Source organism: Cavia porcellus, unplaced genomic scaffold (assembly GCF_034190915.1).
Source record: "Cavia porcellus strain 051 isolate PalLab524CR breed Dunkin Hartley unplaced genomic scaffold, mCavPor4.1 scaffold_5, whole genome shotgun sequence".
NCBI classification, from domain to species: Eukaryota; Metazoa; Chordata; class Mammalia; order Rodentia; family Caviidae; genus Cavia; species Cavia porcellus.
Genome location: NW_026947488.1, coordinates 83,029,537 through 83,101,625, shown reverse-complemented (window position 1 = coordinate 83,101,625; position 72,089 = coordinate 83,029,537). Strand labels below are relative to the sequence as shown.

The window sequence follows — 72,089 nt, the reverse complement described above, 5'->3', positions numbered from 1 at the left end:
TCTGCTATCTTAGAGACAATAGCTAATATGAAAGTTTGTCAGGATTTTAATCTAGCATCTTTCAAAAACTGGCTCTGCCTTATTGGGTTTTCTTCTGTGAGGCCACGTGTAGACAAGTGACACAAGTTTTGGACTGTCCTAGGCTGCTAGCCCAAGCCTTGTTCTTCGTATATGACTGGGATGGTGTTTCAGTTTCCATGAAGTAGAACAGGAATGGTAGGAAAGGTCTTGATTGTTGAGATCCTTGCTTGTTCAGTTAAGGTATCTGGAGACTATCCATAGTGATGGTGAACAACTGGACAAACGTGAGTAGCAGGTTGAAAAAAAATCAGTATCCATTTTAGAAAGATGATATTGGTGATCTGATGGAAAATAAGTTGGGGAGAATAGAAAGGAAGTCATATCAGTACTCAAATGAGAATTGAGCAGCAACAGTAATAGCAAAAGGGAGAAAAAAAGGAAGGATTCAAGAGATTTAAAAGTTAGTGGTAAGAATTGTTGGCTTGATTTAAAAGTAAAGGAGTAGAAAAGAGAGACAGGTTAAGGGTACTTGGAAGATGAAGGTGCTATATTTCTTGTGACCAGAAATATAGGAGGACCATCAGGTTTAAAGAAGGTTTAATATCACAATAAAGGACTCAGCCATAGCATATCTTGGAGCTGAGACTCTTGTGAGTTCAGGTGTAGTAGCACAGAAAACTGTTTCAAGTATAAGGACAAAATGTTGGAGACATTGTTACCTATATTTGTGTAAAATATTGCTGAGCTCTAACAATTATGATTATAATGAACTAAGTAGGAATATGCAAACATGAAAAAGTAGGTTAAAATTGTATGTATTATATGACTTTAAGTATGTGAAAGTGTTTTTAAATTAAGAAATATGAGAAGTGGGAATAGAGAAGTTATGTACAACAAATTTATTGAGATGGTGGATTCTTTAATTTGGTTATTCATTTCTTGTGCCTTTTAAAAAAGAATTTGCAAAGCTACGACTTTGTTAATTTTGGAAAAATTCCTCCTGCAGTTATAATATTGTTTTGTGACATGTTAAAATATATGGGGACTTTTGGGGTGTGGATTTAGAGAAGTTAATATTACTTGTGAGCTTTCATGTGAAAGATTAATATAAGTGCTGTCTTTAAAAAAGTGGTATTTTCATAATGAGTTTCAGTGTTTTCCTCTAAATATTTATATGGTTGTATTTGTTGAGCTCAGGATTTCAGACTCCATCCAGTAAGAAGCTGAAAGTTATTGAAAGATTGAAAGATTGTTAACAAAGGAAGTAGCATGATTAGAAGGCCTACTTCTAATCATGATGCAGTGTGGTGAGTAATTGGGAATAAGGAGAACTGGAGAGAGGGGATAGAGAGGAGAAAGGAATCAACAATACTTGGTAGCTGAGAATAGAAATTGAGAGAAGGAGAGAAGAGCCAAGGATGATCCCTGAGTTTCTCAGGTGGACAATGGGGAAAGCAGGGGAACAAGGTATTAGTGGGCAGAGGGAAAGGTCAGCTTTGGTGTGTTGAGTGGAAGGTAACTGTGGGATACTCAAGTGATGGCAATGTCTTGGATAGAGCTAGACATATGTAGCAGTCTGGAACTTGGGTGAGAGATCTGGGCTATGATTTCTAGATCTAAACTGGAAGGATGTCAGTACTTCTCTGTGTCTGGGACATGTAAGATGCAGATGTAAAATGATGGAGCCATAACTTTGAAATTGGAGAGACCATCAGGGACCATCTTGTAGCAGGCTGTTTTTATCTATGAAGCTCTAAAAGGTTCATCATCACTGATGTAGCCTATCAGATAGTGTAGGATCAGATGAAAGTTACCAAGTGGCACTGGTTTCATTCAGAATCCTGGACTTTGTGGAGTTGTGTCCAATTGTCTTGGTGTATGCCACCAAAGGGGTGAATATAGAATGGAGAACTGAATGAAGAAAAATACAGAAGAATCTGGTTTGGGTAGGGCAAGACACAAGAGTTTGTAAGTAAGCAGTAGTAAATGAGGTGGTCACCCCTGACATTCACTTCATGCCAATACAGCAGACTAATCTCTAAGGTCCTGTCATTGTGGCCAGTCAATTCAATTTTCACCCGTTGGCCACCATTTTGGGTCCCATATGTGCCCCCTGTTTCTTAGGTTAGCAATTTTGTTTCCTCTCTGTGAGTGTTATGGAAGGCTGTTTTGTTCTGGGAAAAGTTTTATCACATGCATAAGTCAAAAACCATGACTTCTGTTGGTCTGTGACCCAGGAAAAATGATGGATTTTCAAAGAGAAAGATGCAATTGTGTAATAGTTTTCTCACTGCTATGATATTTCAGGGCAACCTAACGGGAATGTCATTTCCATGTTTCTAAATTGTTTTTATCACAGATAAAATGAAATGAAGCTGTTAATGACAAGCTGTATGGGAAATGCATCTGTAAGCTCTGTGAGGTACGGGGCAGGCTGCCCTCTACTCGTGAGCAAGACACCTTGCTTTTATTTTGCCCTATGCTTCAAAGTGAAATGGCAAATAGCATTAGCAGACCAGACCAGGAGGGAGTCAGGCAGTTATGTAGTGAAATTTGGTGTTTTTTTGTTGTTGGACACATTTTTGTAAAGTGCCTTGATCTGTTCAAATATCAGTGGAGGAACTTTTCGGATTTGGACAGCACTAACTCTCCCAGGTTGGTGGATTGTTCATGGCAATATATTGTTAAAGAAAATCAGTCGTTTCTTAAGGTTGACTTACTTGAAGCCTGGTTTAAAAGGTTAGGGAGACAGATTTCATTAGGCAGAAGGGTGTTTTATATTATCAAGGCAGGCCTTTCCCAAGGCAGTTTGTCCTTTTTGCCTGGGGGAAGATGAGTTTTTAAAATGACTTAACTAACTTCTTTTTTGGCATACTTTTGCATTTGGTTCATTTCCAGGTACCAGAAAGAATGTAAATATGGAATGAATCAACTTTTTCCACATTTTTCTCTAGCAGTTCTTTTATGAAGACCAGATTTTCCATAGAGGAAATTAAAAAGTACATAAAACTGAGAAACCATGGTGTTGTTGGGAATGGCCTCATTTTCCATGTCACTTTGTAACTGGCAGTGCACACTGTATTCAAATGGCATTAATATAAAGTACAGAGTTTGTTTCAATTAGCTTCATTTTTCCTTGAGATGAAGAATTATCATAAATCCCTGAAATAACATTTGATTCACAGAAATGCTTGTGTCATTGCATTGGGAATTTTTTACAGCTTTAAAAAAAACTACACCTAGTTATAAAAATGATTAAACTCTGATTTAATGCATTTGATATGGGTCTTTTGCTTAAATCAGGAATGGAAAGAGAAGGCCAATGGTATAATTTAGTCCCAAAGACAGATAAGTTATTCTTTTGCAGTAAATTTGGGCAGAATGATTTTTTCCATTTTAGAACATTTTTTACATGAAACACAAGAATTTTCATTAACATTCAGTTCAGATTTTTTTTCCCTTGGATGCCATCCTTTTGAACAATTTGAAAATATTCTTCTGGTGCATCTGTAAACATCTGAAAATTTGATATTTGGTAAAAGACAATTGATATGGACAGCTCAAAAAGCCAGAACTTTATGCAAAGCGGTATCTGGATTGCAATCTAAATGAAAACCGCATGTCAAACAGATGCCATAAATATGAATTCAGACAAATGTCCATTGATAGTTTTTCTGTGGTGCATCTTAGATGGTTCGGTGAGTTACAGATCTTGTAAAGTGTAGCCTGTTTGGTATGCTGAAGGCAAGTTAAAGTTCCTTTCCTTTCTGTTGTGACACTACAAGTCTAACCTTTATTGTCAGGGTCTCTGCTGAATTTTCTAACAGCAGATGAGTGGGAATTCATGGAAATAGCATGTGTTTCACCAGTTTCCTTTATTTCTCCCTCAGGACGAGCAGCTGTCAGGTCAGCCCCATTGCAAAGCTTGAAGCCATCAAGATCAGGGATATATTTGCCTTGTTCTAAGGGCAAGTTTTCGGCTCACTCAGGAGATCACATAAATACCTTTAGGCCAGCATGGCTGAGTCATCAGTAAGTGACCTTCTGACAGGCTGAAACCACAAAACGGGACTTTTGGAGCCAGCAAAGCTGCCCAGCTCTGGTTCAGCTGAAACAATCCACAGGAGAAGAATTCATGTTCATATTTCTATATGGTAAGAATTAATTCCAGAAAGTTAATAGTAGCATAAAAATGTAGCCATACAACTTTTATAACCCTGTTACTTCAAGTGCTTTGCAAATGAGATCTGGAGTCTTTGATAGAATTTTATTTCTTATCCTAAATTTTTAGCAATTAAAGCTAGAGATAGTTTTGGAGAGGGAACTTGACTTCTTAAGATCTGCATCTCATACGTTCTCATTAGCAGACCTCACTTGAGTGAGTAAGGTGGGATAATTATGTTATTAACCTACCTTCTTTCCCTAGGCCACAGGATGTGAGCCTCCTGGGAATAAGAAGAAGATACTACTCTGTCTCCTCATGTGGAGATCGAAGACTTATTTACTTGGTGTCTTTTAAGAACATCAATCCTCTTCTGCTTTGCCTCAATTATAACTTCTTACATTTATTAAATGCTAGGTCATTTGTCTAGATCACTGTATCCATTTCTTGAAATGACCCAATGGAATTTGTATTAATGCTATTGGCCTCTTGATGACACCAAAGCCAATAGAATAAAATAACTTGCCAAAACCTGTGCTAAATGAGATAGAGTGACTGTTGGAAACTTAATCCCCAAATTCACACATAAATAGAATTTGAGTGGAGCTTTTCCTTGGTAATTAGGATTAGATGAGGTCATGAGGGTGCGCCTCATGGTGACTTTAGTGGATTTACAGGAAGAGGGAGAAAGACTGAGATGGCAGGCCTGCTTTCCCTCACTATGCCGGTCCTTCAGCCACATTATGATACAGTAGAAGCCCCTGCTCGCATGCTGAGCAGACACTGGTGCTGTGCTCTTGGGCTTTCTGGCCTCCAAAACCGTGAGTCAAATAAACCCCCATTGTTCATAAATTCCCAGTCTGTGTTACTCACTTATAGTAACTGGAAATGGGCTCAGACGGAAGTAAATGCACAGTTTGGATCTGCCCATCTGACCACACAGCCCGCATTTAATGAGGTGTGAAAAATGTGCAAACTGACAGAGTTGTACTAATCTGGTTTTTATACCACTGGTTTGACAGAGGGGTAGAACAACTGTGTCTGTTATGTATATGTGTTTACACATTGTGTAAATTGAGATCCATTAGCCTTTAAGTTTATGGTGTTTCATTCATTTCTCCATAAGCATTTGCGAAAAGCCTCTTTGGGTTGAATATCCCATGAATTGATAAAGGAATAGCTGTGAACAAAACAAAATATAGCTTTGCCTTTAAGAGACTCACAGACAGGTACTTTATTGCAGGACAGAAGCCCTGAGCAGAGGACCTCTACTCTGACCGGGGGAGTCAATGGGCATCACAGGGGAGGTGACCTCTGACTTGGAGCTTTTAGGATGTTTGAGAGCCTGCCACTGTTCAGAGTGGGAAAGAACATTTTAAATTAGAGAGAACTTAAAACTACATATCTCTGTTTACCAGTTTGGACTCTTTCTTGTCTCATTTGCTCCCCTTACCCAACACTGCCCACTTACTAGATGGAGTATATCTTAGACTTCTTGCCTTGGGTTTAGATGTCATTTTAACTGAGAAGACTTAATTCTATTAATACTACTCAGATGATCACTTTCTGATATTCATAACATTATATTTGAATTGCCTTTTTACCTATTTATTCCTTTAGACTCTAGGCCTTTTAATACCTAAGATCATCTTAAAAACCAGCACATAGAATGTAGTAAATGCTTAATAGTTGAGTGCATAAATAAGACAGAGATAAGGATGGGCAGATCATGAAGGGCAGTGTGGCAAACAGGTACAAACTCACCTGGAATTTCTAGCCCCTTCTCTTTTGCCACTTCACTTTAAAGGCTGCAGAAGTGAATTATTCACATTTCCAGACTCTCTTGAAGTAAGAGGTGGCCATATAATGAATTCTGGCCCTAGCAAAGGTCCACTGGGAGAGCTTTAGGAAAACATTTGTTTTCCTGATACAAAGGGAGTTTTATGTCTAGCATGGTGCTTTGTGGTCCTTCACTCAGGGGAGATGCAACAGCTACTTGGAATCGTGGAGGAAAAGCCAAGAGAATCATAGACTTGTTCCTCTTTATTACTTAGATGCCAGACCAGTAAGAAATCACCTCCGTCTAGCCTTCACTTTAAAGAATCTTGTGGTTCAGTTGTCGTTAATTGTGGACAAATGAATTCCTAGTTGCAATAGTCCTTAAAAACAAAAATAGCTATAATTGTTAAACACTTACTGGGTATAATTGTAGTTTCAAATGTTTAACCGGTGTATGCCTCAATTAATCCTCATAACTGTGTGGAAAGGGGCAGTCATCACTACCATCATCATCATCTAACAAAAGAGAAATACATTTATTAAATCATTCAAATAAGAACCAACAGATATCAGAATTACATTGGATTCCCAAATAACTGAGGTAGGGGGACCTTTGCATGTTTAAGATGAGCCTGGGTTTCAAAATGAGCTCAAGGCCAGCCTGAACTGCCTAACAACACCGTGTCTCAAAAAGACAAAAAACAAAACAAAACAAAATAAAAAAACAACCCCAAAGACACAAATCTATTCCATCTCCGCCACTGAGTTTAAAGTAGCAATAGTAAACTCACAAAAAGGGCATTAAAAGATATTCCTCAGGATTAGGAATATCAGATTTTCCATCTTTGTGAGATATCTGCCCTCGTGGCGTGAAGTTTAGATACTGAAATGTATGACTAAAGTGAAAAGATGAAGAGTCATTGCCAAGACAAGAGGAACAGAAGATCAAGATCTACCCTAATGCACAAGATGCTCACTTATTTTTCAAAGCATTTGTAGAACAAATGTTACGAACTTGAAGTAAAGGACTTAAAGATAAATAGGCTAAAATTTTTTGTATAAAGAGGAAAGATTTGTTGAAATGAGGTGTCTGAAAGAGCAGAGGGGCAGTATTGGCCTAAAGAATGGGAAGGATGGAAATGATGTATCGGGAGGGAGAGTATCACTGCGCTTCAGGTGTCATTGGAGAACAATGCTTGTGATGGTGTTCGTGGTAGTGGTGGAGATAATGGTGATGATGGTGATGGTGGAGATGATGGAGATGGCAGTGTTGGTGCGAACAGGGTATTTATGTGTTGGTTGAAGAATATGCAGAAACCTTGGCTTATTGGCTGGTCTGTTTCTTAGTGGAGAGGAAGTGAAATTGTCAATGGAAAGTGCATGAGGTAGAGTATCAAAGTAGCCCTGTGTGAACAGAAGGTGGTGAGCCTAACAGGGTAAACCTCGCCCGCTTTTTGGCATGAGTTTTTAAGGTTGTGTTATATATGTCTGCTTCTCAGCAAATATTTAGTAACTTAGAAGTAGGAGCAGTGATGAGCTTATTAGGGAGTAGGTTTTGAAGAGAATGACTTACTTTTACTCTCCACCCCTTTGGTGGAGTAGTAATGTTTATGAGGGACATGAGGAAAGACCACCTTATTTTGCCTTAGGCTACTTTTATGAGTGCTCAAGAAGCACATGCATCCTACAAATCACTATAAAACCTAATTTGTTCAGTTCCATATTGCCTTCTGTGATTACAACTAGATCATTCCTTCAATTAGAGGTTATTGTCTTCTTAAATAGGACAGTACAGCAAATAATGCCTACTAATGCTTCTGAAAGAGTGAGTTGGCTCCTTCTCTGGACAAAAATGTAGCAGGGAGGGAATCGGGAGACATGGTGGACAGATGAGGGAGTCATTGGGTGTGATAGAAGACTGAGATGCTGGAGCTCTGAAGGAAATGGATTCTTTGCTGTCTCTTTCCAGTTTCTAGGTTTCTTAAGAGAAAACCTGAACCTAGGTGGGGGTCAGGGGTTCACTTTATATAAGGAACTTAGTCATTCTGTTCTCTGTTATGGTATTGTTATACCTTGAGGTATGTTTACATATGTTCTTGCAATAACAAAAAAATGAAAGAACTTGAGAGAGACAGAGAAGACATATACTCCATAGACTTGGAAGAAGATATCACTGGCAATTTTTAGCAACAGAGAAAAGCAGTGATCAGAACTAAAACAAAGTGGGAGAGATGATAAGGCAATATTCAATCCAAGCGTTCCTTGAGAACTGGTAAACCTCTTTGGGAGAGATACCCTAAAAAGAATGCACTGCTTGCTAGGTTTGGAGTTCTGTTTAATATCAAAGGAAACCTTTCTCATCTTTAAAAAAATGTATAAAGAGAGGCTGTAATCCCCAGTGCCTCAGATTTATGCTTTCCAAATGTGGACATCTATTTCTCCATGTGCTCGATATCTTTTTAATGGACTACAAATATTTGAAATGTGTAAACACCATGGGAGGATGAGCATGTTAAGTGTGGAACGAAGGAGCTGGATTAGGAGAACTAGGATGTCATTATGGAAGAGGGAAGCAGGAGATGAAATGTCCCAGGAATCTAAATTGCTGGACTGCAGCAAAGAGTAGGCAAAGTGAAAACATGCTCACATTTGAACTTTCAAAAGTCGCCAGGGCAAAAGCATGCAGCATTCACTTTATCATAGATGTTCTGGGCTTGAATTTTATCCTTTACCTGGGAAGAGAGGGACCATATTGTCTTTCTTTTTGTACTGATGCATCTTTCAGGGACACTGGAATCAAGGGTGTCTTTGATATGCCTCTAGTGATTCTGATAGTCTTCCCAATTTCCACCCCAACCCTTCCCTGAGGAGAATTAATAGGTTCAAAGGCCACCTCTGACGCAATCAGAAAACATTGTTCATTCTTCATATTGTGATATACCTCCAGTCAAAGCCAACTCTGGAATCTCTGTGATTTCTTGCTGGACTCCATGGATCAAATTTATCTCCACAGGTTTGTCCCTGCTGCACAGGTGCTGAATGGGAAAAGGGTATATTGTACTGTGTTTTGGTTAAAATTAAATTAACTAGTGATATAGGAATTAATTGCGTAGGGAGAGCCCTCAGTAACTGTCAGTTCCTCTCCTCATGACAGCAGTAGACAGTGAATTGATTCCTGCCTTTCATAATGCTTATTTATATTTTTGTGGCTTTGTGTATATCTTAGATAATTTATACTGGAATGTAAGTTCATGGGTCTCAGAAGTGGATTTTTTTTTTTTTTTTTTTGGTTTTTGATCAAGCCCCACTTGATAAGTGGTGAGATGGTACCATGGAAAGAACAATGTCCTTGGAACCAGATTTATTAGGTTTAAGTTACATAACCTTGGTCAGACTTTTAGCTTCTTAGTGCCTCAATTTTCTGATTATAAAGTAGGAATGACTGCTCTGAGGTTTAAATGAGTTAATCTATGTGAAGCTCACTGATCAGTGATTGGGATCATGTGAGGGTTATGATATGATTATTGTTAATGGTTTATTTTTTGTTCTGTGACATGCAAAGCATTTTAAACAAGCATCAACCAATGTTAGTTATTATTATTATTATCATTATTATTATATGTTCTATAAAGTATGGTCAAAGTTTTTTGATTCATAATCCCAATCTCTTGAAAAAAGTCACAGACTCGGAATGATCTCTAGGACCATAATTAGAAAGAATTAATAATAGCTAAAGTAGCAACAAAAGTCTGCAGAAGATGGTGACAAAGCTGAATGGACTTGAAGTCCTTGACTAAGCCTCCGTGAAGAGCAGAAAGTTATCTGTTTCTTAAAAAAACATGAGCCACACTTATAAACTATTGGCCCATAGACCTAACTTAATCATAGACATTATTTTTGCCCTGCACAGCAAATAATAAGAAATAAATTACTTGCTACTATTTAAAATTTGAGCTATTTCACATAATCTTACTTTTTGCTTTTGAAATATTTGGAGGATCCAATAGTCTGATTTTGGTCTCCTACAGGAAGCCATCTCTTTAATTGTATAGGATTTCCCATCTTAGATCAGTTATTTACTCTTCATTTCTCCATGGTCCTCACCACTCCATATTAAGTTGTATCTGACCTACTTCACTCATTAATGTTATTGCTTAAACCATATGGGCCTCCAAATTTGGAATTCTTACTATATATTGATATAAAAGAGTTGTTGTTCTGATGCAAAGCAGGTGGTCCATGTGACCCAGAAAGAGATATTATTCATTTAGTCTTGATTCCTGGCATGTCCCTCAACCTACAAAGGGGTTATTGCACATGAACTGTCATCAGCATCTCTGAGTAGAGTCAATTTCTACATCTCAGGGATGTCATCTCAATGTCTGATGCAGTGGTCATTATCAGAAAATGTTCACCATAGATTGGAAATCATTAAGAAATAGTACCCAGATTAGTATGACTTTTTAAGAATTACACAAAATGTACTTACATGCAACATTCTTGATAATTGTGTAATATAATAATGCTGGAAACAAGAGTTTCCATGAAAGCCAGTGGAAAAAACCATAAAGTATCTGGAAACATACTGTCACGATATGTTTCCCAAAACTGTACATTTAAAAATATGGACACCAAGTTTCCATTTCTGTAAGGAAAATCAGGGAGTCTGCAGGAGAAATGTGGCTGATGTTTGGTACATCCAGCCGGATGGGGACTATATTTTAAATCTTAAATGTAGCTGTGTTTACTCATGCCAAGCTATCACATTTGTCCTGGATCCTCCTTTTGAAACAAGGCATAAACTGAAAGTATTTCTATCCTTCAACCTACAATGTCATGAAGGAGATGTCCTATCATTTAGATTAGTTAGGGTCCCAGAGTATATATCAAGTGTGCCTAGGTGAACGATATCTTTTCAAAAGCAGACGCCATATAATCAGTATCTGAATGAAATGTTTCTTCTTCACTTGCCAGCAGGGTTGAGGATTCAGGAACTCCATGTTTCCTCTAGGCTTTCTGAACCAAGCAGCACATCCTTGTCAGAGTGTACAGCTCAGCCTTGCGTAGTGTAATGCAAATGGCAAGGCCTGCCTCTTTATCAGCAGAGAGGTATGCTAATGTAACTGTCACATTAAATATTTGCTGCTGTGGCTCAGTTAATGACTGTCATAAAAGTGTGGCAATATCTGGCATTTTAAGTGTTTGTGGTACCTAATGTACAGCTTGCTATTGTAAATAGGCCACACATTTAGAACTAATTACATGCAAGCTATGATAGCAGGTTTATTTTTTACAACGATCTAAGCTGTGATCAGCACTTGTAATCACAGAGCATGAAAAAAAAAAGCAGTGACAGAAACACCTTCATGTTGAAAGCCAAGTCTTGTCCTGACATGTTATGAAGCATTAAATATTGTTCAATATAAAATGAGGATGATTAGGCAGAAGCAGATATAAACATGAAGTGGTCTGGATCTGACTTTTATACTGTTTGCATCCACATGCATTTGTTTTTCTTTTAAGTTCTATTCTGTAACAGCCCACTAACCACTCCAAATGTTATCATTTTGAAATTGCATATATACCTCATCCAAAAAAACTATATACACTTCAGCAGTTCATCATACTAGTAAATGTCTGGAAGTTAAATGGCCACTACTTGAGCACCTCTTCTAATTGCAGAAGCCAAAGGTAACTTGTATAAATCTCTTGGTGATATCTCAATAAATTTAGTACAAAAATATTTGTAAGAGTTTTCCTGATATATATACTTTTCTCTGTATCTGTCTGTGTCTTTCTTTCTTTCTCTCTCTGGGTCAAGGAAAGGAAAACTGTTCTTTTTTTGAACTTCAGTTACACGTCACTTTTTGTTTATGATTTTTTTGGTCTAACTAGCACTGTAGATTGCTTTCACATATTACATGAGACAGGACAGTCTCATTCTCTCCAAGCTTAGCACTGCCTCTTGTGCTACAGTCCTGATAGTTTTTCAGCGCTAACCCCCATGTCTGAAATCAGGAAATCAGAAAATTCTGAAAGGGGTTATAGCCCCAGAAGTCTTGTTCAGGAGTTATCTACTCTAGTTCTTTCAGTCCATGAATGGGTTGAGGACGAGAGGGAAACACAAAATCCCCAAAATGCATGCAAAAATTTCCAGGTATTTGTCTCTTTTCTGCTGGGGTTTCAGAGCTTTCTTCAGAGCCTCAGCAGGAATATTAAGGGTCACAAGTTTACAGCTTACTTAGACCACAGGAAGAAAAATAGAAGAAACAGTTCTAAGGAGACCATTGGATGTCTGCAATCTTAAGAGTGCAGGGCAAAAGGGCTCATAAAAGTTAAGCAGGAATCTCTGGGGCAATTGCTGTTAATTTTTAGAAAGCCCCAGAAAACCCTGGATGCTGGGGGTTCTTCTCAGAGCCCTGAAATGAGCTCACCTTTTCGCCGTTTTACACAAAGCACTTGGATCTAGCCAGTCGTGTGAGGGGGGAGGCGGTGATGAAGCAGCAATACCTCACTACCCTCCTTTCTGCCTGTGTCCACTCTGGGAAACCAATGTCCTGCCTCTGTGACTCTCTTTCCGACCTGGTGAAGGCTGGATTGCTGACTGAGCTAGGCTACTTTTGAGATTCACGGAGATTGGGAGCAGACCCAAATGTTGGGGCTTGGAATTTAGGGAAGAGCTGTTGGCCTGGGAGGTGGGGATGGGGCTTTGAGATGACACTGCTACCTTACTGACCCAGGATAATAAAAAGGCCAAGCAACTGAGACACAGCAGCCCCTTCCCGAAGTCTTTTTGTAAAACAGAGTCTAGTCACCTTCTGAACCTCCTGGGTTTCTCTGGAGTAGGGTGATTCTTGGTGTCACAGGAATTTCCTGGAACCATCAGTAGGACCTAGTGGTGGGCTTTCTTGGCTGGCTGACTCTATGCATGCTGAAGAGTAGACGTTCCTAACATTCTTTTTATCACGAACTCCTCCAATTATGTATCTACTGAAAGATGAGCTGTATTTGCTGCATGTGTCTAGCTTCTGACTAGATTTTCGGTTAAATTCAGAGCTTTCTCTCCCATCTGACTGCCCCTGTGTTTCCTTTGTTCTGTCAGTGGGAATTGGAGTCTCGTGACTTTTTTCTTTTGTGCCTTTGCTGCTGGGCTCTCTTGGTCCATCTATGTCTCTTGAAACCCCTCTCCCTCTCCAATGCTGCCTTCTCCATGATACCTTCTTAAATCCTCAGGGTCTTTGAGACCTTAGAGACCCATCCCGTGCTTCTGATACCCAAAGTCTACTTTGACTTACAGAGGACTATGTCCTTCACAAGAGAAATGTGAGAGCAGCTTCTCTTCTCTTCTCCATCCTCATAGTGCTCAGGACCAGACCTTAGTAAACGCTCACTGAAAGGACTTGCTGTGTGATCAACAGGACCATTTATCACTAATCTGCTGTTTATTTCTCAAAGGTAATACCGATTACCTTTGAAAGTTTAGTCAGGTTCAAAATTATTGTTTCTATATCCATTTTACAAACAGCTTTGTTGGTTTGGTTCTCTCATTCACCCTGGGATGGGTGGATTATCTCCATCTCATAGATTATCTCCATCTCAAGCTAGAGTCTCAACGTGGACCCATCACTCAAGTCTCTTTGTCATCCAAAGCCACTGCCCTTTCCCATTTTGCTCTGAGCTCTCTCATGGGAAGGGAAAGACAGAGTTACTCTGATACTCTCCATTTTCCTGAAGCCGTGAGTGCTCCTGTGATTCTCATCCAAGCTGCATTCCTCCAGGATATCACCAGGGATGAGCTTGGCATATTGCTTGGTTCCTTTTCGCAGGAGCAGCATTCACATGTATCTTTGTCCCAGATTCCAGGTACTCATAGCTGTCTGGCTGAGACAAGTGTCATGACCATTTGCTTAAAAAGATCAGAGCCCTTGTTTGGATACTGTTCCCACCCTCAGCCTGCTCTGGGGCAGGAACCTGCTTTGATCTGTGTGCAGGCCTGGGAGGTTACGGCCTTAATTAATTCATGCATAACAATCTGACTTTCTTTTCCATTCAGAGAAAAGCATAATCATTTCAAAGCTTTCATAAGGTTGAATTCTTAAAAATCCAATTGAATTTTATTTTCATAAGTCTGCTCGGGGTGATCTCTGTATCGTACTGAAATAAAAAGATGATGAAAAAGTGTTTCTTTTCAATTACCAGAATTATTGCTATTAGAAGAGTAATTCTTGTCATCAGACAGGATTTTAGAGAAAAAAATATGGGCAGTAGAAGAGCATCAGCAAACTCTACATTAGAATCTAGTTTTTGTTACATGAATGTACCAGCCTGCTAATCCACCCCACTCTATGGAAATTCCATAAAACTGAAAAAAATAAAAGCACAAGGGAAATCATGGATATGAAAGCACTTTGTAAACAGCAATGTGCTTCGTGAATGTGACATGTTATTACTGCTTGACTTCTGCAGTTCCCTTCCCTATGGTTAGGAATTATTAGACGTCCCCTGACTCCTGTCAGATTCCTTTTTAATGATCTTTAAGCCTTATTCCTAAAGGCAGGGCAGTGGTACTGACAGAAGAAGTGCTTAATAATTTGTTTATGGTAAAATGCTATCCTAATTAGTAGATCTCATTAATTTCAATAAGGCGTCATCCCAGCCAGCGTCCCTTCTCCCTAGTCAGTCACTCAGCAAATCCTGTTGAGTATCCCTGTAAGATCTTTCTCTTCTTACTGTTTGCATTGTTTCCACTCCTGCCACTCAAATTTGTGATCTCTCAACTCACACCTGGGCAGTGGCTATTGAAGCCCACACTCAATTCCCCTTCGATGGTGGCCACAGGAGTCTTTTGGTAATAAACCAAGCTATGTCACCCCAACTTCATACCCTGCAGTGTGAACTTATCATAGCCCGTGAGACCCTGCACTGTGCAGCCCTGTCTCCTCTCAGTTTCTTGTTTTGCCTTCCTCTCCCACACTGGCCTTATTAACCAATTTCTGAGAGTCTCAAAGCTGCTTTCTACTTGGCTTTTGCTGTTCTTTCTGTCTGGAACAGCATTTCCTCAAGTTTCAGTGCGGGATGCAGCCTGAACATCTGTCACATGTGAACTGCACTGTATCTTCTTCAAGGTGGTCTTCCCGACCTGGCCACTCACAGTGCCTGCCATCTCTACCAGCCTCCTCCGTCTTTCTAGTTTCTTTTGGTTCTTACTTTCCAACATTTTGTGGTGTAACTGTTTAGTATTCAACTCTTCCTTCTCAAATATATGCTCCAAGAAGTCAAGGACTAGATCTATATTGTTCTCTACAATTTCTTCTAAGAGAGCATCTGGTATACACAGCATTCAGATTTCTTTGCTGAATAAATGAGAAGAAACTTCTGACCAAGGGAAAAGAAAGAAGAAATGATATGAAAATGCAATTTGGTTTATGTTGACACTCTAAAACAACAAGCTGGTTTGGTGGCACATGCCTCTAGTCCCCAACACTCTGAGAAACTAATGTAGGATTCCGAGTTTGAACCCCACCCAGGCAACTAGTTAATTCAACTACACAATTAACTTTTTGTCAATAAAATGATAGCAGGTACTATGGAGCCCTATAGCTCTTGATAGCTTTTGCTTAAATTAACTAAAAGAGCTTATGACACTTGAAATCTTTTATTCTCATTCAGAATTTACTAAAAGAAATAGAAAATAGATTTTTTTAAAAAAAGAAAATAATTGTGTCTGGGTTAAATCCTGCTGCCCAATCAGAAAGGTTTAAGAGTATTTTTTTTGTTTCTTTCCTAAGTCTTATTCATTCATTCTGATGTGTATCATCTCATGATAGAGTACATTTATCCTCCTAAGTATTATTTGAGCACCACCCTCCTGTAGAACTTATGGAAACCAGCCAGATAATATCCCTGAAAGATGTTGTCTTAACAATTTCTCCTCTATAACGATTTATCACGAACAAATCTGCCACATGTGGCCCCCTCCATGGAGTTTAAGGTAGACAGAAAGTGGTGGTAAGTTGGCCTGGAGTTGTCACACACAAGGTCCCACGTTTTCTCACCAGTACAAGAGTGTCCACTGAAAAGAAATAGGTTGGGTCAATTGTTTCTAAAATGAACTTTGTGTTTAAGCCACAGGGCAGTCATGCTGTCAGTTAAGGTCTGCCAAATAGTCTGAAGAAAGACAGTTTGGGAAAATTGTGTTTCCAATTTGGCACAAAGTCCCAAATCAGATCTGAACCTCTTATGTTCTATGTTTTAGAATCTAGTCACTACTAACGAAATGCCTGCTTGGGAGAGAAAAGAGTGTGCAGAGTTTGGAATTAGAAAGCATGTAACCAAGACTAAATTTAAATTGATTTGGGAGAGTTTCGAATAATGTGCCTCAAAATTAACATCAGTAAAAAAGATTAAGTGAAATGAAACACTCCTGGGCAAAAATTGTAGATGGGATTTGTTCAAACTTCTTCCAGTTTTTCCATTGTTGGTTGAAAAAGACATAAACTTGGAGCACGGGCAGGATTTTAAGGCTTTAAGATTATTACAAAATGAGAGTTCCAAGTTTTTGGAATGCTTAAAGATCTTTTTCTTGACATTTCTAATTTCTGCTAAGTACTGAAATATACCACCCACATATAACTATAAGTCATAGAATTTCAGAGCTTGAAAGAACCCTAGAGACAATTCAGTGTAGTACATACATTTCCACAGAAGTGCGAGTCAGAACTAAGGCAGGCAAACAGACTTGCTCACGTATTACACGCTAGCTGGCGGCAGAAACAGGACTGGATTTTATTTCATCTTTGGAAATACCTACTATTGGACAGCTTGCACCTCACTGTCCTATTTGTGAGGTTTTGTAAAGTCTCTGAAAATTTTATTTTTACTAGAAATATAAGATATTGATGGTCACACAACTTGGGTTCAGGGTCTTGCTTCTTTTTGAGAGTCTCAAGGGTGTGACAGTTCAGAGTTAAAGGGCATTGGGGAGACTATAAAATGGAGCATGAAACGCTGACGGGCTGCAACTGGACACATTGTAATTGAGAATTCATTCCCTCACTGTGATGTCTTTTATGCGGATGCCACCAACATATTCTCTGTTACAGACTTTTGAAGCCCATATTTCCACATTGTCTCAGGGGAAGTAGTGCTCACCCTAAAAGCAGGAGGCAGTGAGCTGGTGAAGCAGCATCACCTTTGTAGAGTTCTCCTGTCCTAAGCAGACCGCTCCCTTTTAGGGTCTATTAGTTTCTATTTGTGAGCTCCTGACAGTTTATCACACAAAAGCCATGAAGCGAGAGAGCAGACAGAGGATTTTTGGTTGCAGTGGGCATGCCTGTGGAGTGTTAATCACCAGCTTTCACTGAATGTCAAAGTTAGGCTTCACCAACATGGGAGGAACTGGCGTGCCTTTTTTAAAATTTTATATTTATTTATTTATTTATTTACCACGAAGGAGAGTTTCTTTCTTTCTTTTTTTCTTTCTTTCTTTCTTTCTTTCTTTCTTTTTTTTTTTTTTTTTTTTTTTGAAATGTAGGAAGGCACAGCTACAGATGCCTGTGACCTTTTCCCTCCAGCCCCACCCCCACTTATATGGCAATTGTGTCCAGACAGGGAGGAGTATGGTTATAAATGAAAATTTAAAAGGTTCCAAGTGAGGAGGAATTTTGGCAGGGAGGAACTGGGAAGTGTTGTCTGAGTGGTGATTGTCTGACTGGGCCTTTGAAAACACTTAGGCGTTACCTAGTTTAAAGCCAAAAAAAATTTTTTTAAGTTGTTTTAACTATTTGAGATAAATGATCATCTTTACCTCACCTGCTCCCAGCATTCACACTACTTACAGTGATAATATCTTCAGTGTTTCCACTCTTTGGTTTTCCCAAGCCAAGATACTTAGCTTGTTGGAAGTCAGAGGGCTGTTCTGTAGGGAGTAGCAGCAGTAATAAGAGACCGTGGCCCATTCTGGGCTGTTTCTAACTAGTTCTGCATCTAGGAAAGAAAGATCATTTGAATTCTCTTCATAGACATTGTTAAGATTATATTTTATTAATTAATGTCCACTCAAGTCTGAGTCAATAATACCCAGGGAAATTAGTCTTTCTTTTAAACCACACTAATGTGTAACAATGTTAATAAAATACTTGAATACGTCTGTTGTTTACTGCCCACAAGTACTTTTGTCTATTTCCTTAAATACTTCTTCCTGAATACTTCCCTAGTTGAATTTTTATGAAAACTTGGAGATTCACTATTTTCCCTAATATTCTGATGATGATAAAAGCATTCATATTAAATTTATTAAGTACTCATTACTGATAATACCATCAATATGGACTCATTTGACTGAATTAATGAATCACAGAAGAAATTGCTTTTTTGATGAAAATTATCTGTCTTTTTGCTCTTTATGTTCAAGAGAGTAGGCAAAGCCATTCAGGCATCAGAGTTTAGCTGGATGTTTCATATTCCATAAGTTGAATTGGTCAAGCTTGGAGAATTTCTCTTCCTGTGATTTAGAAAGAAATGACTAATATAGTTACTCTGTCTCACATTTATATCATCAGTTGTGCACAGATCCACATCAAGGAAAAAAGAGGCTCTTTATATATTAGATTTGTAAAATGACTTCAGATGTTTTAACCTGATAGTTATAGAGTGAAACAGAAAGAATACAAGTCAGGATCCTGTTTGCTGCCTTGCAGAGTGCCCAGGACTATGTGATGATGAGTTACCCACTGGAATGCCATTCTATGATCCTTGTACAATGTGTTTTGGCTTTATTGCTCCTCTTAAGATCTTTTAAGGGTTTGGTTGAGTTGTTTAATATTTTGGGAGATCTATGATCTTCCTGCCATTTTTTCCCAGGACCATTAGTATGAACAATTATCAAAGGAAGTTCACATTGGTTGTCTTGCCAGGCTTTCAATAAGGCCTCATTCTGTGAATAAGGGAGCAGCATGTTCTGGAGGAGGATGGTTATCCTAGATTTCCGTTCTAGAAAGAGACCTACCTAAACTGGACACTGAGTACAGGGCTCTTTGTTGGGAAGGAGAGGGACAGTACCTCTGCTACAGTTTACTCTCTTCTGGACTGCATTCTAAGATGCTGAGTACCAAGATGGCATCTACCACAAAGAGGCAGACTCAGGCGGGGATGAAACAGTCCTGAACTCAGGAGAACAAGCCATGATTTATAAGCTCTATAAGAACTGATTATGTGTTTCTATCTCAACTTCTTCCTGATCTTTAAAGTCCTCAATATTTTCTAAATTGTATTGGCCTCAGTTGACCATTAAGGAAAGGATGGTTTGCGCTGTATCTGATCCAGAACACTCATAACCCTAACCCTAGCTCCTAACAATTCTTTACTTCTTTGTTTCTAGTATGGACTTCTCGGTTCACTGCTTTTGTTATCTGGCTCATTTCTTTGTTTCATAAATACTTTGGGAAATTTAAGCCATAATTGTTACTTCAACTAACAAAAAGGCGAGAGGCACCTTATTTGAAGCAAGTAGTCTGTGATTAATCTCTAGCAAGAAAGTGAATTTTGGACTCTAAATAATCAACATAAGCAGGGATTTTCCTTCCTTAAAGGCAAATATCATGGCATCTAAGCAGTTAGTAGATATCTAATAAATGTCATTTCAAATAGTGAGGTCGGAGGTCCAGTGAACAGATAACTGAGCTTGTACTCATCATCTATGAGTCTGTCACAAGACAATCACCAACAACCCGGCACACACACCTGTGCATGTGAAAACTGACCTGGGGTTAGTGATCTGACTGGCAGGGATGATTAGCTTGCATGTCTCTGTGTTTGTGGCTGGAACTGAGTCTACCACTGAAGACAACCTAACAGAGTTCAGCTTCATGGGGCCACCTGGGTGAAACCCATGTGTGGGCATCACACTGCCATGTCCAGCATAGCCCTGGTTCTTAGCAACCTGGTAGTTTATTTTCCTTAGTATCTAAGTTAAATGAGTATAGCTTATTATATACACTGATTTTTAGACCTAATACACTATGGTATAGTTTTGGGGTGAATATGTCTGAAGTACTTTTGTTAATTAAGAGAACCCCATTCTTCACACAGGTATCTACATTCACTGATTGACTGGCTTTTTCTGTTTCATTTTTTTCTAGAATCATTTTCTATAGCTTCTATAGCTTCCCTGAGAAGTAATAGTTGGCATTTTTCACTAGACTAAAAGCTCTAAGAAGAAAGGACTTCTTTGACTTGTTTGTTAGCAGATTTTTGCACTTGGTATGGTGCTTTGCATAGAGCAAGTCTGTGACAAATTGTATTGAATGATTAATTACAAATACAATCTCTTAATCTTTCTATTTTTGTGAATGCCAGTAATACTTCTTATTTGTAAAGGCTTCCCCCCAGTCCTGGTTATTCTCTCTCATAGAAAACAAGTTCACCCTTACAGTATGTATTACATCAATTTATTTGTGATGTATTTGTTTAATGTGTGTCTCATCTGCTTGACAGAAGACTTTGTTGAAAATGAGGTCCACATTTGTTCTATTCCTCATTCTAGCACACTGCCTGGCAGAGAGTGGTGCTTAATAAGTGATAGGTGTTTATAAATAAATAACAGATGATTGGGTGGATAAGTAACTGTCACACACTTGCATGCACATGTGGAGTGATCCTCTGGTCCTCTTGCCCACTTGAGCACTGTGGAACAGTGAAGAGTACCAGAGAGAATGACCAGGAGCATCCTTTGAACCAGCAGATTGCTAGAGGTTGAGAGGCTGCAAAGGATAGAGAAACTCTGTTTCGGTATCATAACATGGTCTCACATGGGGGCCAGATGCAGTTGTGGCTCTGATAACAGACCTTGTGATCTTGAGCAAATTACACAACCTTTCTGAACCTCTTTTCCTAAATTATAAGTTTGGCTGGCAAGAATTACTAGCTTAATTCAAGAGGCTATTTAGATGATTATACCAGCTTGATGCCTGGTATGCAATAAGGATATGTACTCAACAAAAGTTATTATTAAATTAATAATAACACTGGAAGTCCATCAGTGCGGTAGCAGTGTCCTGGGACTCAATTAGTTTGTAATTAAATGTATTAAACAATGTCTTAAGCTCAACTTCAGTGAAAGGAATTATTGCTTTGCTTTTAATGGGTATAAATTTCTACTGAGCTAAATAATAGAATCAGAATGAATTCCCTACAGTCAAAGTTGGATTTAGTATGATCTAGAAGGTTAGAGTATAATGCACACTGTCACTAGGAATTAAAGTATCTGTGTACCCCAAATATTACAGTTATTTAATGGTTTGCTAGATAGCCTTTTATAGTTTCTTTGACAAGAAGAAATTTTAAGTTCCTTTAAAAAAAGAGTTTAAAAGAAATTTATGTCTCTAAGCTTAGCAAAAATGATTTAAACAATGTCCTGTGATAAAAATAATTATATAAATATCTCTATCTTTTATCAAATGTACTGTGCAAGTGTATTTCTTATTCCTAATTAGACAATAACCTTTGAGCATAATGTCCAAAAATATTTAGTTTTCTTGACATGATACAATTATATTTGTAACAACTTAGAGTATATATATATATATATATATATATATATATATATATGATAATTTGCAGTGACAGGTAAGACCTAAATTACAGGAATCAGAAACCTAATTATTTTAAATTGAATAATCTTGCTAACCAGTGTCACTCATTTCAAGGGAACAAAGCTAATGGACTTTTAAAATGTCTTACTTGTATTAATAATTCTGTTATAATTTCCCACAAAGTATAACAGAGTTCTTCTATATCACAAACCCTGCAAAAGCTAGACATTCATTTCTTCGTCAAATGTAAGAAAATACATGCACCTCATCTCACCCCCAGCTGTCCATTTATTCAAGGATGAGTGGAGGCTCTTTCTACAGCACAGTTGAGTTACAATTTTCTCATCATTCTTCAATTGGACAAAAATACTATTTAGGGAAACATTCTCACATTTCATACCTTATGGTCAAGGTGGGTAGTACACTGTAGAGCACTTTTTCTCTATGTTACACATGCCTTCAGGTTTCTGACAGGATAAAGACTTTGAAAAGCTACTAGTTTCTTGTGTTTGTCATCTCTTTCCTGCTTAAGGGTTTGGCAAGGTAAATGGTTAAAAGGAGTGGATTTGGACACTGGGATTCTGACACAGAACTCGTGAGTTATGTTGGAGAAGGCACCTTACTATTTCTTCCTTTTCTACTTTTGGAGCATTAAATAGGAAGGCCACCTTCAGGGATGGCAGAAGGGATACTGAAAGCTGCCTTTACTGTACCATATTTGTTATTAGCAAGTATCTTTTTGAAAAGAGCTATGAACTCAAGACCTGGATGAGACTGACAGTGAAATGGTGCGTACTCAGGAAGATCCGAGTGATGGAACTTGTATTTTCATTCCATTGAAGAAAATGCCAAACAAATGCTATGCTTAGTGATTATATATTAATGTGCCTTCTGAAACACTTTAATATTCGTTACATTTTTGTCCTTATATCTCTTGCATCATTTCCCATTGGCATACTCATTTAATAAAATAAAAACAAGAACGTAAGTCTCCTTAGGTACTTCTCCATGTCTCCTCTGTGCATCTCAGCAAGACTCATGAAAAGAGCTGATTATACATGGTGTCTCCACTTCCTCACCGCTCTTTACCTACTCAATTGCCTTACCTGGCTTTTATCTCCATCGTTCCACTAATTGGCCCGTATTAAACTCACCAGTGACGTTTATTTGCCAAAGTCATTGGCTACGTCTCATTCTCATCTTATTCCACCTCTCAGTATTAGTTGAACATACTCTTCTACCATATATGCACTTCTCCAACTTGAGACACCATTTTCTTGCTTTTTCTCACACAAGATCATTTTTTATTCTTCCTCCTCTAAAAGAACTGTGTATATAGATGAACCCAGGGCTTAGATTATAGTGAGGTCTTCCAGCTGTTTTCTCCTCGAGTTGCCTGGCACTGACACCTCTACAAACTGGTACATTTCAGATGCATACGGAATCTGTGACTTAAAATCTTCTGGGCTAGCCACTAGTCTCAAGACCCAAACAAGAGGTGTTACTTGGAGTTCTAAGGCCTCCTGATGGGGAATTCCTTCTCTTTTGAAAGAAATTAGTCTTTTATTCTAGTCAGATGTTCACTTTAATGGATGGAGTCCTCTCACATTGTGGTCTTCCACTTACTTTACTCAAATTTCAACAATTTAAATGTTGATACCTTGAGAACAGTCTCAGAAACATCCAAAATAATATTTGATAAAATATCTAAGCACTGTAGCCCCAAAAATTTTGACATGTAAAGTTAGCTAACACAGCACTCAACATCACAACCTGAACTCCTACAAGGTCCAAAGAGGAGGGAGATGTAAAGATGACATTCCTCTTCCTAAAGATGAGAAGCTAGTGAATTTCCTTCTGGAAACTAGGAGAGGTGTGAATCAATAAACTTCTTAAAATGCAGCTACTGTATTATATTCTCAAATTTGAGGCAAATATCAGGACCAAGAACACTGTAAATAGTTGTATGTACATAGATAGACTTGAACTCGGTTATGAAATAATCTTGTGTGCCCCTAACACCTTTGAGTGCCTTGTTCTGAAACTGAACATATATTTTAGAGCTCAAAACCCTCTCCACTCTCCCCATACTCTGACCCCAGCTATAGTTGGTAAATTATGGGCTTCTCAGACTAATTTTCGGTGGTTCAACTGTATGTGCTTAAAGTAACAATTAATCCCGCTCTTCCAATGATCTCAGCTTCAGGCCATTCACATTACTTTTCTCTCACTCTTATTCATGAGATGAATATTGTCATTATCCTAAAGAGCTCCTTTCAAATGTTCCAATTTTATATCAGGTAGGAATTTTAAACACATATGAGACTTTAGAGAAAGATCTAATTCTTTATTCCCTTTCTTATATCCAGTGATTGTTTCTGTCATCACAATTATTTTAGAAGCATTTGAGATTTAGTTCTTTAAAGGAATTCTCTCTGCCAAATTCAGACCGTACCCAAATGGTCCTTTTTCCATTTTCAACATTATTCTCCCTATCCCATGACTGCCTAAAAAGAACACTTGGTTTGTAAAGGGTAGGGCAAGTCTTTTTTCTAACTCTCCTCATGTTGCAGCCTCACTCATAGAAAAGTTTCCATCCTGTCTGCACAGGTCCTCTTTACTCTCTCAGTCAGATGTGACTGTTCTATCTGTTTGATAAGAGCTTCAGATTCACTCGGCCACGTCTCACCAGAGATGATATTTCTCCATTGACCTCATATCCCACCTGCCCTTGGGGGAAATCACCTGCTTCGTTGGCAGCTTATTTGGTCAGGGCCCTGGTCATATTTTCAACCCTGTTTCTGAAGCTTTTGAAGAGCTTCAGACCCAGCTAGCTGTCTTGGGTACAGAAAGTGAGGATATGGGACTCCCCAACTTGGTCTCAAGCCTATGTATATTCTTGGAGATGAGATTACCAGGAACCATCTTTTCAGGGTGTAACTAGTACTTGCAGTATTACTTTTAACAAAATGACACTGCCTGTTTATGTGGCTCTCATTCCTTGGACACATAAATTCCTAGTACAAACCGCCAAAAGAAAGAATGTGAAGGGCCTCAAATTCATAACACAGTAATAGAAACAGTATAGAAATCAAAAGCAGCATTTTAGTTGCATTCGTTTGCTATTGCTGCCATAACAAATTCTAGGAACACCCACTTTTTATGTCACAGCTCTGGAGACCAGACATCCAGGACCAATGTGCTCCAGATTGGTCTCTGCTTAGCATCTCACAAGGCCACGGTCAAGGTGTCAGCAGGCTTGCATCTGCCTATGGAGGAGGCTCTGGAAATGAATCTGCTTCCACGCTCACACTAGTTGTGCCAAGGATTCAGTTGTATAGAGTGTAACCCTGAGGTCCCTGCCCACTTGCTGGCTGTTGCTTCAGCTTCTAAAGGCTCTTACATTCCCTGTTTCATGCCCTGTTCTTCTATCTTCAAAGCCAACAACGGCAGGTTGAGCCCTTCTCACGCTTCACGTCTCTTTCTCTGTGCCATCTCCTGCTGTTGCTTTTTTGAAAGTTCGGGTGATTAAACAGAATCCACCTGGATGACTGAGGCTACTCTTCCTATTTTACATGCAGCTGATTAGTAACTTTAATTCTACTGGCATAGTCCTGTCACAGCATGCCTAGATGAATGTTTCATTGAATAGCTAAGAGACTGGAAGCTTGGGAGACATCTTTATAATTATTCTTATCACACAACTCATCCATTTTTCAATTACAACTCTCAGTTCTGGCTAAATTTTCACTTTTGCCCCAAATGTCTAGGCCTCACATTTCACTTAAAATTGCAGAGTCCAAGCATCATAATGCTCTTTAGCTGTGGTTCACTGGCCAGGTCCCCAAACTTCTCTGAGTCTTACTTTCCTCATATATGAGAATGTCTACTGCATACTATGGTTCCAAACATTAAATGAGAGTTTATGGAATTTTATGGAAAATTAAGGAATAAACCTTGAAAATTTTCAAGTAAATTACAACTGTTTATTTGTATAACTTCATGTTCTAAATATAAATTTTTTTAAAAATTAGAATAGAAATGTTCCTAAACTAGTGTATATGTGTACATACTATAATATATAGCACTGTAGAATAGTGATTTCTAAACCTAGTAGAAATTAAAGTCAGAAAACCTGTGTAGAGTCCACTCATTAGTTGGATGACTTTGGGCATATCTTTTGCTTTTCAAGGCCTTTCTTCCTCCTCATTTGCGAATTAATATGTTTGACAAAAAGGCCTCCAATGTTCCATTCGGCTCTGAAATTCTATGATTATATTTAATGCTCTTTCCTCAAAATGCACTAAGAATCAGAGTTGCAAGAAGCAATGTATTTACAGTCAGCTCTTCACAAGATGACTATAAAATGTCCCAGACAAGCTCATAACACTGGGACTAGAAATCTCTTCGAGGATAACCTGAAATATCTCTGTAAATCCTGGTACTTTCACAGTCCGTCATCATAATAGTCAAGCTCATCTCTAGCACCTGATTCAAAAATATTCAGCTATTGAATAATTTTAGTTTGAAAATACTATGTTGATCAACTAGATATTATTGTTTCACAGAAAACACTATGTTGCACTAATAAAAAGTCACCCTTGAATTTCCTTTCAAAAATCTCGCATGAGCATAAATTTTAATTTAATCATTGTAAACTTAATTTCTCCACCTTTTCAAAATTTGTATATTAAGAAATAGCTCAATTGTAAAATTTTCCTTGTCTTCTACCTAAGAATTTCGATTTCATTTTAAACAAATCATGAAGACTAAGCTATGTGTCTTCAGTTACTGTCTCAAGGATTATTAAAGAACGTCTTCAATTTTTTGTAGTACTCTATTCTTTCTGGAGCTAGAATAAGGGCTATTTTTACACATGTTAGTTTCAAACTTTAAAAAGGAATCATTTTCCTTAAGCTCATTTTTGGTGGGTTTTCATCATAGAACATATTTTTTTTTTAATTCCTTTACTAGTGAAGGATTTTCAGAGAACAAGATTCTGAATGTATAATTCCTTTTGCCTTTGACAGGCACCTTGGAGAGCCTAGGTCCCTGCAGGGGCCATGCAAGAACAGGAAAATGACAGGGCTGGTGTGTGTGTGCATAAGTCCCTGTCATGTTTGAGTTAGTGCTTCTTAAAGGGAGAAAATGAGTTATTTTGACCACACTGTGGTGGTCAACCAGCCTTCACTTAAGAAAATAATTTTCTTTGCCATGGTAATCTCCTAGGTTGTTGTAGCTGGCTAGAACTGAAGTTTCACAAGATGAATGTGGCATACAGAGTGCTTAGCTCTAATCAGTTACATGTGTGTGATGGTTTCAGCCTCATGGCTCTGAAGTAGGGCTGTGGAAATGTTAGACACTGAAGCACCATGCTAGGTAGGAGTGTAGGTTCACACACTCTCTTACTGCTTCTTATCTAGCATCTGGTGGTTTTAACATGGGCTTTTGACACAGCAGAAGCAATAAAAGAAGACCTAAGAAAAGGATAGAGCTCAAAAAAAAAAAAAAAAGGACAAAAATTTGAAGCAGCAAAATCATAGAAGACTTGAATTTGTTCTTCGAGTTAAAAAGCTCAGAAAAGGTAAGAGATGCACAGAACAGGATGCTAGCTCGTTCACTTATTAATTCATTGAATGAACTGAATACTTACTTTGTGCTCAGGACCTCATGTGCCTGTTGCCTGGGAAACAACAGTGAACAGAATGGACGTCCTTACTGCCTATGGAGGGCTTAGGGTCTACTGGGAAGGCCAGACTCAAAACTACATTCAGGAATTGTTTACTTCCTACCCTCTGCTCAGAGAGAGACTCACCTGGGAAGTCTTTCCAGTCCTCCCAGAATGTATTCATCTGAGCAATAAATAAGTGTTCATCCTCCAGACATGAGGGACTCCTGATGGTTCTGCCTCACTGTGGCTCCCCCGAAGCTATGGGTTTGTGGGAAGCAATTTCAGTTTTCCCAATTTTAAAGACTGTTGGAAAGCCACAGTTAATGAATAATTCTGCAAGACAGACTTATTTGTGTGCAGGAAAGAACAATTGTAGAGTGACATGTATATTATCCTTATGTGGAGATGGAGGGTAGTTAAAGAATTTCGTCCCTTGTTGTAAGAACCAGTGAATGCAAAGCAGACACAATGGGGAAGAAAGCTTTGGTGGCTTTCTTCCGTCCGTTCTGGTGCTTTCCAAACATTGTCCTCCTAACAACGTCTCTACTGAGCACCACACAGTTGCTGCTCTCATGCTTGAGACACTGTGTACACAGTTGCAGCTGGATTTTTCTGTGACTCAGTTCCACATTTTGCTAAGATTCTGCCAGGCAACAGAAACATCTGATAAACTGGGTCAGCCTGAACTATCATTAGCAGATACCTGGCTCAGGGTGATGGTTTTCTCTTTAACAATTGCTAATATCTCTGAGGCCTGAATATTAGGAGAATTCAGACAGGGCTAAGGAAGAGGAGAGGGCTGGGGGTTCTGCTCAGTTCTTTGCTTATTCTAAAAGTACATAAATCAACTAAGTTCCCATGTCTACGATGACTAGAGAAAAGGAAGAGGCATCAGGGAGTGGTTCTGACAAAACTATCCATTCTCTACATTTCAAAAATCCCTACTCATGTATGTCTTTCAAGCAGAAATTCTAAAAACTTAGACCCCAATTCTAACTTGACTTTCTTAAGTTGTGTTTTTCATGCTAATAGTGGGTATGGGTACCTCACATGTGATAGTTTGTGTCAGATGCCCCCCATATCATAATTGTGGCTTTTTCGGCCTATCTCTCGCTGAAGCATGGTTCTGGTTACAGACCTACCCCCAGGAGCTGCTGAATGGAATCTACAGCCCTCATCACTAGGCTTCCTGAGATGGACCCACAGGAAGGTGGGGAAAAGAACCCCAAGGTGATTCTTCTAATCATTCTTTTAAAAATAAATTTAAGGGGCTGGAGATTTAGCTCAGCGGCATAAGCGCCTGCCTTGCAAGCAGGCAGTCATGAGTTCGATCCCTGGTACCGATAAAAACAAAAAAGACAAAAAAAAAAAAAAAAAAAAAGTATAAAAATAAATTTAAGAAATAAAGTTCCATCTATTTATTCTTTCATTTTTCAGTCTTTTTGAATTAAAAGGCAGGAAGTTGAAATTTAAGACAAGGCTAAGCATTTACATTTATAAATATATTTATCCATATATATGTATATATGCACACACATATATATAACTATATATATAATTTTATATTTAAAGATTATTTTGACCGTCATTCATGACATTTTGGCATTCCCAAGGTGCTTCATATACTTTTGCTTCTTTGATTCTTGTGGAACCTCTGTGGATCCCATATCATTTATTTGCTCCTCAGAAGGAGGTAAGACCAATATACCCACCCCCTGAACGCCTTCATATACATAAAATACAATGAATATTATATTGATAGAAATATTACTATTAAAGTACATATAATTTCATGTAATTCTTAACAAAAACTGTGGATTAGATATTGTTTGTGATATTTATGTTTTACTACCTTTTGGATGAAGAAATGAAGACCCAAAGGAAGGCGTTCCTGCCCCACCTCCACCTACACTTCCAAGGACTTGCAGCGTTCAGATCCTGGTGGATGCCCCTTCTGTAAGGACCACACACCTCTGTCTGTAAAATGATCTTTTTCCCATTCGTGTCCACAGAGGCCTCTGCCTGCTTGGGAGACACCCTCCTCCACCGTGGTCCTGCTCACTCAAGGGTTTGGGTGGATGCTTTACCTACAGGACCCCCAGGGCCTGAACTTTAGTGTCAGAGAGGTGGAAGTGTGGGGGATGGTGCCTCACTTACCAAAGGCAGATATTTTGCTTCTGTTTCCCATATGCAATCAGTTATTGCATGCTGACCACCCACTCCCTCATTTACACGTCCCTAAACTCATGTCACTGCTGCAGCACCTGGTGAGCCTGAGCTGCCAAGTCATTTACCTGCTTCGTTCTACCTGAAATATGGATTTTGTTAGCCCTCTCCATGCACACGTCCTCACTCCTTAAAACTAGAAAGGTCGACTTCTGTCATTATAAAAAGCAAGGGATAGAATGGGGGAAATCAGTGCCAACATCTGGTTATCATTTTAACAAAAGAGAATCAATTTCTGTGGACACCTGCTCTTCTTGAGCTAAGGTACAGTATTAAAAGATTCCAACCTGAAGAGAGTACGCCACAAAATCTATTCTGTAAATAATACGCTTGTGAGTCTAATATTTTTAAAACATGTTTGATATGAACCAAGTAGTTCTTGTGTCATTCTCTAAAAGGAAAATTAGCCAAGGTTTAAGGAGATGAAATCATCTGGATTAAAAAAGAGTAATTGATTTCAAAGTCCAAAAAGTAAAGCCATTTTGCAATAATTATGACTCTATTTAACAAACTCTTGCCAATGTTGTCAACTCCAGTCTTTGCTGAACACTTCAACATGGCACCCAGGGGGAGGCTTCAAACCTGACAGCCATTTCCTATTTGTCAGGAACAAGAAAGAGAGATTTATAAGAAAATGAGGTCTCCCCCTTTCCGATGTGAAAATAAAGGGCTGCCTGGGAGACATATCCAAGAATAGGCAGTGTGAGGACCTAATGGGTCATGACAGCTCTGATATAGAAGTTATCTCCCCTCAGTAGGGGTGGTCTCGTTACCCATTTGGGGCTGTGTTTTGCCACAACAGCCATGAATGATGAGGCCACCCTTATCTCACAGAGATGAAGACCATATTCTGCAACTCTGTGACATATTCTTTCTGTACAACCAGCTATAGAATAGATTTTATTTCCCAAATGCAATTATCCACATGCAAAACACACACACACACACACACACACACACACACACACAGAGAGAGAGAGAGAGAGAGAGAGAGAGAGAGTTGCCTGTCTTTACATGACAAGAATGCTCCACTACTGACATGTTGAAAGAGATCTCCCCTCCTCTACAACTGCAGTACTTGACTGACTTTAACAAAACCAACTCCCTTTTCTCTATTAATATGATTTTTATACTAATTTAGATCTCTATGCTAAAACATTTTAGAAATGGCACTGGCACATTTTAAAAACCAAAGAGTGACACCCTTTGTCTGTGAAGTGAAAAGCAAACAGAATCCTTGTCTATAAAGTTCAGTGTTCAGCATCACCTCTGTCCCCTGGGCTATCAGCATCACAAAGCCGACAAAATGCACGTTCTTGGGTCAGTTCTTTTCTAAAGCAGGGCTCCTGGTGGGAAGCCTAGTGACATGAGAGTGCATAAATCTTAGCCTTGCTTAAATCAACCAGTCATTCCATATTGCACTTTCTCTTTTTTTGGTTTTAAATTATTTATTAAAAGACACAATGCCTGTTAGGGCAACCTCATCAGGATGGAGAACATGGACTCAGTGACTTATGCATAAATCTGCAACTCAAATGAAAACTGTGGGGAAACTTCAAACAGTAACAGAAGAGAAGGCGCTCAAAAGTGAGGTGTCTCCCTCTCTGATTTCAGTTCAGAAGAAGAGATGTCTTGTAAATATTTTGGTTTTATTCTCCAAATGTTTTCCCCCTTGTTCAAGGTGAAGTGCTTTCATTTATGAGGAAAGTGCAGTTTTCCTTGTAAAAGCACAGGGCGTCTTGCTTAGCGTTAGTTTTGTCCCTCCTTTCGGAGGTGCATACGGGGTGGTGGGGAGGTGAAGGGCTAGCTGCTCTCTGTCTCTTTTTCTTTGCTTTGATGAATTCCTCTCCTCATAAACCATACCCCAGCTCGTAATTATAATGCAAAACAGCATCTCCACAGCCTGCTTGGTGCATTTCAAATCTGAAGTTCCTTGAAGTTCTAAGGATTTTTAAATATTGATATTCATTAATTGTGTGGCTTTTTGTGACATAAATGCACATTACATACTTTTATGTACAGGAAACAGCTAAAAATGCCAAGTCACAAATGTTTACATGGCTGTTATGGAAAACAGTACCATGCAAATATATGTCTGCTTCTTAAATTCTGTTAGCAGTTGTAAGACAGTCAGATACCACCCGTGGGATCTTGTGCCCTCATGAAACACAATTACAATGAGAATATCTCATTATCTCATTGGCTTTAGCTTACTGCTCTGTTACCATGGTTTCAAATACACAGAGGAGTCTGAAACTAAGAGTGCTGCTAACAAAGAACATATCCTTGTACAATGACATCAGATCATGTTAGACAGAATAGACTTAATTAAATACCCCCTGATGGAGGCCAAAATACAGAAGTTGAGTCTACTTTTTAAAAAGCAAACCAGTCATTTAAAAACATTCTGCTTAATTTACTTGGGAATTTTTAAAATTCCCTTTTAACAGCAACTACAAACTCTGAACTCAGATCCCATTTAATATTCTCTGGTAGTGTTGAGTTATGGAAATGGAAAAGCAAAAGATAACTGTCAGAAGAGAACGATGTCAAATGTGGTTTCTGCTGAATGTCCCGCCACTCTGCCAACTTCTTCACAGACTAAGGCATCGGAGCAGTTCTAAGGGTGTTAACTACTGGGTCTTCTGCCATGGAACATGAATTCCAGCTTCCTGAGGCAATCTGGTTCTGCCGTACACATTCAGGCATGTCACCTTTTTTCTAATGCTGTGAGTGTGTATCTTTGCAAAACTAAAATTATACCATTTCTGATGATGGGAAAGAAGTTGATTTTACTAGACGAGAATTCACAGCTTTGGCCTCTTGGATTTCCACATCTGTGTAACTTGCCATAATTTGGTTGATTTCCAGTCCCTGCTGGACTCTGAACTCATCTAAGTGCCTCATGGATCCTGCCAATGTGGTTTTTGTTTAAGCAAAGCTTTGAAATACAGTTTAGTATGACAAATCATTTAGGCTTCAGAATTATCATAGTGTATAATCGTTTTCTCCCAAAGACCTAAAATTGCAGCTTGCATTTTTCTATGCTGTAAAATTAAGTTTTGTATAATAGAAATTTTCCTTGTCAGTGTGAAGTGTTACAACCCCCATAATGCCCCCACACAGACATGCACACACACGAATTATAGCAGTAAAAAAAAATTTAAATCACTTGTAGGCCCTGGAGACTATCGAGTGACATAATGTGACAATAATGATGTCCCTAGTGGTGTTAATTGATTTTGTCCTGGTGGAGAGGATAATTTGGCTTCCAAAGTGACTGAAGGATCATGGACTTACTGACTGGTCTGCCTAGGTAGTATTACCATTAATGAACAGCAAACACGCTTTCCTCCTTAAAAGATACTGGTAATTATGAGGAAGGGAAGATGGAAAGCCATGGGTTCTTAATCATTCAAGGTGGGTTAATTCTGAGCTGTTTGCATTAAAAGGGGATATATGTTAAAAGATTGTGAATTAGCTATTCAGAGTCTCACTCCATAAAATCCAGCTGCTTTTCTGCTACCTTAGAAAGATCAGTGAATAAGTCAAGTGATTTGTAAAGTGTTCTTTAACAGAAAAAAATAGCAATTGGCAGCTGCATGTGCTGTGTGATTAAAAGTGATACATCATCTGCCAAGCTGGCTTACTTTATTGGTCTACATTCCTTTCTTTATGGCTTCTAATTGGTGTGATTTTGAAAATACATTTAAAATGAAAAACACATCTTATGCTAAACTGTGTGTGTGTGGAATAAGATATTCAGATAACTCACTGATTTTTTCAGAGGAGCTGGATATATTTGAGAATCATTCAAATTAAAACCAAAGAACTGAGGTTACGCAAACACAAGTGTTATCTGTTTCAGTTTAAGGGTGCCGCTATTCTGTAAGTTACCAAGCTTGAAAACTTTAGAGGTTTCTCAATTTGTTTCTTCCCCTGTGGGTTCAACTAGTTGCCAAGCCCCACCCATTCTAGCAGGCCCAGAGACTGTCTGCCTGTAGACATCATTTCTGATGTAGTAGTTGTTCACGGCTGTGTGCATTCTAATCCATTGCTATTTGTATAGTACCAATTGTTAAAGATTTTTGTACTTTATTCCTGCAAATTATCATTTAATAATCTTTTGAATATGCCTCTATCTCTGTTGATATGCTACTGTCTTGATTTTTGTTAGCTCTAATTTAAACTGTAGTAATTCTTTTTAGGGGTAGTTTTTAGCTTTTTACTCCTTTTCTTTTTTCTAGTAATAGTTTTTAACTGGTTTAAAATTCCAGTCTCCTCCTACTCTCTTAATTCATGCTCTATACTCTAGCTTTTTATATTTAAGTAAACTATTTTTAAAACTCATAAATATAGTGTATATACAGAAAACCAAACAAATCATGATGCTGCAGGTATATTGTTCAAGAAAGTTTTCCTGAGTTACTTTTTGTTTTGTTTTGTTTACACAGTTCTGGAAATCAAACACATGACCTCACAAAAGTGAAATGGGAATTTTTATGCAAGTGATTCATTGAGGGAATATCCTTGACTCTAACATATGAGGGAATAAATGAAGTGAGACAGAGAGGAGAAAAATTGTAAAGAATTTACCTTACTTTCAAGCTTACAAATTAGTTTGCCACAATTTCATGGATGCTGGTAAGTTCTGGGTCAGAAACTTATTGTCAACAATAGCAGTAGGCAGAGTGTCAGCGTTTGAATTAGTTTTCTGATCCTTAATTCCAATAAGATGATGTAAATAGTATCATGCAATGCTCTGCACAAATAGTGAGTTTTGTTAGTGGAGAGGAGCCCTAAATGTAGAGACTTGTATCTTTTATAACAGCCAGCCATCTGTTTCAATTTTGCCATAGGAGATACTGTCTTTCTTACATTTGTAAAAGATGATAAATAAACCTCCTCTTTGTTCCAAACAGACCCTATTTTTATCTTCCCAGTTGTTCACTCTATAAATATCCTTGTAAGGATAGTGCAGAACCGAGGTATTCAGTACCTCAGGCTTTCAAGATAAACTGAAATATGAAAGACTCATGAATTGACTCCAAAAGAGGAATCTGGGTTCAACTAAAGTACTGTGATATTGTGGGCAGCTCTGGAGTATTAGTGACCCCTCCAACTGAACTTTTCTACTTCTGTGTCACTCAGCTATTGACTATGGAACACTCTGATAGGGCGACAACTTCCTAAGAATCCAGGTAAGTGACTTTCTTTGATGTAAGGTAATTCTCAAAACAAAGACTGAGCTGTGATCTCAGCATAAGCTGAGTCAAGGAGATCTGGGTGGGACACGAATACTGTTAATTGTTATGAGATGAACTTGCACAGGTAACAACCTAGAACAATACACTGAACATTAACAATAGCCGGAGCCACCCCCTTTCACCTCCTTCCCTGTTTTTGAGCATCCTATACCTCCCCAAAGATAGCTATTGGCTTAACTATTCATACCATAAGTTGGTGTTCTGTTTTTTAAACTTTGCACAGATTCCTTTATTCCTATGTACTCTTTTGTGCCTATTTTTCACTCAACATTGTTTTGATGAGATTCATCCATATTACTGTGTATGTGCAGTAATTTGCTCACTTCCACTGCCATAGTGCTTTGTGGATATACCACAATGTATTTATGCATTCTTCTGTTAGTAAGTATTTAGTTCATCCTTGTTTGGGATGTATTGAGGAATGCTATAATATTTTTGTACGTAACTGTTATGCTTACATGTCTGATAGATGCATATGTTACAATTAACTCGTTGTTTCATAGAATATGAAAACTCAGTTTTAGTATCTACAGTCAACCATCTTTCCAAATTAGTAATTCCAATTTATATTCCTATCAGCAGTGTGGGAAAGTTCCGTTTACTCCGTGACTTTACTATCCTTTAATCTTTTATATTTTAGCTTTTTTAGTCAGTGCATAATTACATCCCATTGGAGTTTTAACTTGTATTTCTATCATGACTAATAAAATTGAATTTTTTTGCATTACAGCTCAATGATTTAGGTCATTACTTTTAAGTACTCATTTCTAATATTATGTTTTTTCAAATATTTTATTTTTATATTTTATAACTTTTATATTTTAAGTTCATTTCAAATATTCTAAATATTTATGTCAAATATTTCATCTCAAATGGCCTCCGAAGCATTCTTGTTTGGAAGATGATTGGATTATGAAGGTGGTATAGTGGATTTACTGCGAAGACCTGGGGTCTAATCAGAAGAGACGGTCACTGAGATAAGACCGGAAGGTACATCTCCCTTCCTGGTTCCTCCTTCCTCTCTGCATCCTGGTGGCCCGGCTGTGAGTAGCTTTCCTCTGCAGTGCTGTTCTGTCCTGGGGCCACAGACCATGAACTATGCAGGTGAATCATATTAAACCTCTCCTGTTAGCTGCAGGTGTAAGGTATTTGTCCCAGCAATAAGAAAATGACCTGAAAAATAATTCAGTCACTTTTTCTAGTATTGTATTTTCCTTAATTATTTGTAGGAATTTGTTACATATAGTACATATAAGTTATCTGTTATGTATGCATATATAATACCTTCTCACATTCTATAGGTACCTTTTCACATTTCTAGTGATGTTATATGTGGAGTATAAATATTATTATTTATTTATTTTTGTTTGGTACGGGGGATTGAACACATGACCTTGCAATTGCCAGGTAGGTGCTTATGCTACTAAGTTAAATCTCCAGCTTTCTTAATTTTAATATTATCCAGCTTTTCATTTTATAAAAATAATGGTTAATGCATTTTGTGTCTCATTTAAGCAGTCTTGCTTACTCTAGATGATGAAAATATTCTTTTGTGAGCTCATGTCTTTTTGCTCTTTTACACCCTACATTTATATCTGCAGTTCACCACTGACTTGAGTGAAGTATGACAAAAAAGTCAATTCATTCCTTTTCAAAAATTATAGATTTAGGACTCATATTAATATGAATTTGCACATTACTATTTTTTAAAAGGCCATCTTTCCATCATTCATAAAAAATATGGTCAGCTCTGGACACTGTATTTTGTTTTATTGATATTTTTGTCTTACTTTGAGCCAAGTCCATATTATTTAACTATTCCAGCTTGTTGGGAATTTTTTACATCTAATTATGTGAGGTCTTCAATGTTTTTCCTTTTCAAGATAACTTTTAATGGTCTTTGCCCTCTGCATTGCCAAATAAAATTTAAAGTCAGTCTGTCAATTTTTAAAAACAACATGACAAAACAAAACATGTCTTGGACATTTGATAGAGGTTTATTGAATCAGTTAATCAAGGGAAGAATTCACTTCTTATATAGTTAAAATTTCTAATCCGTGAGCATTTTGATTTGTTTAATTTCATTATACTTCAGTTTGCAACAATTTTTGAAGGTCTTCAATTTCTTTGAATAAGCTTTGCACTTTTCAGTGTGATGATCATATCCATTTTATTAGATATATTTTCAGTTTAGTTTAATTTAGCTTAATTAGTTTCATTTAATATCTTTTGACACTATGAGAAATGTTTTAATTTTTTTCTTTTTTAATTGTTGCTGGAAGATAAAAAAGGAATTTATTTGAAAATTTGCTTTTATATCTGAAGACGTTTCCAAATTCATTAAAAAATTTTAACAGTGTTTATATGTTGCTTTGGATTTTCCAGGCACACAATGTGTTACCTGAAAATAATGGGAATGTACCTTCCTTATAAATCCAGGTATAATCTGCATTTTTCTTTCCTCATTGTGATAACCAACATCTCAATACAAAGTTGAATAAAAGTAAAGACTGTTCATCCTTCCTCCCTTCATCTCTCACCTAAGAAAGAAGACTTTTACCAACAAGTATGATTTTTTTTTTCTGCAAGGTTTTTCATACCATTCACTCTTTCATTTTTACAGATGTTTTTCAATCAGATTCAGGGTACTTTATTCATTTCAAGTTTGCTAAAAATTTCTAAAAGAAACATAATTTGAATTTTATCAAATGTTTGTAGTACAACTATTTTGACCAAACTATTTGATCATGATCCTATTTTATCACGTTATTTTCTTTGTTTGCTTATCTGAATAATACTGACTGATTTTATAGTGTTAAACTGATCTTACATTTTTACAATAATCTAACTTATTTATGAAATACTATGCTTTTAATGTACTGCTGGCTTTTATTGGCTAATATTTTGCTTAGGATTTTGTTACTTATGTTCATGAAAAAAATGGGTTATAATTTTAACATCTTATAATGTGTTCGTAGGTTTTGATATTACGTTATATTTGTTTCAAAAACAAGTTTTAAAAACTTGTTTTGGAGAGGAATTCTGACTCTTTCTGTTCCATGTGAGAGTTTAATTAATCGGTGTTATATCTTCTTTAAATTATTGACAGTCTTTAGTTACTGAAACAATTTGTTTACTAGATTAAATTAGTTAAAATTTCTTTTCTTTTCAATCATTTTCATTAAGTTGTATTTTTCTAGGAATTTCCCCTTCTTTATATATGTTTAATTGCATTGCTAAAAAGTCACTTGTAATATTTTAATTTTTCCATATCTCCTGAGGGTATACTTTCTGCTGTTTTCCTTTTCTCTGTTCCTTATTTCTCCTCCTTCTTCTCCTCCTCCAATATTTTTATTGAAGACTATAATTTTATATGTAAAAAGGCTCTTCATTTTTGATGGGGTTAAATGTCTCCATTTACCCTTCTTCAGTTGAAAACATTGTAAGTCAAGAAAGTATTTAATACACCTAATGTAGTTTAACCTAGCACATCCTAAACAGGCTTGGAACCCCTTAGCCTATAGCTAGGCGAACTCATCTAGCACAAACCCTGTTCCTCAGCCGGAGATTTAGCTCAGCGGCACAAGTGCCTGCCTTTGCAAGAGTGTAGTTGTGAGTTCGATCCTCGGTACCAAAAAAAAAAAAAAAAAAAAAAAAAAAAGCCTATTCACCATAAACTGTTGAGACTCTTGTGTAGTCTCTTAAAAATACGATGGGAAGCAAAACATAAACACCAGCAGCATAGCATATTGCAGAGTATTTATTGGCTATCTACCCTCAAAATCTGTGGTCACAGGAAGCTCTGGGTCACCACACGAGCCAGCACAAGAGAGTAGCAACTTCTCGGGGGTGGAAAGATCAACATTCAAGACTTGAAGTCCTAAATGTGTATCAATTTTGCACCGTGACAAAATAAAAAAAAAATCACAAGTTCAACTATCAGTATTTATGGCTCCTCTATAAGCTTTAGCTTTATTTTATAAATTTTGTTACTTTGTTTTTCATTGCAAGTTCAGTTAAGAATTTCTAAAGTACACGCAATTTCTTTAAAATGAAGTCATTTATTTCTAAGATTTGAGAAACATCTGGAATATCTTTAAAATTATTTTTGTTTTTTAAACTTAAGCTCACTGTAGTCAGAATGTACTCTAGATTTTAGTTATTTAAGATTTGTTTTACAGAGCAGAATATGATCAATTTTTGTATGTTTCACCAAGATTTGAAAATAACATGTATTATGCATCTTTGAATATGGGTAAATAAAATTATCCTTAATCCAGTTATTTGATCTACTACAGACTTATTTTTATCTACTTATTTCTTCTATTTCTGAGAAGTTATTAAAATCTACAAGTATTATGTGAATTGTCTGCTTCTCCTTTTAGTTCTCTCCAATTTCATTGTATAAGTTTCAGAGTAAGATTGTCCTGTACAGTCAAATTTGGAATGATCATATACTTCTATTCAGTTGATCCTTCATCATTATAAAATGCGCCTTTTTAATTTTTAGACATGCTCTTTTCACTTATCTTTCTTATACTAATAAAGATATTCCCATGTTAATTAATGTAATATGCCTATTAATGTAATAGGCATACTGACAGTGTTTGCCTATTATAGAGGGTGTTTTTGTCCTTTGTTCTGTGTCCTTCTATTTAACATCTATCATTTGTAATTTATGCAGAATTACATTTTGGCTAGCCTGGAAAACTTGTCTGTCAGTTGAAATAGTACATTTGTATCTGGTATGACTTCTGACAGAGTTTTGAGTGAATGTGTAATCTTCCTATTTGTTTTCCATCTGTTCCTGTCCTGTTCTTTTTACTAATTCTGTATCTTTGTTACCCTATGTCCTTTGAGTTGATTAGCTATTTGTTTATAGATTTTTCTATCCTTTGAGTGACTATCTTAAAATTACAACATATACCTTCAACTTATAAACTTTAACACAAACGATTTCTTTCATATTTCTTAAGAAATGAGTTAGAACTCTAGCTTCACTCACCCATCCTATCTTTTGTGCTACAATATGCTATCATACTCATTTTTTTTTCTGAAGAGCTTTTTTTTCTAATGGACTTCTTTTTATATTTCTTTTAATATGGGCTCTTTTAGCAGCAAATTATCATAGTTTTAAAATTTTCTATTTCAACTTAAATTTTTAAAAAATATTTATAGAAGTATTATGCAAGTACACTGACTTTAAATGTCATGGTTTATGTCAGTGGCCCCCAAGCGTCATGAATTATGGACTTGACCAAATCTAGCATTTGTGATTGGTTTGTTGTCTAGCGCTTGGATTGGTGGTGTGAATGCTACACCCACCTGGGGATGGAGCCAGGATGACACAACAGCGGGAAGAGAGTGTCTCTCTTTCTCTTGCCCTTGGGGCCTTGCTGTTTGCAGTGGCCATGAATGGCTGCCCTGCCATGCCAGCTGCCTTGGAGCCAACTGAGTATGGACTGAAATCTCCAAGAACTGTAAGAAATAAAACTTTCCTTCCTTCATTTTAGGTGTTGGGTGTTTTGTCCCAGCAATGAGTAAAAAGTAACCAGACACCTAATTTAATGATATATGACAAATATATGTATTTGTGTTGCCACTGCAATGATCACAATATAGAAAGGTTTCCATTTCACCTGGGTTTCTCACACTTAATCCTCTTGCCACAATTCCACTCTCTGGTAACCACTGGAATAGCTTTCTATCCCTAAACTCTGCTTTTTCTGAGATTTCATGTGTAAGGAACCATGATATTTTGTTTCTGGTTTCTTTCACTTAGCATAATGCTCTTGAGAGTCATGCATGGATATTTGCTCCTTTTTGTGTCATCTGTATCAGTATTAAAAAATTAGCTCTGTGTAAAAATGAACAATTCATTTTTATCATTTTACGTAACACAATTTGTTTATTCATTCACCAATTGGTAGACATTTGAATTGCTTCTAGGTTTTGGCTACTACAGATAAATTTGCTATAGATATTCACGTGCGTTTTTCATGGACATATCTTTACTAATTAAGTTTATTGGCACATTTTAGATACATATGATAATCACATTCATCATTGGGAGCTTGTACCTGTATATCATATATCTTGGTTCCTTTTTGTTCCCCACTCTCCTATCTTTTCAAAGACATGTGTTTTTATTCTTTTTGGTTAAAAATATGACAGACTGCTGAGTTTGTGATATATGTTATGTTTAACTTTCCAAAAACTACTAAATTGTTCTTCAAAATGATTTTACAATTTTACTATTCTCCTAGTAGTATGCATATGAGGGACCTGGTTTCATATCTTTGGCAACACCTGGTATTTTCAGTTATCAAAATTTTAACTATTTTACTAGGAATATATTGTCTTCTTGTTGAGATTTTAATCATATTTTCTTGGTGACTAATGATGCTGGGAGTCTTTCCATGTGTTTATTTGCCACCTACATATCTTTTTAAAAAGTGTCTATTTGCCTATTTCAAAATTGCATTTTTGGCCATTACATTGTAAAAGTTTTAAAAATAAATGTATTATGGCTATAAATCCTTTATCAGATAGATGTTTTACAAATATAATCTCCCAGTCAGATTACATTTGCGTGTTCTTAACATGAATTTTCATGAAATCCAATTTATATATTTTTCGTCTATGATTTATGTTCGTTTCTTATTCTAAAATCTTTATATTTAACTCAAGGTTACAAATATTTTATCCTGTTTTTTTATAAGTTTTATAGTTCCAGTTCCTTCATACCATTTTTTTTACTAATTTCAAGCCAAATTTTGTATACAATATTAGACAAGAGTCAAAACTTACATATTTGCATAAATAATAATAATATTACATAAATATTCAATTTGTTTACATTATTTGCTGCAAATGATAGTTATTCTATGCCAGTTGAATTACCTTTACATTAAAAAATTATTATTACATTAATAATAATAACAATAATAATATTACATAAATATTCAATTTGTTTACATTATTTGCTGCAAATGATAGTTATTCTATGCCAGTTGAATTACCTTTACATTAAAAAAATCATACATACAGTCTACTTCTGGAGCCTCTATTCTATTCCACATTTATATGTCTATTGTTACTCTAGTTTCTACTGTGATGGTTTAATAAATTGTGAAATCTGACACTGCAACTCTTTCGGATTTGTCTTTTACTTCTTTTTTCTTCAAATTTTGTTTTGGATATTCTAGTCCCTTTGCATTTCTGTGTAAGAAAAGAATTTTTGGATAATTTCTGGGCACTACATTGTTAAATAAGCCTGCCAGGTTTTCTCTGGGAGGAGGGAGAACTGTATGGAATTTATAGATCAGTTTTGGAAAGGTTGACATCTTAATAATAGTGATATTTCTAATCCATGAGTATAGTATATCTTTTTACTTACTTAGGCCTTATTTAATTTCTTTCAACAAGATGTTGTTGTTTCTTATGTGTATGGCTTATATGCGTATTTTAAAGATTTTTCCTGAGTATTTTACTTTTATATTGCTGTAAATGAAATTTAGGAGTTTTCACATTCACTTTATTATTGCTAAAAATATAGAAAAATAATTTATTTTTATACATGGTTCTTATATGCTGCTACATTGGTAAACTCAATAGTTCTCAGAGCTTTTTCATAGATTTTAAAGAATACCTATATAATTTCACATGCAAAAGAATTAAAATAATTTATGTGTTCCTTTCTTATCTGGTTTCTCTTTTTTGTTTTACCGAGTAATCAGATCTTTGGACTGACTAGTGGTGAGAATGAACATCTTTGTCTTTCTTTTGAGTTTTGGAGAGAAGCATTCAGTCTTAGAATTTTAAGAATTTCATATTTGTCTCTTTACTTGAGAATTATTTTTAGTATGGCTCTTGGATTTTACCGGATTTTATCCTGATTTATCGAGGTGCACTTTAATGTTTAGCTTGTGAATGTTAAATGAACTTTACATTTCTGAAGTAAATTCCCCTGAATCATGTTCCATTATACTTTCCGTATGTTCCTAGATTCCATTTATTAATATGTTGTTAAGAATTTTTGCATCTTAATCATATATGAAAAATATTGGTCTGGTATTTTTTTGCCTTCCAACAGTTTTGTATCATTTTTTTATGAGTGGAATGTTAGCCTCACAAAATGAAGATTAACTTTTTCCTTTTTTTGAGGGGGGCTATTGTTGACAAATGCTTTTTCTTAGTGTAGTATTCTGAGTTTGCATTTACTTTCTTTCAAGAAGCTTTTTAAGAACTGTTGCATCTTCCTTTGTATTCCATTGTTTTTGTTGACATGTCAACTGTCAGTCTTATCTTTATTTCTTTTAAAATACTATGTTATGCATACATGTGTGTTCTAAATGTGTCCTTTTTGCCTGTATTTTTATCAGTTTTTAAAATGGTACTCCCAGACATGCTTTTAAAACTTCTTATCCTTCTTGATTCATCATATTCATTTTTAAGGGCTTATTTTTTTTTCAGTTTTGGTAAATTGTCAGTTACTACCTTTTCAAACATTTCTTTGTCTTAATAGTCTCTGTCCTATTCTTGGATTTCAGTTGTTTGCATAGTAGATGTATTTGTTGAGTTCCGTATGATCCCTTTTATATTCTGTGCTCTCTAAACTTCAAATTGCTTCAAAGTGTATACTTTATAATAACCTCTTTTGCAGATCATGAATACTTTTTCTAGCTGTGTGTTATATTCTAGAAAGTATATTATTTTTAATAGGTAGATTTTATACTTGTGATAAAATGTTTTATCTTTTTCCTTGTTACAGTTATTTTAAATTTCATATTGCTTATGGTTTTGTTTTCACAGTATACTATTTCTTTTAGTTTTATCTTTGGTACATCAAGTAATTTTTATTTGAGTTACAGACTTTGGGTACGATAAATTGTAGAGATTAAGAATGAAATCTTTTTTTTTTTTTTTTTTGTCTTTTTTCCTTTTTATCGGTACTGGGGATCGAACTCACGACTGCCTGCTTGTAAGGCAGGCGCTTATGGCGCTGAGCTAAATCCCCAGGCCCAAGAATGAAATCTTTTTCTAGGAAATTTTCTTTAGCCTCTAGCATGCGTTGAGGAGTAGCATGTAAATGTGACCCACTGATTTATGTATCATGACTAGATTCAAGGCTGGGTGCCAGTCTCTCTGGGAATCAGTCTACTGTTCCTCCTTAGACTTTTAATCCTTCTAGAGTCCTGAATCGAAGCATTTGGTTTTATCGTGCCCTCTTCACTTAGTATTTCCTCCAATTTATTTTTTATATACATAGAACTATAAGACAATTGATAGCTCAACTTCCTAAATGTTGCCTGATTAAATTAATGTCTCTATGTTTTACAGCAATTTGAGACTAAGATAAAAGTTGAGAGGAAAGTATATACATACAATAGCCCTATCATTCATGTCTTGCATTAGTGAGGTACATTTGTTCCAATTTATTACTCAATATTGATCATATTATTTAACATCTGTAAGTTACATTAAGATTCACTCTTTGTGTTGTACATTCTATGGGTTTTGACAAGTGCATAATGATATGTAATGTGATGATTAATTTTGATTATCAACTTGATTAGATTGAGAAATGCCTTTTCATGACTTTATAGCTTATATCTTTGTATGGATATTCATTTGTGTGGGTGTACCACAATTTGTTCATCAGTTCAACTATGGAAGAACATTTTGACTACATCCATGTTTTAGAATTATGAATAAAGGTGATATAAAGAAACATTAGTATGTAGTTTTTGTATGAATGTTAGTTTTCAATTCATTTGGAGGATCACAATTGCTATCTCACAAGATAAAAGTATGTTTGGTTTTCTACGAAACTGTCAAATCTTCTTCCAGTGTGACTGTATCATTGTGTTTTCTGAATTGTAGTGAATGAAAATTCCTATAACTATATTATTGTCAACATTGGGTGTTGCTGGTATTTTAGATTTTTTCCCCCAAATCATAATGGGTGTACTGTAGTATCTCATTGTTTTAATTTGTGATTCCTTAATGACGTAGGACATTAAACATCTTTTAGTATGCCTGTATATCTTCCCTTGTGAGTTAACTGTACAAAAATTTTCCATTTTTAAATTAGATTGTTTGCTTAACATTGTGGAACCTTAAGAGTGCTTTGTACATTTTGGATAACAGTCCTTTATCAAATACCTGTTTTGCACTTTTCTGCCATCATAGTTTGTCTTTTCATATCTTACTATTGTGTTTCACAGAGCAGGGTTTACAATAAAGGAAGTCTAACTCATCAAGTTTTTATTTCACAAGTCATGTTTTTAATATTGTATCTAAAATGCCATTCTTAAATACAAAGTTAGATAGATCTTATGTATTATCTATTTTCTAGAGTTTTATAGTTTGATATCTAAGAGTAAAAAAAATCTAAATTTGTAACTCCTCTCAACTTCTTAAATTATCTCCCTGTACAGCTTACAGACTGACACATAACCTTGAGGATTTTAGACAGTTGCTTTTGCTGTTCTGTAATTCCCTTCTCTCCTGAATCTTGACCCCCTCAAGTCTTCACTGCCCTGGTGCCCTGAACTCCAATTTGTCTATCTCCATAAGATTGCTGAAAGCTTTGTTCACTTCTGTCTTTTAGCATTGTTTGCTTCTTTGCTTTTATGCTTCTTCATCCATGGTGTTTATGAACTGGAAGTACCTCAAGGAAAAAAGAGATGTAGGACGTTGTGCTCACCGCAGAGACTTTCTCTTGTTTCTGAGGCTGACCCTTTAACTCCTGAGTGATTGTACATGTACCAACTCCCCACAAAGTGTAAACAGTATATATACACTAATAAAAAATGAGAAAAAAAAGAATCTGGTTCAATGTTCCCCAAATAAATGAAGGTTGACTAAATGAATGAATCAATCAATCAATCCTAGCAATCTCTAATGTGCCCAAAGTAAGAACCTTAAAAATATTAAATCTATCCTTTAAATTACCTCTTGACAAGATTAGTCTGCAATGAGCCAGTCTTCTAAATCCAAAAGATAACAATTCAAAGACACAATTTGCGTGTGTCTTGCTTCCCTAAAGTCCTTGAAAGTTTCTCAGTCTCCACGTTTGGCCCCTGTCTGGGAGCAGAGCTCACAGTGGCCTTTATTCTGTGCTTCATGTGTGTGTTTCCAGGTGCAGTGTGTACCTCGCACACGCTATCAGGAAATACCACAAATCACAATATGTTCTCATGCTTATGTGCCTTTGCCTGTGTTTCCTTTTGCTCACAACATTCTTCTGATGGTCTTGCAAATTACCTAGTTACTCATCTGTCTATCTCCACATCAAATGGCACCTTTTCTGGGTAACATTCCCTGAGGTCTCCCCCTATGAGGAGTTAAGAATTTTCTCATTTATGTTCTCGTGACTATTTTTCAAACTCCAGTCACAGTCTTCTCACTTTGTGTTTTCTTAACTTTAGTTTTCACTAATACTAATTTATCAGGCTCATCATAGGGAATTTGTGCCTGTGCATAAAATATCTCAGTTCTGGTTTTCCTACTCCCTTACTCTTCCTTCAACCTTTCTCCTCATCCTCATTTGCAAAAGCTTTGTTTCTATTATTTCTCTTTTTTCTTCCTTTTCTCCCTCCTTCCTTGTCCCCTTCCCATCTGAACATGTTCATCCTACTTCCCAACATGCATCCTTCATTTTGCTCTTTATTTACCCTTTGGGTTTCTCACACATGAGAAACAATAGAATAAACTTGTGTGTCTCATTTATTTTGCTCAAGATTTGAGTCTCCAGGTACATCCACTTTCCTATAAATGACTCAAATGTACCCTTCTCTACACCACAATAGTACTCCATTGTATACAAATGTCACATCTTCTTTATCTGTTCATCTTATGATGGGCATATGAGCCGTTTCCAAGATTTAGCTATTATAAGTTGTGCTGCTATATACATGGGAATGCTTTATCTGTGGTGCTTTTAACTCTTTTGGGACGATACCTAGCATGGGAGTAGCTGGGTCAAATGGAACCTATAGTTTTATTCCTCAATATGGAGGAATCTCCACATTGATTTCCATTGTGGTTGTTCTAGTTTACCGGCAGTGGAGGGTTCTGTTATCCTCGCAGCCTCAACAGCATTTGTTATTGGGTGATTTCTTGATAGCCATTTTTTTTTAGAGTGAGATAGAATCACAGCTTTGTTTTAATTTGCATTTCTTGCATAACCAGTGATGTTAAATATTTTTTCATGTACTAATTTGCTTTTGTATTTCTTTGTCTAAGAATTGTAACTCACTTTAGATGCACATTTTTGGACTGAGTCTTTGAATTGGGGATTTTTTAAAAAAATTCTTTGTCCATTCTAGATGTTCTTTGAGGAGTAGCTGATAAAAAATTTTCCCATTCTCTGTGTTGTTCTTCACTCTGTTGTGGCTCACTTTGTTGTGCAAAAGCATTTTAATTTTGCTATGTAAAAGCTCCTGCTTGTTGATTCTTTGTAATATTTCTTGTGTGATCAGGGTTTTGTTTTTAAAGTCTTTGCCTATACCTTTATCTTCTAGAATTTTATCTATTCTATCTTCTAGAAGATTGCTTTTGTTTTCATGTTGAGATTTTTGATCCATTTCTATTTTAGTTTTTTTATATGGTAGAAGATATGGGTCCAGGTTCAACTTTTGGGATGTAGAAAGCTAGTTTTTCCAGAATCACTTATTATGGGATGCAGTGAAAGCAGTCCTATGAGGGAAATTTATAGCAGTGAATTCTTATATCAGAAAAACAGAGTGAGTTCAAATAAATAAACTAATGTTGAACCTCAAGCATCTAGAAAAAGAAGAGCAGATTAAACTCAAAGCATAGATGAAATATGAAGAACAGAGTAGACATTAATGCAAATGAAACTAAGAAAACAATACTATGAATCAAAGAGTTGATTCTTTGAAAGATTAAATTAAATAGATAAAGCCTTAAAAAATCTTATTTTAAAAAAGACCCAAATCCATTTAAGTAGGAATGAAAAGGGTGAAAGCATAACAGCTCCTGAAGAAATCCAGAAGATCATCAATACTGCTTTTAAAACCTGTACTAAATTAAAAATTTAGAAGAAATGGCAGACTCCTTGATATAGTACATATGAATCACCAACTCAACAAGACATAAAAATTCTAAATAAAATAATGTTAATGAAATTAAAAAATTAATTCAAGAAAACAACAACAAAGAAAACCCAGATCCCATTGGATTCCACAAGAAATTTAGAGAAGATGCAATGCCACTACTTCTTATAACCTTTGATGAAACTGAAAGGGAAGCAATATTCCCAAACTCATTCCTGGAAGTAAGTATTCCTGTGATACCAAGACCAGAGAAGGATGCAAACTAAAAAAGAGAACTACAGGTCAATCTTATTCATGAATATACATGCAGAAACCTTCAATAAGATACTGGCAAACAGAATGCAGCAAATCATCAATAAGATTATGCACCATGACCAAATGGAATTCATACCAGGAACGCAGGGAAGGTTTAATATATGCAAATCAATAAAATAATATACCACATTAAAAAAGCAAGGACAAAAAGCACGTGATCAACTCAATAGACGCAGGAAAACATTTGACAAAGTCCAAAACACAATCATGATAAAAACTCTTCAGGAAATTGGAATAGTACTTTATTTCAATCTGATAAAAGCCATCTGTGACAAACTAACAGCCAACATCACACTAAATGTTCAAAAACTGAAAGTTTTCACTCTTAAAATCAGAAAAAAGGCAGTGGTGACCACTATCACCACTCCTGTTCAATATAGTTCTGAACACATTAGCCAAAGCAATTAGAAAAGAAAAAGAAATAAGAGAAAAATGGATAGGAAAGGAAGAAGTAAAATTATCATTATTTGTGGATAATAGAATAGCCTAAATAAAAGGCCCCCAAATATCTACCAAAAGATTTGTACATTTAATAACCAAATTCATTAGTAGCTGGATACAAAGCCAACACTCAAAAATCAATTGCATTCCTATGCATGAATAACAAACTCATTGAGAGAGAAATTAGGAAAAATCACACTTTTCACAATAGACTCCAGAAAAATTAAATACTGTAGAATCAATCTAATGAAAGACCTGTACACTGAAAAATATAGTACTATAAAAAGGAAGATCAAAGAGAATATCAGAAAATGGAAAGATATCCTCTATTCTTGGAGAGAGTCAGAATCAGTATAATGAAAATGGTCATACTTCCAATACTGATACACAGACTTAATGCTATCCCAATCAACATACCAATAGAATTCCTCACAAAATGAGAGAAAACATACTAAAATTCACATGGAACAAGAAAAGACCTAGAATAGCAAAAGCAATCCTAGGCAACAAGGTTAAGGCACAGGGTATGCCAGTCCTGAATCTGACATAGGACACAGCTGTGTCACAGACACAACTACTGTCATAAAAACAGTATAGTACTAGGAAAGAAACAGACTCAAAGATCCACAGGACAAAGAAAAGATGGAGAAACAACTCTAAGCACACTTGGCTACTTTATCTTTCACAAACAGGCCAAGCATCATCATGATTGACTGATTGTGTCTCTCACTTTAGACTGTGAGCCTTTTTATCATCAGTGTGTAGCAGGATATGACACGTAAGAGTTCAGAAGTTTATTGTTTAGTGAATAAGGATGAGTTATTAAATTGCCTATAGAACTATCTTACTATAGTTTCCCACTTTCCTAAATTTTATCTATTTTTTAGGAATAAATTTTTATATTTGCTCATTCACTTATTCAACAAACATTTGTCAACCACCAAACCGTATGTCAGATGCTTTCCTAGGAAAGATAGGAATTACAGTGATGAGCAAGGTAGACTCGGTCACTGCCCTCATAAAACTTCAACTCTAGTAGTCAGACTTTTCTTTTAAAACAGTTTTCCATGTGACTGCCTGATGGTTTCAGCCAGAATATTTCTTTCTTGGCATTGTTTTGTTCTTTACCCTTTGTTTTAGATCTGTTCAGCTGAATGTCATTTTTTTTTTTTTTTGCAGTTTTCACACCTATTATTGTATCCTGTGTGCTATGGAAAACCAGCAGGATGGCATGCTGAGGCTTTCCATCACAAAGAGCAATTAAAATACTGCAGGTAAGTCCCCTGAGTCAGGTTATAATTTGTTAGGTAATATCATAATTTATCTTCATTTTAAATGATAAGAATATTAAATCTTTGATGTCAATTGACATCAGATTGCCAATTGAAAGGCCGATAAAATTGTTTCATTTGATGCCAAACAGCTATTTGCAAGTTTGGCTTGTTTATTATCAAGTTTTGGGACCTGAGGGGGATGGACAGTGTTGGTTGTGTTGGACATCTGAACTCTGTAATAAGCTCATCCTATGCAACAGATGGAGTTAAAAGCCCGAACATATGTCAAATACATGATAGTTTTTCATGGTGATATAATAATATTCTCATTCATTTTACTGTATGTATCTTCACCCTTGGACATGGTATGCTACCAGAAAGAAAAGATTAAGGCTGTGAAAGTACATTTCTTGTTGAATGAATTTCCTAAATCTTACAATTCTGTAAAACTTTAAACTTTTAAAATTTAAACTTTTAAAAATTTAAACTTCTGTAAAAATAAAAACTTTTAAGAATTATTATCTACTTAATAATTCTTCTATTATCTTATTCAAGTTGATCTATAAATCCAAAAAATGATCATTAGGAGTTCTTTTGGTGATAACTGTTTTGTAAACCTCTCTCTACATTTATAACACATGTAGAAAAAGAAAGCCTGAGAAACTTTTAGTATAGACTAAATAAATCACAAATTGTCTAGGCTGAAGTTTTCATTATTTAATAAAAGTTGTGCTCCAGAATTGAAAACTGAAAATATTAAGAAAATATTTGAGACCTTTTAAAATATGTTTAGTACAAATCAAAATGTAACTGTAAGACTACTAGGGGCATTTCAGTAGGTTGAAGAGAAAATATGTGACACTGGAGCTTCTAATAGCTTTATTTAAAACATTAAAATTCTATGTATGGAATAACTAGTAGATCAGATCAAAATATTTGATGGGCAGTAAAGTGTAGGTGTTGGCAAAAGGAAACAATTTTAGAAATAGTAGGTAATATGTTTTTAAACCTTTCTTTTGATTTCACACTAACTACACTGCATAGGTTCACATTTTTGGCACAGTCCGTTTTCGCGTGATGCAGTTGATGAGAGGAGAAAGGAATGAGATCAAGTGGGTCTACAGTGTAAGAAGGGCCCCGGATTAAGCGCACAGATTTGCAGGGGCTGCAGTTCTTGTGCATAAAAAGTAACAAGATGAGACAGCAAGAAGGATACAATGTATCAAGAAGCTCAGCACAGTTCACTCCTCAGCTGCAAGGCAGCTAGGAACTCTGGTGTGGCCATGGGGGTGCTGGTACCTAAAGCATGTGTGGGCCAGAGAAATTAACTGCCATGCTTTGTTTAGAAGCTGCAGGGAAGATAATAGGCTGTGACTTCTGGCATATTTACAGTTCACCTTGGGCTTTTTTATCTATAAGCTTTCCTCAGCTTGCACCTGGCTAGGGATATGAGAAAAGCACAAGAATCCAGTGGGATATTAGTTAAGAAGGCTCATACTCTCTAATTAATAGAGAAGATTTTAAAAATGAGAACAACAAACCCCAACTGAGGATCAGTTCAATGGGAGGAAACTGGCAAGTGGAAATTTTAAAGTAAGGACAAAACTCTTTGCAGGGATAAATTTCAATGGCCTTATTAACTCTCTTCTCAAATGAAACTCAGCTCTGTTACTGGAATATGAGATGCTCATTTCCCAAGGTTGCATAGCTCCAGGATTGTAGGCCATCTCCTCAGGGCCTTTTCCTTCCGTGTCAGGCACTAGATTCCAGCCATGAGGGTCTCCTCATTTTCTTCAAGCACAGTCTGGAAATTCCAGGCATGTGCTGCTTGCTCTGAGGTGTTTTTCTCCGCATCCTTCTGGAATGCTGCTCACTCTTCAACTTGTAACTAAGGCTTGTTTCTTACGACCTCTCACTTCTCCGAGTCCCTAAGTCCTTGAGGGTCTCATGATACTGGCTGTATTCCACCATATCTCATAGTTAGTTGCATACTTACCCCATCCCTCCTCCTGGACTCTAAATTTCTTGAGATTCTGGGCTATAGGCTGTACACGTTATGCACCTCATAAGCTCTACCCAAGACTAATTATTTTAACATTTAATAAAACATTCTGTACTGCACAGAATTCACGTGCCCTTTCTTCATTTGTTCTCGTAACAGTTTTGTGAGGGCAAAAATCCAGGGATTGCTTTCTCTAATTTACAGAAGTAGAACTTGAGGTTCAGAAATATTAAGCCATATATTAATCACACTGCCAGGAAGTAGGAGGGTCTAGTCTTGAGTTCTAGTTTTTTGACTTTGCATTCTGATTTTTCCTTACTTTATTCTGCTTCAATAAAGTGCCATGAAATAAAACAATGACTTATCTATATCTCAAAAACATGAAAATAGACTTCAAAGAGCCACTTATCTAGAAGCTCATGTGGCTAAATGAGCTTGTGTAGGAACCTGGTCCATGGTTTGGGATTTGTAGCTGCCCCAAACTGGTAACTGAGTTTGATTTTGAATCAGTTAAAAGAGGTTCTTTACAGCTTTGCTTTTCTTGATGTCTGTGTGAGCTCTGATTAAATCCAACCAATCTCTGCTTTTCCCTGTTCATCTTGTCAAGTAAGGGCTTTCCTTTCCTCCCTGAGATGTACCTTTGAGTCTCATCAAAGCAAATGGCAGGAGTTTTACTTAACACATATGGCAAACCAAAAAGAAAGTGCAGGAGATCTCCAGGAGTACATCCTGAGAAGCATGCAACAAACAGGACAGTTTGTAAGTCCAAGACTAGAGAGAAAACCATCAGCAACACTGGAACGCATTGAGGAAACACTTTGAAAGAGAGGCTAAAGTAACTTCTTGTCTTGTAGCAGAATGATGTGACTCTTTTGAAGACTGTTTCACACACAGAGCACTCAGGAAGAAGTTGTCAAGGTGCCCTTAACTGGTGCAAGTGGGCAAGACCCTTTACTTCTGTGTCCTCGTTTGTACGCACTTCATAATGCTAAAGAGCACTTTTAGGTTCTTCCTCATAGGAGCATTTTGCCTTCTCTTTTATTAAACACTGCTCTTGGACAGAAATAAGAGCACATTCTCTTTTGATGTTAAACATCTGACTTCTCCAGGATGTAGGTCTAAGTCAGAATGTTATGTCTTTTATTTTCCAGTATGAGTTTCTATAAGGCTGATACCACATCAGTGAAGGCACTGTTGATGAAAAATGCTCTGCTAACAGTTTGGTAACAAAGCAATTTAATTTGCCTCACAGCTCTCTTGCCTTAGGCTTAAATCTGGTTTAGATCTCACATAGAAATATTTCAGAAGTCCCGGATACAAAGTTCCCAGGAAAGTTTGGTCCTGTCCCAGTATTACCAGTGAATTCTCTCTTTTCTTTCATGCCCATCATTGTTATAGTCTGGGGTACTGTCAGATAATCTTCAGAACCCCTGGCCACTCCAACCTTGTGCTATGAAAGAGTTACATGAAGAATGACAGCCTTGCCTCTCCCCTGCTCATACAGAACTATTAGCCAGCCACGAGGTTCTGCCTGCCCATTTCCGAGGGGCCTCTGCTCCATCCACAAACAAATATGACCAGCTACCACAGGGCATCTACTGGGTACTGCTGTCTCTTTGGTGCCCCATTGCACTCGGTCAATGTCCTTTTTAATGAACTCTTTTATAGCTATTACACAAATGACTGAGTCTTCTAGGCTTTGCCAGTTATGATTCCACACATCAAGCATCAAAATCCTTGTCATTTCTGTGGCTCCAGAGTACTTTACAGTCCATACAGCTGGAGCACAAAATCAAGCAAAATCAGCACAAAATCTGCCTTCTGAGCTTGTACCGTATTAGCAAAACTCCAAGGCAATACTTCTTTGTTGCCTTATGCTTGTTTTTATTGAAAACAGTTATTTAAATTATTACTTTGAACCCCCCTCCCCTTGACAGAGCTCCTCCCCAGGGGGCTAGGCTGCGAACCAAACCAATGACAAATACCATGTGCACTCACCCAGCTCTCCCTCTCATCCTTAGCCCTTTGTGAGGTTTTGTCACGAAGCCTGTCTAGCTTGCGTCATTTCTTCGAATACAAGTTATAAATATAGTTAAAGATATGTTAGGCACAATTCTCTCTGGTGTTTTATTAGTTTTTATTGCTGTTGTAACAAATTACCACAAACACAGTGTCTGGCAATAGCACAAATGTACTGACTTACAGTTCCAGAAGTCAAGAATGTCTGAAATGAGTGTGCTGGGGTGAAATCAGGGATCTGCAGACTTGTGTACCTTTTGGAGGCTTTGAGGAGAACCTTTTCTTCTCCAGCTTTGAGAGACTGCCCTTTTCCTTAGCTCATTGCCTTCTTCATCTTTAAAGGCAGACCTAGACTTCCTCATGATGAAAAATGCAATGGTTCTTGTGTTATTCTCTCTGTTGCAGTCATCTTCTCCTTATAGGGATAACTGTCACTACATCGGGCCCGCCTGAATAATGTAGAATATCCTCTCCTTCTGAAGGTCATCTGATTCCTTAATTCCATCTGCAACCTTAATCTCTCCACATTATGTAGTGTAATATATTGAGAGGTTCTAGGAATTGAGATACGGTTGTGGACAGTTTCCATTATCCTACTTTTGAAAAAAGCACAGTCTAGCTATCCTAATTAAGGCAACCATTTTCATTCTTAGAAAGGTTCATGCTGCCTTACACCGATCTGCTTTCCTTCTTGGAATTTTTCATCTCCCAAACGCTCTGGCCCCATCATCAAATCAGTTGCTGGAGGAACTGTTCTAACTTGGGCAGCTCTTCTAAGACCTCCAGACTAAAATCATACTCTCGTCCATGTATCAGAGGCCAATAGGTGAGCAAACGTGTTCTGAATAATATCCCTCCCAGTGGTCAGCACGTTTGGGGCCTGGACGCACCTCATTTCTCACCTCGCTTACTCTTCCCTTTGATCCAAAACAGGTCTATCTCACAAAGTACACATGGCAGAACTGGAGTTTCCATTCCCTCTCCGCACTTAGTTAAGGACCTACAGGCTTCCAGGCCACTGGACTGACCGTACTCTACTCTCACTTCAGCACCAGAAACCTCCATGGCATCAGAGAACCAAGATGTTGCTACTAAAAACCAAGACAGATAAAAAAAAATCCAGATCACAAGTTAAAGAAATTTTCACCTTCTCCATGACTGCCACCATAGATTTGTGGGCAGATTGTGTGTTAATGTCAGCCCTAAGTGCCATTCCTGGATCAGTGAGATGGGTTGGATACTTTATGACATATTTGTTACATATGCATGTGCAGGTTGCTCTTATTTTGCCCTATAGCAGATTTAATGAAGTGATGCTGACTTTCTTCTGCACTGTCTCTCACACCTTCCATTTAATTTAATTTCTACATCTATTTAGGTTTTGGTACGTGTGTGCACACACAGCCCCACAACCATTTTCTGTGTCCAGGTTTTGGTGTACATGCACACACTTGTGCGCACTTAGCATTAATATCGCGGCTAGTCCCTGATAGCATATGTTAAAACAAAATGAGCTCCAACCAAAAAGACACCAGCAACTTTCTCTTTGTTCAGAGATGAGCAGCTCATTTTCTCTGAAAGCACATGATATTCACAATAAGTATCTCTTGAGAATACCAGAAATCTTGCAAAAATGCCCATCTTGGCATAATTTTGATCTAATTTAAATAGAAAATGTGAGAACTTTAACTTAATTTAAGATGGAAATGTAACCCATTTACAATATCTGTACACCTTAGATGAATAATCAGTTGTCATTCTCATGCAGTGCAGATGCATATCCCAAGTTTGAATTTCTCATTTGGCAAATCCCTTGAGAAAAAGACTCTCAGGAGGAAAGTGAGAGAGAGGGAGAACAGCAAGGGATCCCTGTGCCTCTCAGCTAATTTGAGCATCAGTGATACCCTAAGCAGCATCCTGCTGCCATCCGTAATGAAGAGCATACTTATTTCTAATTTGTAGCATTCCTCCCTTTTCTGATTATACAAGATGGGTTCATTCATTATTAATCCAGTTTGTCAGACAGTACGGCCTTCCAAGTGTCAGGCCGTGTTTCTAGGCAGTGAATTTGTGTTGGAGCATGGAATTTCAGAACACTCTGATCAGCAAGCTTTTGTCTGTGCCTGATTAAAGTCGGATAGACCAACTTAACAGCCTTAAAATAATTCTACATGAAGCAGCAGGACACTTTTCTATATTTGTCATTATTGGAAAGGAAGTAGACTTCAAGAACATCATTACTTTTTCTCCAAACTATACCTGACTTGTAAGGGAGACAGGGAAAGAAAATGATTCCTCTTTGTCTACACCAAAAACACCTATAAATTAACAATCGAAAAGCAGACATAAGATTAAGACATTAAGTTTGCTTGAAGGATATCAATATTTAAACACATGTGTACACACATGCGTATACATATGCACACAAAAGCCTTAGCTTGTGGAATTTAGAACTTGAGGTTAACTAGATCACAACATCATGTCATTGGAAGACTGCTGGACTTATCAAATGGTGATTCAGATTGGAATGATTCTCAGGAAACATATTCAAACAAGTGATCTGTTTACGGGCCATGTGACTGGGCTCCAGGGCATATCTGTAGTGAAGGAAAAAATCCAATGTATTATGGGAAACACACATGGATACTGCTGTGCATTTCAAAACAGAATTTATCATGTAAATGACTGAGAAATGGACTTTCCCCTAGTTCCAGATCATTTGAGTGAGCACTGGAATTGTTTTTCTTTTGCAACATCTAGCTTTAGAGGAACTGGTGAAATAAAAGGACTGGGTAAAAAATCTTGAAGTAAATAAAGCGAGCATTAAATTTTTATTTGCACTTGTTGAGGGTTTTAATGAAGGTATGTCTTGACCTTTTCTTTTTTTTCCCCAACCTATTAGAAATCTAACACTTTTGTCAATCAAAACAAGACAACAAAAATCTCTGGGTTGGCTATTACTCTTAATATAAAGATGGCCACATGTGTGGTAAGAAAACCACAATTATCCATTTTTGGACTGGCACTAACATGCAGCAGAATGTTAGAGTAAAGAGAAGCAACGGGTGTGAGGCCATGAGGGGTTATATATGAATATATCAGGCAGAAAATTAAGGGGCTAGAGAGATTCCAGACTAAGCCTAAAGCTGGCGCATGAACTCACAGAGATCCTCATGCCTCAGCCCCCTGAGTGCTGGGTACAGGTGTGCACCACCACACCTGGCTGAATTTTAAATATTAATGAATGAATGAATGTATATATTTATGTATGTATTTAAAGTATTTCACTCAGTGTCTGACACAAAGGAGCTCCACAACAAATTATTATCATCGTTATTAGCATCATGGTATTTTTCTTAGTAGTGATGTTACATTAAATCAAGGCAATTGAGAATTTGGGAAGCACTTAACAGTGAATTTTTGACAAGCTTCAAGCAAAGAATACTAGAGAACAATTAAATGAGGAGGTATTTGGCAGTAGTGAGACAACTACCTGATTGAGCTGTCCTTTAGTTCTCTTCAAAGAGAATATATGTAACACACGGAAGAATGTATTACAAAGGAAAGTTGAAAAATAAGGAAAATAAAACTGAGAGTACTATACCTCCTCAGCGAATAAAGCCTGAGCAACACTGTCCAAAATGAATGTAATATGAATCTCGTTTGCAAGTTTAGGTTTTGTAGTAGCCACAATAAAGTAAAAAGAAACAGGAAAATTAATATTAATATATTTGGTTAGCCCATATAATTAGAAATTTATTTCAATATACAACCACTATAAAAATTGTTAATGAGGTAGTTTCTTCATTAGGTCTTCAAAACTGACTACATACTTTAAACTTACTGTGCATTTTAATTTGGGCAAGCCATTTACCAACCCACACAGCTACTGGCTATCACGTTGGCTAGAAAATATATATAAAATATAAGAATGTCAAGAATGACAAAGTAAGTCTTTAAAGCCAAGTATAGAGCAAGAAGGGTAAGAAATAAGATACAAGCCTGTTGCTATAGGAAGATAATCTGATATTAGTTCTCCTTAACTATTTTTTTCACTTCCACCCTCTCTCATGAAAACATATTACGTCGCCTCATCTTAATGAAAGGCATTTGAAAGCCAAAGTATATGATAAAATATAAAGGCAATGTTAATAATTAAAAACCTGTCACTATTCAAAATATATTTTATGGAATTGAGAGATTCCTGAGGGTATTGAAAGATGTGTAAATTGCAAAAGGATATAGAAGATTAAGAAGAAAATACACTCTGATTTTCAGAAAAAGAAAGGTTAGTGAGCTTCCAAATAAACTTGATATGCCTCTTGGTAAAAGTCAAGCTCCATATCCTAAGCTTTTCAGATCTATAGAATAAGAGGCTGGATCACATAAAGTCCATGGTCTCTTTGTGTTGTAACAGTCTGCGAACCTGTAAGGTTATTCAAGGTGGGCATTTGGACATTGATAGAGAAAGCATATATTTCCTAGGGTCCAGCAACAGTTTAAAAAAAACTGCTTAACCTCACTTCTTGTGAGAGGGCTTCTAGTATCTTATCATCAGGGAAAGATTAGGATCATAGCACACCTGGATTTCAGCAAGAGATACGGAATTTACATTTAGCAAACACCTATTACTAATTTTATAAGTCACTTAATTAACATCTATTTTAGACACTGGGAGTGTGATAGTAGATAAGATTGCTTTTAAAATACTAATTATGCAAACTTTGTTATTGAACAACGTAGAAAGTGTCAGGGATAGATTGGAGGGATCATTTAATCATGAGACAATACAAAACATTTCCTCCCAAAAACTTCTAAGAGGACACATGAAAGTTTTAGGCAGAAAAGGCTTTGGAGTATGAGACCTAGAAGGCTATCCTCAGGAAGAGGAAATAGCGAATCTCAGAAGTCAGTTAGAAGGCTGACTTGCAGAAGAGCAGTGTTTCTCCAACTCCTGTGTGCACACAGATCCTCTGGGGTTCTTGGTAAGATGTAGATTCTGTTTCAGAGTCTGAGATTCTGCACCTGTAGCATGCTCCCTAATGGTACTGATGCTACCAGCCTGTGAACATTCCATGGAGCAGCAGAAGCACAGAGGAGGGCAAAAACGATGATTAAGATGTGAGTATGATTTAGGGTCATGAAGGACTTTTTTTGAGGACTTTGAATTTTTATATTAGGAACATTTGGTACAGATGAGTCATGATTAGCTTTGTACTTTTGAAAGATCACTCTGGCATTAGTGAGAAGAATGAGTTCAAATGAACAAACCTTGAAACAATTCAGTTGGGTGCTGGGACGATCTTGAATGAACTTCTGGCAAGATGATCAGGGTCTGCACCAGGAAGGTGGAATTTGTAGACGGGACAGAAGGGATAGATTCAAGGTGTGTTGGGGGAAGGCAGGTTAAGAAACTGAGAATATAGGACCTGATAAAGGTGAACTTGATAAGGGTATGAAATAACACAAAGGGTCAGGAATGAAGCTTTAACAACTCAGGAGATGTCAGCTTGGACAAAAGGAGAGAGGTTAATTTACCAAATGAGGAAAAGAAGAGAAGGAGAAGCTGTTAGGGTTGATATGTTTTTAGACATGCCAAAATGGAAGTGAGAGGGTTATCTACATGGGGAACATAAGGGCCTGATACCCAGAACACAGTGGAAGCTAACATGGTTGTTAGGAGGCATGCACTAAGTAATGGAGTGCTTGCGAATGAATGAGATGTATCAGGAAGACAGAATGGAGAAGCCGTCCTCAAAGACTTGAAGAATTGTTGTGTGTTCAACAGTCGTTGTATACTTCCAGGTGAAAGGATCTAGATCAATGAAACAGTACCACAAAGAGATACACAGACACTGATTCCTCGGAGGGGGGAACTTTCTTGCAGTATCAGCTGACCCATAATGACACAGACTACCTGACAGGACAGTGAGCTCTTCACTGGTGAACATATCAAAGCAGAACATCGAAGTCTGAATTCCAGGAGCACTGGACAGAACGCCCTCATGTTTCTAAGGTGCTAGATTAATGGACACTGGAGCAGGATTCCCAAGCTGTACCACCAGGGGAGGATACAGGAGCAGAGACCTGCAGGGAGATTTTAAAAACAAAGATTCCTATGATTCTAATTCCTGGAAATTTATTTCATAGATCTTCAATACATGCCCAGAATTAACTTTGTAGTGTGTGTGTTTCAGTACTGGAAATTGAACCCAGAGCCTTCTCACTGAGTTAAGCTAAAAGCCAGGTTTTTTTTTTTTTCCCTTGCTGTTGTTTTTATTGTTGTTGTTGTTTAAGACAGGGTTTCCTTAAGTCTCCAAGTTGCCAGGACTGGCCTTCAACTTGTAATACTCCTGTGTTTGCCTTCCAGAATTCTGTCACCATGACTAGTTTGCTAGTGAATTCTCAAACTTACAATAAGTTTCTCCCAACTTTGAATTTTTGAAACAATTTTTCATCTGTATGATCTTAATGTGTATACTTGTACAGAAACAGACGCACTTCCCAGATCATGTTGAGATTATCTCCTAGGTTTTCATCTTCCATTTTCCAGGACCTGGATTCTTTTGGCAAATGCCACCCAAGAGGTAGCCAATTGTCACGTGCTCTCTGTTTCTCTACACTTCTGATACAATGTGGTAGGTTTTACCAGAGTGTCTTGCTAAGTAGGAGAACTATGTCATTAATAAGCACAAGATTCAGTGGCATAAAGGTCAATCAGATTTACCTTAATTGAAGGAAAAGCAAACAGGCACATTCCTTATATAAATACTGATATTTAGCATTTAACTCAACCCTCATGATTCATTTAAGGAAAGGAAATTCAATAAAATCAGGCAAATGTGACTACAGGAAAAAGTGCTTCTGATCAATCTGGCTGTTTCCAGGACTTTGGGTAAATGAGAAATCAATTTCTGAAATAAAAATGTTAAATATAGACTGTGACTATCATTACAAATACTGTTTAGGTTTGGTTTTATCCTTCTCTTTTTTATCTTGTACAACAGCATTTCTTCAGTCCTTTGGAACACTTATTAAAGAATAACACTGCATTTGCACTTTAAACTTCTAGGTCAGAAAGTAAATCAGGATGACTAAGATCCTAGCTGTTTCTGATTTCCAAAAACCCAAAAATTGATTTTTAAGAGACACATTCTGTGGGTCAGAGTTGTGGGAAATGAAGTAGGCACAGCAGATTGGCAGCAGAGAGGAGGCAGAAAATAATAGAAAACAGACCTGAAACCTGGAGGAGCGAAGTTGTCTGGTAGCATTTAGCGAAGGGGCAGCCAGTTCTGCACACCTCAGCGGCCCCCAGGCATCCCCAGGTTGAAGGACATGATCTATCTGTTCCCATCCAGAGAGGTTTCTGAACACGGCAAAAGTGGTCTTTAGCCTCAAAGGGGAGAAGGTGCCTTGTGGGGAAGGAACAGAGGGTGCTTGGGAGGAGAAAGGTGTTTAGGGTTTAAATACCAGAGATTTTGAGAGGAAAAGAATGAAATGGTGGAAAACAATACCTACTTTCTTTGTTATATAGCTTTAAGCATGTTGTTTTAATAGTCATCCATGGGCAAATTATAAATAAAATGAAAGGAAGACAAACATCCTGAAAAGAAACAAAGCTGTGATTTAACCATTTCTGCCTAACTCTGGACTTAAGAAATACAAAGTGACCTATGTATTTTCCAGGGCTTTCTCTTGGAATTTGGGTAGCAACCCCATAAGTTCTCTTCCAGCCAAGTTTCTATCCTGCTGAGTCAAAAGCAACACAAAACAAAACAAAACATCTACCACCAAGGTCATTTTTCTTTTCTCTTAATTCTGATACAGTCAGGTACAAGAAGGGGTGAGTTCAGAGGATGAAGACTGACTGCTGAAGGCTGAAGGATCCTGTCAAGACAACAACCATGATGCTGGCTTACTAAAAACTGGCCAGAGACTCACTATAGGAATAGAAGAATCCCCCAACGCACAGTTAATCAAATGACAGCTGGTATATGGCACTATGTCAATAGCCCTATCTACAAAGTGAACTGGAGTACTATATTTAAATGATCTTTATTGGCTCATTCATTATTTGGATGGTCCCGTGTTTACCATGTCTTCCCAGATAGCCAAGAAAATACTGTAAGAAATGGAATGAGGCTCAGCAAAATTGTAGTTCATTATTCTAGTCTACCAGACTTAGCAGAGTTCTGAGTTGCTCTAAAAAGCATGTACTTTTTGTTTAGCTGTGGTTCAAATGCTCAAAAACAAGGAAGACAAAATTGGAAGGCACTGGAGAATCATGGGAATAGTAGGTGGAAGAAGAGCAGAGTATATGGCTTATGGCTGGATACTTGATATACTGTTTTCTTTCTCTTTGGTTTGCAGAAGGAACTTTGTTATAAACAAGTGTATCAGAATACATAGTAACCCACTTGGACTGTAATTGGTATGTGTTATTGAATTTGAGCATTTTTTGCTACAGTAAAAAGAGCAAAATTGTCTTTTGTTCGTGCCTTCTGCTTTCCTTCTTTTTCTTTTCTGTCTTCTTCCCCTTCTATTCTAACCATTTTGCTTTTAAAAAGAATTCTTTGAGCTGTGCTACCTAATGTGCTTAGTCCAGAGCAAAACACAGTCAGACCTCAGTTTTGTGTGTAGAACTGTACGGAGAGGGGATTCAGCCAAAAGTTAGAATGGGCTACAATGTGCCACAGAGTGGGAGCCTCTCATTTACTACACAATAGGAAATCGTTCAAAATTTTATCTATGTGTTATTATATTAGATCAGATTTTATAATTTTCATCCTTGGAAGAAACTTAGAATTATGTAATTGATGCTGCTTTAGCTTACAGAGCACTTTGTCGTATTTACTAATAACAAGTGCCGTATGTAATGTGACAAGGGCATTCCTTCCTGCTTCCGGATTACCCTCATGTCCGCGCATCCCGCATCCTGAAGCTCTCCTTGGAGTTGTTAACCATGGTAGAGTTATAAAAGACTATAGCAAGTAGACTTTGCTGTCAGTGATTTACTAACAAATCATTTTAAATTTTATTGCAATGTTAGAAGGAATTGTTGCTGAGGGTATAATTAGCTGATTGGATACTCTTTGAGGTTACAGAGAATCAAAAGTTTGATGGAAAAGGCACGAACTTTGCAGCCAACTGGATCACATTCTGAATTTTCTGTGGGACCCTGAACAAGCCTATGTTACCTGAATGTCAGGGGTTGTTTTTTCTTTAAGTGTAAAGTTGAGGGACATTGTGGTGATTAAATGAAACAAACTTTGTAAAGCAATTAGTTGTGACAAAGGTGGTGTTTTGTTTGTGATAATGAGCTGGTGGCAATGACAATGATCCTGGGATTATGGTGACCACGATGATGGTAAGCACTGCAGTCTGGCTTCTGAGGGACAGAACGGGATCAGTGATTAAAATCACAAAACCAGGAGCTACAGTAGTTGAGTTCAAATCCTTTCTCTTTTACTCACTAAATGTATGGTCTTGAGCAAGGACATAGTTATCTTTGTTTCTAGCAAGATACTCCAACATTAAGTTCCCTGTCTCCCCCAAATGAGACTTAGCTGGAAATAATCAATCTTAAAAACTGCCGGTCCTAATCAGCCTATCCTTGCCTTATCTCCACCCCCTTTTTCCTGCTCAGTGGTGCTCTCTAATCCAGGCAAGGTAAAGATAGGCTGATTAGGACTGGCATTTTTATCCTCTAGTTTTCGAGGCTGATTGTTTTCCAGCTAGATCTTATTCTCAGAGAAATGTGGTTATCACCTCACAGGGGGTCAGGAATTTGGCGTTACTTAGCCATGTCCTGTGCTTTTCTGTCTCTCAAAAGGCTGCAGTCTAGGCACTAGCCCATGGGTTGTGATCTCATGTGGCGGCTTGACTGGGAGGAATCCATATCCAAGCCCACACACGTGATTGTTAATGTTCTGTTCCTACAAGATCATTAGACTAAGAACTCACTCATTGGCCATCGTCTGGAGGCTGTCCTCAGATGTGTCCCCATGGATGTCATCAAAGTCAGCAGGAAAAGATTCTTCCAGTAAGCCAGAGGTCATATCTTTTGTAATCTATCTATGGAAGAAGTGATATCCCATTACTTTGTTTGGCACATTCAGTCCAGCTCAAGCCAAAGGGAGGCAACTACAGTGTGTGAATATCAGAAAGGGAGGTAGATCATTGGGAACCATCTAAAAGGTTTCCCATGCATTAATCTCTGTACCTCAATTTTTCCATCCTTGAAATGGGAGGACAATAAATACTTTAAAAAACTGTTGCAAAAATTGAGTGCCTATTTGAAAAATATCTGTGTCCATCACTTAGTAAGCAGTCAGTAAAAGTTCAACGTTCATTTTTTGAAATAAAGAAGTCAAGTTACAGTTCCTTTTTCTGTTGCCAAAACATTGGCCCAACCTGCATTATGGCCTTTGTCATTCCACATCAAAAGGTGATTATTGTGCCACCATTTTACACAGAAATCTCAGTTGAATGCAAGAGGGAGGGATCTCGACACTACAAGAGGCCTATAGAATGAGACCTTAATACAAATTCTGTTTTTCAGCCAGCTGTGGTGGTGCACTCCTGTAATCCCAGCACTTGGAAGGCTGAGAGGCAGAATTGTTGTGAATCTGAGACCAGCCTTCTACCTAAGTCCAGCCTGAACTTCATAGACTGTCTCAAAAAGATATAAAAATTGTTTTTCTCTTAGAGAGATGTGTATGAGGGGTAAGTCATATCATCAGCATGGATGGCTGTGTCTTCATCCATGAAATGAGTGCTTCTAACTTTATTAGGATGAGATTCATGACACTTAGTAGCCTCATGGGATGGGGCACAGCTGGTGAGAGCAGGAACTGTGAGGACAGGGAGGGCTGTCCAGCTGGGCTGACTGTGTGTGAGCTCAGGACGTTGTCTTGAGAGTCCCATCTAGCTCCAGACCTCTATGGTCCCATGGCTTTTTTCTAACTCATTTAATGATTCAAAATCCGCTAAGCCCTTGAGTGTTGTTTTCCTTACTTTCATAACTTTTTCCCAAGATGGTTTATAAGCCAGCATACTAAACAATCTGGCTAACAGGCCATTTACTATGATCGGATTATCCTGTTTTGTGGTTTTAAATGGTGTGAGCAAACATATCTAAATATAATCGGAGCATTTGGTTCAAGAGCAAATCCCATTAAGTGTATTTTTAAAAACTCAATGAACGTTATTTCAGAGACTCGTTCCTAGAATGAAAATTGTAGTCTGTGTTTGTTTCTGGTAGATCTTTAGGGTCCCCCTCAAGGAGCTCACATATGCCTTCAAACAAAAATACCAGCCAGCGATGTAACAGTGTCCTTGCTCCCTGTCTGTGGTCCCCAAGACTCCTCGTGTGACTTGTCTCTTTCCTAATGCGTGCTAAGTACCTCATACTTTCCTATGCAGGAAGCTTATATGAACTAATTAACATTTAATGAGAGGAAACCAACTGATTAGAATGCTTTTCGTGGTACTTTAGCTAATAAATGTTGTATATACTTTTGACTGTGTCTCCTTGGCGTGTGGCTTCTCCCTCTCCACAGCCCCCCTTTTTTCACAGCTCTGCCCTCCTCTAGGGCTTTCTGTAGTAACCTGGTTGAACAGTTTGCCTTAGTTAATTTGAGGGAAGTTTTGGGCCAAATTATTGAGGTAAATATTTTGATTGAATTTTGCTTAGAGCAGTGTGAATGAGCTTCTGAATCCAAATCAAGACCGGATCATTCCAGCCACGCTTGATGGAGAACAGCAAGTTTGATGAAAAGCAAAATCTGCCCGGCAGAGTCCCAGGCAGCTGAAAATGATTTCTCTTGTGTTTATGAAGGCAATTAGGGCTGTGCTAGCTCAGCTCTGGAGGTGCAATCGGTGGGAAAGAGAGGCTGACGTTTCCCGCGATTATCCAGACCCAGCTGCTCTGTACCTGCTTGTGCCTTCTGAATTATGCAACATGCCCTAGAATGAACTGGATCAAAGACTTTGACATGAAACTTTTGGTCATATTTTACCACCTAGAAACAAAACCATTGAGCAGAACCCGCAGTTTATTTTATAAACTATCTATGCACATCTAAGTACATCTCAAACTACAACATATGCTGGGCTTGCTGCTCCCCATCGATGGCAGTGGGTGAGCCTGCAGTTTAAGAACTCTTGATGATTTCTGTTACTTTTGAATAAATTCGCGTGTTTTTAACCTCGTGGTGTGGCTGGAATCAAAACAAATATTAAGGAGACCATCAGTGAAAGAAAGGATTGCTACTTGTCTTCCTGATTACCTGTGTTTACCCTACTAGGATTATCATCAACTTTTTAAGTTTTTTGTAGGAAGACTTTAAACCACAGTGTCTGGGCTTTTTTTTTTTTTTTTAAGATTATTTTGCTAAAACTGGATAAATAGCAAATAAATCCAAACAGGGCTTTGTCCAGTAGTGAAACGGTTTGCAAAGTGACTTAGTAAGCAGTGGCTCTGCTCTCAGCCTTGCTGTGCCCTGCAGTCTCGTTCCTCAAGGCATTTCATGCGAGCTGTTTGTCACGTGTGACCTAAGGAAAGAAAGGAAGCACCAGGAGGAGCCTACTTGTTAGCTATCTTACTTCAAAACAAAATTACTATGCTACAGGAAATTCACTATTTTCTTCCTGCTTCTCAGTGAAACATTCAGAGCACCCCAACCCCAATGCCATGGGCCTACATTTTATGTCTGAGGACAACACGCTGGCTAGTTCTATTTATACTGCAGTGAGCCTCAGATCTGTTTATTCCTGTTGGTTCCCAGCTACCTGATTAAGTGTTAGAATAATGCGCTGGACACTTTTCTTAGAAGCTTGGGATTCCTCTTACACCTGGGTAAGAAGGGGTAACTGCAGTCTCCACTGAAATGCTAGTTTGCTTTGGGTGTCTCCAGCTTTGACCTAGCCACAAGTGAACTAAAAAGTCAGGACAGCTCTGTGCAGGGTGAGGCCTCCACAATCACGTTCCCTTTTCAGTAAAGTGACCTAAAAGCTCCCAGGAAAATCTTCAGCCTATAGAAGTCTTCAGGCTATTGAGCATTTATTCTTTTTGTGCTCAGGAAGGAACATCATTTAAAAAAAAAAAAAAAGCATGATTTGGGTTATCAGACAAACGTGACCTCAAATCTTGGCTCTGGCACATTTTTAACAGCATCACCTGGGATGAACTTTCTCACTTCTCTGAACTTCATTGTCTTCATATTTTAATAAGTATAGTAGTTCCTACTTTATTGGGCTTTCATGAGAATCAGGCATAATACATAGATAAAAACATCTAGCTCAATACCCGAAGACAATGCTTACTATTGTCCCTTGTTGCTATTGTTGTAATTATTTGGATTATTTTTTTAGAATGAGAATGTTCTTCACTTACATTAAAATGTCTTATCAGAAATTATTACAAATTAGTTTTGTGCTACATCCCATATTACTGCTACGAGATCTATTGGAAGTCATCAGGGAAGGACTGGCTGTCAGGTAGGTCCAAGCAGCTCAGAGTGACTTAGTTATAAAGTGTCGTGAGCCAAGGGTATGAGTATAATCAGGTAGAAAGCCAGGGCCAATCAGAGTAAGTCATAGCTACAATACAGAAGTGAAGACAGCCAACTTCAAACATGTTCTATGTACTGAGCTTAGTACTTCGTTGGTGCTATTTGTTAAAGAGCTGTAGTAATAAGACCAGAGATCAGGAGAGCAGGACACATCATTTTGGATTTCACTTTTTTATCAGTCCTGCAATAAAGAAAGTAAAACAAGCCATTACAAAACCCAAGTTCCAGTGCCAGCAGCTTAATAGAAAAGGTCTATTTTCACCCCTCACAGTCCAGGGGCTTGGTCAGCAAGCAGCATTCCACGTGCACATGTAACGACCTGGGCTCCTCCCATCCTGTGGCTCCATCTTCCTCTGAATCTTCTCAATCCAGCTACAGAGAGCAAAAAGCAAGGATCGTTTTGGGAAATGTTCATGAGCAAAGTCTAGAAGGAGCACATTTAGAAATGCTCACATTTCCTTGGCCAAATCTGAGTCCTGTAGGAATACTGAAACAACAAAGCAGAAGTCTGAGGTGGTCTGCTTGTGGAGAAGAAAATGCAGACATTGGTGAACAAATGCAATTTGTCATAAACGAGTTGGAAGTCTTGGATTTACCTGTGTTGAATGATCAATTTCATATCAATGTCCAATGCACACCTAGAACCTGTTAAACAAACCTTGTTCTTATTACTTAGAATGTGTGGCATTTTTTGACACTTTTCATTCTGTAGTATTTCACTTAAAATACTACTCGTGCCACATGAAATTAATTTCACAATCTGGCAGAGTGAAAATACTATTGTAGCCTGTAGACCTAAATATAAAATCCCTCTACTGTTACTACAAAGAACGCTGGCCTGCAGTGGGCAGGTAAGGAGTGCCCAAGAGCAAGTGCGGAGGTCCTTAGTTAAGGAAATCTGCCATATAGCTCTGGATACAGCAGAATTCAGTGGCGCCACCTGTGTAGGACGGGCCCCATCTGGGGTGAGACTCACTACTCAAACATTTCTCTTTTAACACAGTTACCTTGAAACGTAGCTAAAAATAAAGAACAAAACCAAAACCAGAGCCCTGGTGCCTGGGAGAGTGTTTTTTCCTCGTCTCCTCCAACATTATTAACAAGCTGGAAAACAGAATGGCTTTCTTGTTAGCTGTATTTCACACTTACATCTCCCTACTCCTATCCAAGTAAGGAATCTGAGACTTCAGATAGCATTGTTTTAAAAAAAAAATGTGGCCCACTGACCAATGAGCCAGGGAAATTACTTGTATAGAATGAGCCAGAATATGCATTAGTCATATTTACGTGTTTCTAGTATAATGTAAGTGCACAGTCCTCCATGGTTTGTTAAGCAGAACTTCCTTGAAATTATGGTGGCACTGAACTTCAGTAAAAGGAATTGAAGTAAAAAGTCTCATTGATAAGGAAAAAAACAAAGAATATCTAATGAGAGCTTTCAGATATATTCTCATATATAGAGAATCTCTAAGAGATAACTAGTTACATTTTCCCATCTAGAAATCGTAGAAAATGTAAACTGGGAGGTATAGATTTAACCTGGGAGTACTCTCTCCAAACCCTTCTGCTCTTATCTGACTTCATCAACTAGCTTTAGAATGAAGTTTATTTTTCATGGTGTATCTGTCATTTACTGTCCCAAATATTAGAATAATCTGATTTATGAAAAAAGCAACCTAGTTATATATATATGGGCTATTCATTTTCTAACTTTTAGAGACCCAATTACAAAATGAATTAATAGGTAGGGGGCAATATTGACAAAAACCTAAATGGCTAAATATTTATGACAGCGGTGTGTGTAGTGAATATTAATTAGACAGTGTTTAATAAAATTTGATTTCAGGTGTCTACTTATAAATAGATGATCGCATCAATAGAAAGAGCAAGGGGGTAAAACATCAAGTGACAAAGATGTTTGAGCCACATCATACAAGGAGTGAGCAAAGCCTGACACTCATGAGTCACACATCTTTTTAGATTCTCATCAGTACAGTGTACCCAGGCAAATGCCTAGGATAGATCAATCTGATCTCTGTTTTTGTTAGAATTAATACCATTGGAAAGGATACTAAGTGATTCTGACCATGTTAAAATCTGTCTCTTTTTAAGTTGACTTCACTTGACCCAGATTAAGCTGCAATATTTGGGAATTTGCTTTGATTATTAGCAATATTATATTTATTTTTTTCAATTTTTAGTTTTTGTTAGTACATGTTTCCAATAACTAATGATGCGATTCCTTGTGATGAGGTCAGACATGTACATAATACATCTTTAATTCTCTTTATCTTTTATCCTTCCTTTCCTCTTTCTCCATCTCTTAGACCCTTGCTATTTGCAAAAGAACAATTTTTCTATTTTCTGTTATCTTTTATTTTGCTTTGGATTTATATTTTAGATTTCTCATATGAGAAGTCATTAAATCTTTTAAGTTTGTACATTTAATTTATTTTCCTTAACATTACAGTCTCTAGAACCATGCATTTTCCTAAATATTACTCAAGCTCATCCTTCTTTATGGCTGAATAATACTCCATTATGTATAAATACATTTTCTTATTCCACTCATCTGTTGATGGACTTATTGGCTGCTTCTAAGACTTACATGTTGTGAATTGAACTGCTGTAAACATGAGTATGCTTGCAGCACTGAGGTATGATATATTTAACTCTTTCAAAAATATACCTAGAAGAAAAATATCTGGGTCAATTGGAATTTCTAGCTTTGGTTTTCTGAGGAATTTCCATTCCAATTTCCACAAGAGTTGTACCAGTTTACATTCAATGTGCAAGGGTTCTTTTTTCCTTCCAGTCCCTCTAGCATTTGTTAGTTGATATTTTACTGATAGCCATTCTTTCTGGAGTAAGATGGAATCTTAGTGTTGTTCTCATTTGCATTACTCTAATGGCCAGAGTTGCTGAACTATGCAGGGGCCATTTTTACTTTTTCTGAGAAGTATCTATTCATTTCAATTGCCTGTATTTTGACTGGGTCTTTTTTGTGGGGGAGAGACTGGTTCTTTAAACTGATTCAATGAAACTCTTCCCTGGCCCCTTACTCTACTGAGAAAAAAGCAACACTGGACAATATTATCTTTTTCATTGTCATCATAGTTATACAAGGAGTTGTGGGGCCTTCAATCTAAGTTAGGAACCACACAGATCTATCTTCTCCTACATGTCATAATCTTCGAGGATTAATAGAACAAGCTGAAGGTGAAGTAGCTGATAATATATTCAAAAATTTGATGCTTTATAAGCGATAAAAAGATGTCAACATATGTTTCTATGAGTGAGCCTTTCCAGTATTTAAGAAGTAAAGCATAAGTATCTTATTAAAGTTGCATATTGCTATTTTATTATGTTCTGCTCTCGAACGCCCATTCAGTCCTTTATTTGCATAACCAAAAATTATCCATTTACTCCTTTATCAGCATTTCCAGGCAAAGCTCTAGGCACAAGGGAACAAGTCAGGTAATTCTTTCCTTCTAGAACACTCATTATCCTTCGGAGAGCAATAAATCACTAAGTAAAATATGAAACATGCCAGAGCTAAAACCTGAGGGGAACAACAAGGAAGGGAAGGGAGGCAAGGAGTGTCAGGGAGGGACTACAGTTATCTTATTTTAATTTATTTTATTTTTAAATTTCTCGTCTCAGAAGGCCTTGCTGATAACAAGACTTGTATGTAAAGACTTTCAGGTGGTGTGACAACAACCACGAGATCCCAAGGGAAAGAACATTCTAGACAGGGTGCAAAGACTCTGAGAGAAGCCTGCCTAAGCACTGTCAGTAAGGCAAGGTGATCAGAGTGGACGTGACACAGTGCAGTGCAGAGAGGAATGCAGGCCACGGCGAAGTGACGGAGGCCAGAAATGTGCGGCTCTGTGGGGCCTGATGGGACCTTGGCTTTCATTCTGAATGTAAAGAGGAGCAATTGTAGGGTTTTGAGCAAAGGTGACCAATATTCTTTAGTTCTTACTGGGGTCAGTCTGACCTCTTGTCAGGAGCACACCCAATAAGAGGCCAGAGCAGCTGCGTAGGATGCAGATGGTGCTAAGCTGGGCCTGGAGCGTAGCAAGCGGACCAGTGAGCACTGGCTGTGTTTCCGAGAGAGTCGGAAGGTGGAGATGCTTAGATTTACTGATAAATAAAGTATGAGCTATGAGGAAACAAAGGGCGTCGAGCATGAATGCAATTTCCTGGATGAGGAGCCTGTGGAAGGACCAGGCTTTGGGGAAGAGATACCGGTTTTGGTCTTGTTAAATTAATGGAGATGTTAGATAGGAAGTCAACCATTTGATTTTGTCACTCAAAGGAAATTATGGTTTATTTCTAGGCTTGTTCGATGCTCCTGCATATTGGGTAGTAGAACTTTTGTAAATTAATAGTGGGGTACCTTGGTGTCCTAAGAAAAAGGGGGAATTCTAACAAAGGTTAAAGGCAAGGCTTTTTTCCATGAAGAATAACTATTAAGCAGGATGTTTTTCTTAGGATTTATCTGTATGCCCAGATAGCCCCACCCAGTTGCATTAATCATAAGTTTCTCTTTTTCTGTAGCCCAGCTCATGATAGGGCTGACACGAAAGTTGCTTGTGATTTCACACCAAATCAGCATCTATTACTTCAGTTATTGATATGATTTATTGTATACATTAGG

General features: G+C 37.3%; 1 long non-coding RNA gene across 2 annotated transcripts; it reads left to right on the top strand.

Moving 5' to 3' along the window:
• Positions 1-34,461: 34,461 nt before the first annotated feature.
• LOC106029042 (uncharacterized) lies at positions 34,462-65,459 on the top strand. 2 transcript variants are annotated; one of them, XR_002788211.2, is made up of 4 exons: positions 34,462-34,650; positions 35,602-35,820; positions 49,737-49,831; positions 64,414-65,459. It is a non-coding gene; the product is annotated as an uncharacterized LOC106029042 (long non-coding RNA). The 2 variants fall into 2 exon arrangements; XR_001202687.2 differs by lacking the exon at positions 64,414-65,459 and adding an exon at positions 61,680-63,464.
• Positions 65,460-72,089: the final 6,630 nt, after the last annotated feature.